This window comes from Mytilus trossulus, chromosome 6 (genome assembly GCF_036588685.1).
Source record: "Mytilus trossulus isolate FHL-02 chromosome 6, PNRI_Mtr1.1.1.hap1, whole genome shotgun sequence".
In the NCBI taxonomy this organism is placed as follows: domain Eukaryota; kingdom Metazoa; phylum Mollusca; class Bivalvia; order Mytilida; family Mytilidae; genus Mytilus; species Mytilus trossulus.
In genome coordinates this window covers 18,156,343-18,228,431 of record NC_086378.1, presented here as the reverse complement: position 1 = coordinate 18,228,431, position 72,089 = coordinate 18,156,343, and the positions used below count along the sequence as shown (strand labels likewise).

General features: G+C 31.4%; 2 protein-coding genes across 2 annotated transcripts; one reads left to right on the top strand and one right to left on the bottom strand.

The window, feature by feature from the left end:
* Window positions 1-40,051: 40,051 nt before the first annotated feature.
* LOC134722377 (uncharacterized) lies at window positions 40,052-57,222 on the bottom strand. The gene is made up of 8 exons (XM_063585995.1): window positions 57,093-57,222; window positions 49,524-49,644; window positions 46,812-47,008; window positions 45,466-45,540; window positions 44,180-44,287; window positions 43,513-43,707; window positions 41,216-41,299; window positions 40,052-40,405 (listed from the first exon to the last, which is right to left on the bottom strand). Exons 1-8 carry the CDS (start codon window positions 57,141-57,143, stop codon window positions 40,052-40,054), a joined length of 1,185 nt encoding a protein of 394 aa, XP_063442065.1. The 5' UTR covers window positions 57,144-57,222.
* Window positions 51,869-54,256, top strand: LOC134720890 (uncharacterized). Its single transcript, XM_063583442.1, has 3 exons — window positions 51,869-52,093; window positions 52,687-52,952; window positions 53,194-54,256. Exons 1-3 carry the CDS (start codon window positions 51,911-51,913, stop codon window positions 54,254-54,256), a joined length of 1,512 nt encoding a protein of 503 aa, XP_063439512.1. The 5' UTR covers window positions 51,869-51,910.
* Window positions 57,223-72,089: the final 14,867 nt, after the last annotated feature.

The following is a 72,089-nucleotide window of genomic DNA, read 5'->3' as shown; positions in this document are numbered from 1 at the left end:
TGATTTTGTTATGACAGAATTGAATTTTGTACAAAACCACAAGAGTCCCATTCGGCGCCCCGTACTATGCACGTCTTTTTACATTTATTTCGAATCTATAAAGTATTATCGACAAATAGTATTTCATTGTTAAATGTTGATTGCTAGGTTATACACTTTCGAATTGTTGCCAAAGTTCAATGGATAGTGACCTTGGTAAATAAGTATTATCGAATCATGGGGCACGTGAAAAATAAGTGAATTGATACAGCGATGTTTATTTTTTCCTTTATATTTTCCAAACTTTTCAATAACAGCTGTTAACTGATATGGTGTATTGAATAAGTTATTACTCCCAGCGAACGTTTGTTAACATTCTTTTATTATGGTTGAAACCTTGCATTTGCGCTGTGCGGTGGCCGAACTTCGAAAATTAGTGTTCGGAAAGATGATAATGCAATACCAATACATTTCTGAAGGTTTTGATTTATTTAGATAAAGGATTTTCTTTTACACAAAGTCCGCGTGCATTTTGTTTTACAGTAAAACTTAGCCATTCGATATAAATAAGAAAATGTGGTATAAGTTCCAATGAGACACATCTCCATGCAATCTAAGTCACAATGTATAAAAAGTTATCAATTAAACGACAAACACTGCAGAACAGGCTTCTGACTTAGGACAGATGCATAAAAATGTAGCCGGTTTAACATTTGAAAATGGGCGTCAACTTTCACTCTAACCTGAGATAGTAGTGTAACTTTACAACATAAACAGTCACAATATAAAATGTATTTTGAAATGGCTTAACTCGATCAAAAAGACATTTTAACAAAAACAAGTAAACATACACTGAACGAATACGTTTAATCTATGACACAATATAAATACAACATCAAAACGTAGGTGCATATAGACGTCAGTGATAAAAAAAAAAGAAGTAGGAAGAGTGTCAATAAGTAAGCATCTTTTACAAAATTGATAAAATTGTTGTTCAGAGTACAAAAGTGAAAATGAGTTGGGATAAATAAACACCGTATGATGGAGCCAAAGGAACATCGCCGTAAAAAACGAAAATTAACAACAGGGAATGAAAAATTGTTTCTTTTATCGTACATTTTTGCGTGCAGTTTTCCTTTAGAAATTGAAATGTCTAAATATAGAAAAGGACAACTACTGTTGTTAAAGTTAGATCTATTTAAAGTTTGTTCCTTTGGGTAAATTTCGGAAGTATATATGAAGAACTCTGGATTATTTAACGAAAACACATCATCAAGAAAACGGTAGGTATTGTTGAATGTGTCCACCAACTGTAACAATGACGTGTTTTACTGAGTTTGGTCATACACTGGGATTTAAAGCAATACAGGAATAAAACATATTCAACTAGTTTTAAGATTTAAAATATCACTGGAACACACCCGCGAAATCGCGGGCATTCAGAGCGTATTTGAAAGGATGTAAAGTGTTGTAGGAAGAATTTCGTAAAAGATTTAATGACTTGAGAATTTAAGGAAAAGTATCAAAAGTCATAGGTACTTGGGGACAGGAAAATGTTGGTTTTTTTTTTAACCCTCCTCCTTTATTTCCAAAATTCCAATTTTTTTGTTTTCTATTTATTTCATTATGAACATACATTTAGTGTACATGTTTTATGAACATTCCAGTCAGGAGCCTGTAATTCAGTGGTTCAGTGATATTTCTTTTTCGTTTTCGTATAACTGTGCAATCCCATTGGTCACATTTTTCTGGTTACTGGTAACTAGTATAAATAAACAGGTAACCAGATGAATTAAACAAATGAGATTGCACAGTTATATTCACTTCCTAAGTTAACCGGAAGTTTAGTCCTTACAAATTCAATGGTCTGGAAAAAGGTCAATAATTCTCATCTCAAGTGTGTTATTTTGTTTGAGGGGTATTCTTAAGGTACGTGAAAGTTGTTTCATTGTAAAGATAAGTCAATTACCGAAAGACTGGTGTAATTTCATTCGTGAACAAGTCGAGGGAAATTAAAAAAAATATTGGTTGAAGCGAACAGATTAAAAATTTCCGTTAGCTACCTTGTTTTTTTTTTGTACTGGTATGGAAAGTAAACCCCATATTGACAGAAACAAGTGCCTGTGCTGTGACCGCCGGGGATAGTAAACTTGAAAATGATATCAGACAGAAGATACACTTTATTCCTAGTATATGTATTTGTTTCACAGTAAAAAGAAAAACGCAAACCGGAGGTCTAATCTGACTTAAATTTCGTCCAATGACGGATATAAGACAGAAAATACACTGTATTCGTAGTATTAAAATGTATGTTCAAAGTATACAGAAAACGCAAACCGGAAGTCTAATCTGACATAAAATTTCGCCCAATGACGGAAACATATCCGGACGTCTTTTTTCTCGTTTTTCACCCAAAATAACTAAATCTGAATACTCATATGAATGGTTGACAAATGCGATTATGCACTGTACCCATAGGACACAGAGGCATGATGATTAATTTATTGTGGAAAGAAGAGAAGCGACACCCAAAATGAGGTCTTCTCGTTTAACAGTATAGATATGACTTTAAGAAAGAAAAAAACATGTGTTCACATTTTGTGTTCCATGTTTTTTGTTGATTGTTTTTTTTTTTTTGTGTTTGTGTACAAATTAGAACGGAGACAAAATATAAGATAAAATTTGACCAAAAAAAACCAATACAACACAACACATACTGTTTATCTAAACTTTTATCACATACAAAGTATTGATTAACGAAAAAGTTAAAATGTAATTTCACTACAAGCTAATCTCAGGATTGCTGTTTAAAGCCTAGACATTATAATAAATTGAATATTTCTGTAGGTCTATGATAAGGGAATGAATAAAATATGCATCAATAAGTACCATCAGTGTCAAATGCCTTGCTTTACGATACATTCCGACAAACCCAAGAACTGAAATTGCACAGATGGTAGCACCAAACACCAGAAGAAAACATCCACATGCTCTGATGAATCCTTTATAATCCATGTCTTTTAGTGGATCTGCCATTGTAACATTTGGTGGGTTTCTGATTTCTATGTTTTCAAATCCGTTGATAACTGACAAATGAGAACGAACATGTTATTTCATCAATACAAACACATGATCATAAATTTATTATAAACTACAAATTCATATTTGTATTTCGTTCATTGTTTTTTACCTAAGTCAGGCCGATATTTTTTCTCCTTTGAATTTTACATTTATCATTTCCGGGATTTTTAAATCTGACTTTGCGATATGGGCCCCAAAAATGACTAGTGTAAAATCATTAAAACAGGAAAACGAACGGTCTAATCTATATTAAAAATGAGAAACAAGACACGCTTATGAATCGCAACAACATACGACAACCACTGAACATAATGTTCCTGACAGGTGCAAAGAAATGCAGCGTGTTTAAACGTTTTAATAGGTACCAACCTTCACCCTTATCTGAAACAATAGTGTAATATCACAACATAGAAAGACACATTATAAAATATTGATTGAAATGGCTTAACTCAATCAAAAAACATATTAACACAAACAAGTGAACATGCACTGAACGAATACATTTGATCTATGACATAATGTAAATACAAAAGCAATAAAATTAGGGGTGAAAGGAATCAATATCACAATAATATAACAACCATAACCTTTGACAAAATGCCGCCAAATAAAAACAATGTACACAGGTAAATAAAAATAATTTTGTTGTAAGGTAAACATGTATAGTAATAATTTTGTTGTTCATAGTACGAGAACAAAAGTAAAAATTTATAGTCATACCAAACACTTATCAACGCTGGTATATATTTAAAAAAAGAGAGACGAGATATAACACTAAGTAAGTACATATTAAATAAGAAAAAGACATTACAAATTGTATCAACAGGACAAATTTGACAGATTTGAGAGTATTCGCAGTTACTGAAAACTAAAATCAACTAAAACACATCCTAAGGATTTAGCATTTTAACGTCGTTGACAGTCAAAGCCGACATGACTTGTGCAATGCCAAAAAATAAAAGTCGACAGGCAGTAAGATAGTTAGGCGTTAACGTCTTTATTGAACATGAACGTGGACGTGTATTCATACATCCCAATAAAACGTTTGAAAAGAATACAAGTGTTTTGATTTGCTGATGACAAAATCGATAATTGTGTCAATGTCAACTATATTAAAAATCTAATTACAACATTAGTAAGATAACCTTTACTAATAAGTTTGTTTAAAGGTTCGATGAGTTTATACGGATCACACAGTGATTTCCGCGATTTTAGTACAATATTACCGTAAAATAAGATGTGAATTACCATTTTTAATAAGTTTTTTTTTACAGGTACAGCCAAATTTACTTATCAAATATTTTTATCTATGAAAGAATTTAGTAAAAGTTTTAAGTAATTTTTGCTAACGAAATCCCTGACTTAATAATTTACCAGTGATGCATTGATTACGTTCGTTAACTTATGAATTTGTGTTCTGCATATAATGATTTGAGACTGTTTAAACGTGTCATACGATAAATATTTTTGAAACGTTTACTGATAGTTAATCTGTTAAACAAGAAACCTAAATTATATTCCGCAGACCAGACTCAGAGTTATTAGCTGTAAATAGTGGTATTTTGTAAAGATCTGAAACGAATTCATGTAAATATAATTGAATTCGATTAATTTATATCGGTCTAGCTATAGCTGTGCATTGCCAAGTTCTCTGAAGGAACTGCGGACCTACCATTTTCACGATAAAATGGTATTAACATTTGATGAATGCCCTTAATGTATATTATAATTATTCGACTTTACAAAAGCACGCATAGTGCTTGCTGTATGAGCACAAAATATGTTTGATTCAAGGATACATGGAAAGGGTTCTTGTCTAAATTTTACATTGCAAACTTCTGTAAACGCAAACCTTCAATCATGTTCCTGATATTGTCTTTAGCTTTGTAGAATGTTGGAGTCAATTTTTCATCCATTTTGTCAAATCCAGCAATTATATAGATCCCACCACCTACTGATACAGTTCCTATCATCTAAAAACAAATGAACAGTTGTTATTGTTGATGAGGTTTGAGCGAAAATAAAACTCACAAAATACCATGTTTCTTTTTTCTTATTCAAATAGTTGTTTGGTGTTTAAATGCCTATAAAAATGGTAAAAGATAAATTCATACAAAAAAATACAATAAAGTCAGGATTCTTATTCTTGAGACATAATCTTCCATTTTTAAGATCCACAACTGTTCATGTTTTTCGATTCCATGCTGCACTTATTTAGCAACACTATACATACAAAGATATATGTAATTTAGAAGGTTTAGTATATGATATTTCTCCATCTGATAACATGTTATGAACTGCCTTTGGTTTATGCAATTGCATTTAATTCTTAAAATATTTGAATAGACAAGTTGTAAATTTGTATCACATTTTTATCGCATTAAAAAAACCATTTAAATAATCCTTTTGATTTGAAACCATAGTTAATTTCAATCTGATTCATCTCAAGTTTTAAAGGTTATGTGTTTTAATTTTGAAAGGAAACTTTTTTTGCAATTCAAAGATGTATGTATACATGTTTAAATTAAAGTAAGTTTTAATTTTTCAGAATTATGCATAAAAGGATCTCACTTTTAATGAAAGTAACACTATATCAATTCCGGGTGTCCAAAGCGATCAAACTGTCAAATTAGACATTCATTTCATAAACGAAAAACGTTTTTCAAAAGGCCAAAACTATAGATTATTAAAGTTGATATCTAGAAAGAACACGTTATAAATATTTTCAAATTTCATTTAATACTTACAAATATTATAATATTGCAGACATAAATAAATATTGCACATATTTTTTCCATATTGTCAAGATTGATGTATTTCATTCGACTTTTGAAAACTGGTACGCTTCATTTAAATACCTGTTTGATTTACTGCTGCGAGTGTCTGTGATTCGTCATAAAAATATATATGTTTGATGTTTATTAAATAAAGATAACGCGGACTTTGGCAACAATAATTGACTGAGACAGGCGGTCTTGTGGCTTAATAAATCAATGCTGATGTTGATTCCAAAAGTTATGTGACTGATAAAGGTTGTTATTTCAGTACAATTATCTAAAAACCGTTAATGCAACTCTTGACTTTAACATAGGTGGAAGATAATTTTGTAACAGTTTAGAATATCAAAAACATAACGATAAATGGGGAATGATTCAAAGTAACAACAACCCGACCAAACAGCAGAAAACAGTCGACGGCCACCAACCGTGAAAATCCCGCACCCGGAGTCGGGCCCGAGCTGGTCCCTAAACACTATGTGTACTAGTTCAATGAAAATTGACCACTTTGTCTTATACTTTAGTCTTTTAAATATACTATATGCTTATATTTCACATCTCAAATGAGAGATAATTGAATATAAAACTTTATACATTTTCACTTTTCTAGATTTATTATCAGGAAAAACGTTCAAACCCACAATTTATCACATTCGCACGAAACTTTATTTATTACCCCTTTCAAAACTTCATTCTCTGTTCAATTTATGTTTGGAATCACTGTTACTAACCCTCATTCAAACCAATACAAACTTACAGCTATCATTTTGGATATTGCAAGTCACAGACTTTTCAAACCAGTTCGTATTGGAAAAGATGAAAAAGCTTATATGTGATAAATTTGTTTCAAAAGTCCTTTAAGAAATGGAAAGTTAGCTATGGGAAATTGAAATCATTAAATATTTTCATTGCAGTAACTTTCCTTTGTCTTTCCAACCGACCCAACCTACCCTTGATGGTCAACTCCTATATGTTAGTCATTAGGAAATCTGAACTGTAAATGCTGTTTCTTTCATTTGAATTTCGCCGGGATACAAAGGATCAACAGAGGCATCAAACGTTTGTTTATATTCAGTGAAAGAGCGTCACATAAATTTTAGAATGAGAAGTTTCAAGATAAAATACGATAAGGAGATGCAGTGTGAATTATTTCAAACCAAAAAATACCGCCCTAAATTAGGACAAATCAATAAATTGAAACCAAACATGACAGAGATCAACAATTGACATCCACTGAATTATAGGACTTTGGACAAACACATATATGGTAATCAGTTATCTCTGTTATACCAGGGACTTTTCGGTATTCTTGTGAAACGGTAGTATGAAGGAGGGTTGAGATCTCACAAACATGTTTAACCCCGCCGCATTTTTGGGCCTGTGTCAAGTCAGGAGCCTCTGGCCTTTGTAAGTCTTGTATTATTTTAATTTTAGTTTCTTGTGTACAATTTGGAAATTAGTATGGCGTTCATTATCAGTGAACTAGTATATATCTGTTAAGGGGCCAGCTGAAAAACGCCTCCGGGTGCGGGAATTTATCGCTACATTGAAGACCTGTTGGTGACTTTCTGCTGGTGTTTTTTTATTTGGTCGGGTTGTTGTCTCTTTGACACATTCCCCCTTTCCATTCTCAATTTTATCTCTTGTGAATCAAGAAACAAGTCGGCTAGGAAAGTCACAGAGTTAATTCCCAAAGGAATGTGATTATCTGTTGTAAAATACATTTGTATATCATTCAAACGTAACAATAACATTAACGGTATCACTTTTTATTTCACCGGATTCGCAATTCACAGTGAAAACAAAAACACTTTTTGAATTTTGTGGGTCCAAAATGACTTCCATGATTTACCTCATCAAGTTAATTATAAGAAATCAACACATTGTAAAGGACCATTTAGTTATCAAGGTGTATATATTAATTTAAGGTATTTGGAAACACTTCAAACGGGATAAATACTTGTGATAATGTTGTGATAATATGTTTTAAGAATCAGATTACGAAAAAAGACTTTTACAGGACTATACAGACACCGAATGATAACAAACATAGGACCACTATCATGTGTCTTCTAAAATGTCCAGCACGTCAGATCCTTTAGCTGACTAAGTGGTCAAATAAATGCTTTTGTCGTCAAACAAAACTAAAGAAATTGGTACTTTTTACTAGTTCCAGTGTGTTTTATACAAACACTTCCTATCAAACAAAAAGCAAACTTGTATACTATGTCCGTTAAATAAAAATTCTTCAGTGTGAACTTAATTTCAAGAAAAGCTTTATGGGGAAAGTACCCCGTGAGAAAACAACTCATCTTCTTGTTGTATGATATATCTATGCTATTTGTACAAAAGGCAAAGTCATTTTGAAATATGGAAGGATAAGCATAGTAATTCAATGTATAGGATATTTTAAAACCTGATTTCTCAACTTGCTTGTAAAAGTCATGTTTCTTAAGTTGCAAATATTGATGAATAAAGAACTATATTATAAGAGATGATTGTGTCATGGAAAATAATGGCTTAGGTGTATTAGTTAATAACAGAGAATACTTACACGTATTTATCAAAACAGAAATCATTGGAGTGGCGCTTTTATTGCTTTTCTAACATCAAAGACCGATAATCCACTCGAGGCATTTTATAAATTTATAAAAACATTAACTTGCAGCTCGCTAAAACAAGTCCTGTTTCGACAGTTTACAATATTTTGAGATAAAACAAAAGTTAAATCGTATTTCTTTCAACATAAAATATTAGAAATACTCGTTTTCCATTTGTTTAGTTTTTAAAGGTTTGTTTTTTCTTGTGTTTCTGTAACATGTGTAAGACTTGGGGTTTACATAGTATATTTCTCGTTATATCTGATATACATGAACTAAACTAAGGATTTTATCATCCCAGGCATATATTACCTTAGCCGTATTTGTCACCACTTTTTGGAATTTTAGATCCTCAATGCTCTTCAACTTAATACTTGTTTGGGTTTATAAATATGTTGATTTGAGCGTCACTGATGAGTCTTATGTAGACGAAACGCGCGTCTGGCGTACTAAATTATAATCCTGGTACCTTTGATAACTATCAAGTATCAAATATATATTACTCTAACAAACAAAAGATTATTCTAAAACAACCGTTATTACTTTACAAAATGTAATGGCTTCTCATCGCCTGAAAATAAATTAACCTTTCACAAACCAACCCATCATCCAAACTGTTTTATTAATTTGGGAAAATTTATCACTTCAGTATGTATCAATGGATAAACTTGGTAACTCTTTTATCATAAAATTAATAATAACGTTGACTTACGCTGCATCGCTGGTAGATAATAATTCATTATTAACACTTACATATAATCAAAGAAATCTTTAGATGTACTTAGAATACCCAGGTAAATTTATTTTCTTTTTGTATTGATCACTACCGATAAAGTATCAAATCTTCAATGTTTTTTTTTCACATAACAACCTGTTATCTTAGAATGTCATTATTGGTTTCCAATTAAGAATTGGTAATGCAAAAAGATTAGTGCAAAACTCAGGATTTTCTTAGATTGATTTGTTGTCAATAAGCGGAGTTTATTTTATGTTTAGGTTAAAATTGAAAACAACACGTTTATTAATTACTTGCGTCCGAAGCGCTTTTCTGAATTAACCTTCATCAGGAACGCTCAAAGCAAAAGATGTGAAATCCGAAGATGTATAAGTACCGAAACCGTTGAAGAGCTATATGGCAAAAATAACTAAAATAGATAGACAAATTCATCTAAAGCCATCTTTGCCTGAGGAAGTTGAAACCTTAGTTTCTAAATAATTTCAAAATTTATAAACGGACAATTTAAGTAAAGTTTTTTAATGCATGTCAGTACCAAAGCACCGACTACTGAGCTGATGATATCATTGGGGACTGATAGTCCACCAGCAGAGGTATCGACCCAGTGATGTAAAAATTGAAAACAACACGTTTATTAGTTACTTGCGTCCGAAGCACTTTTCTGGATTAACCTTCTTCAGGAACCAAAAGCAAAACATTTTTTGCAAAAGTTAAGTCTTAGCATTGTAATAAAACTTTTAGACTTTTACAGCTCTTGATAGTCTCGATACATGGAATCAGGATTTTTTTTTCTCCCAATCAAAACAAGCATTATTATCTAACGTTTTTTTTCAAATATAGATAAAAGCTACATATTAACAAAATAACTTGCATTCACTTAGATTTAGAAATGATTTTTAAAATCCTATCAGCTTTCACAGAACTTGTACCCTACAAACAGAATAAAGCGACAATAAATTACTTGGCTATTAGCAGTAGGACGATGACACTTGTAAAAGTATTAAGAAAAGATAAAAAAAAAAAAAAACAATGTTGCTGACAGAGAGGGCCAATAAATTATTTTAAAGTGTAAATATCTTACATATTGCAAAACGTGCCTTGTCTGATTTAAACCAAATCGATTCAATAAAAGACTTTTTTTTACTAAAGATAAGTGTGTATACATACTTTCACGTGTCTGAATATTCTTCAAATTTTTCATCTATTACGAATTTTGTTCCTTCAATTTTCCACACAACCATATTGTTAAATTTTCAATTTCTGATTTATCAAATAACGTAACGGACAACAGCATTATAAATTAATTATTCATAACACCAAATTCAGTGGCAGTGCCGTAGAGATATAACCCAGCTTGACTCTTAAATTGTACAATTTACGACATGTCAATATCGTACATTTGTATGCGACTTTGATGGACACGTTTTACTAATCATTGGTGTTAACAGATTTTATTCACCTATGTTCTTATTGAAACAGTGAGGAGATCAGAAAAGTAACTAGAGGCTCTAAAGAGCCTGTGTCGCTCACCTTGGTCTATGTTCATATCATAAACGAATAAAAATTTACAAAATTAACCAAATTTATGAAAATTGTTTAAAATTGACTATAAAGGGGTTAATTGACCAATTTGGTCATGTTGAATTATTTGTAGGTCTTTTTTTGCTGTACATTATTGCTGTTTACAGTTTATCTCTATCTATATTAATATTCAAGACAATAACCAAAAGCTGCAAAATTTTCTGAAATTACCAATTCCGGGGCAGCAACCAAACAACAGGTTGCCTGATTGGTCTGAAAATTTCAGGGCAGATAGACTTTGACCTAACAAACAAATTGATCTTCATCAGATTTACTTTAAATGCAGGACAATGCTGGAAATAGTTGTGAACAAGAGTGAAAATAAATAAGCTGGTTAAAATAATAATTTCATCCACAAATACAATCCTCATGTCCCCCCCCTAAAAAATCAAATGTTCGTCTCCTAATGTCACAGTACGACATTCAACAATGAAAACAATCCATACCGTATAGTAATCTATAATATAAAAGGTCCAACATGAAAAAAAATGTACTGTATATTTCATAATACTGCATGCTCAAGTTTAATTTTTTTAGATTGTTATTCGGAGAGGACTAGTTTATATTATTACGAATATTTTGTGTCCAATCCATTTTATTTGAGCAAATAAATTATTTTTTAATATATAACAAAAGATGAGGATATCGTTTTAAACGTTGATACGTTTACAATGAGACCTTTACGAGTATGTTGACTTATGTCCGCAATTTTCCTTATATCTATTAAGGAAACTGAATATGTGTCTCCTATTTTCATATCTTATATTGCATATTCAACTGGAAACTACAACGCAATAATTATAATTGACATTATTATGGTTGTTTATGGTCATTTTCAATGGTGATTTAATAAATTTAGCATATAAGTATTGTAGTAATTTCTGTCATAATACTGTTATTAATGGTACTTTTTGATTTCTAAATTATTACTAGGTATGTGAAGCGGTACATATATACTTTGGATGGAAAAATAATGCTACTATTTTAAATTGAAGTAATATGTAAATTGAACCTAAGACTTTTCCCCAAACGAGTCACACTGGGTGGACAACGTGCGTCCTAGCGGTTTTTCAATCTATAGACGGGTGTTATGGAACAGCCCAATTTGTAAGCATTTAAAACACCAAATATGTAGTTGTTACACAGCAGTGTTTGAAATTCGTGCAAACATCGGATGTTTTGTTTTTTTCATTGCGGAGATTACACTGAAATAGTCCTGTGTGTGTCCGCGATAGGACTAGTGGTTACGCCATATACTAACCTGGTGAGTAATCATTTCACACAAAATAAATTTGATATAGATATTTCAAGTAATTTTTATGCTTGTTTGTGTTTGTTTGTTTGTGTTTTAGCACATCACGGAAGAAACATCTATTGTCACAGTTATTACGGTAATAAAAGATACCGAAAATGTTATTCCTGTATGAAGTTTCGTCCATATTTGAGTTCAATATCTTACAGAATTATTGTTTTTTTATGTTCTCTGTGAAACCGACTTTCGAGATAGTAGATGTCTCCCCGTTTCCGATTTCATTTTATACACGGTCACATGATAACGTCAGAACCCTCTTATCTAGACTGCTATTAGTGGTCGTTCGTGTCATTGGCGGTATGAACATACCGTATGAAATTTTTAACGCGTTGGTTTTTATTATCAACTCGTTGATTTTTACTTTCAACGCGTTGGTTTGAACAATCAACGCGTTGGTTTTTACTTTCAATGCGTTGGTTTGTACAATCAACGCGTTGATTTTTACTTTCAACGCATGGTTTTTACTTTCAAATCGTTGGTTTTACTTTCAACGCGTTGGTTTTCAATTTCAACGCGTTGGACTTCACTTTCAACGCGTTGAGTCGTAATTCATACGGTTTGAAAATCCAACGCGTTGGTTTACAAATCCATACCGACCGTTATTGACAAGCTGAATATTTTACGGAGTGAACCAACCTACCTCTTATCAATCCTACAACCACCGTCTGCATGTATCAATTGGTGTGATCTAACAATAGGTCATCATTAGGGTAATGGGGTTAACTAAGAAAAGTATGGTCGATTTTTTCCTACTGAAATCTTTTTAAGGTTCAACTTCTTAAATGATTTTATCAATGCTTTGCATTTTTAAGGGTCTGGGTGTTGAGAATCCGGATATTCTTTAATTTTTTAGGTAATTTTTCTCTTTTCTTTATATTTTTTTTTGCTCATCTTTCTGTATTCTTTTATTTTTTAAGCGATTATATTCTCTATTCTCTATCTATTTGGTCAATGTTTCTCTATTCTTTATATGTAGGCCCATTTTTCTGTAGTTTGGCCCATGAGTCTCTATTTGGTAAACGCACCTATGCCCTCTTTTATATCGAGCGGAAGCAGAGACATATGTCTGGTGGAAGTTATAGGCATTAAACTTTTCCAACTGTAAATGTTTGTCTGATTAAAAATTTTAAATTAAAACGATAACTTAATTAAATATATCGTATAGCTTCATATCATGATTCATGCATGAATTAAGTATATGAGATATATATAATAAATTAATATCACTCTCTATAATAAATTAACCTTCTGCATCATTTTTTTTAAAGATCAGCATTGTATGCAATCTTAATAATAAATTGTGCAAAGTTTTCGCTTTTCACTGTCCATAATGAATATTTCCATTTATAGGGTTAAATTTCAACTGAATATCCACATAAAAGCGGTACATCATCCAAAAATATGTTGAAATACCAGCACACAGAATATTCGCCTTTTGTTTGGAATTTTTTTCAATTGTTAGATTCTTAATTTCTTGAGTATAACAAATTAAATTGCTTCGGAAGGGAAGTGAAAACAAAATTTAGTTTCCAGGGATTTATTTTAAGAGGAAGAAAAACACATCATGGAATTGTTTGTTCCCAGTAAAAATGAAGGTCAAAGTTTGTTTTTTGAAAAAAAAGTCGAAAAGAAAAGAAATTGTTTGTACTTTAAAACCCATGAACTAAGTACAACAAATAACACATCATGCATTCATTAATCAGCAAAACCTATACCAAATAGTTAGTTATAAAAGGTTCCAAAAAAAGAGCTCCATTTATGATTTCAGTGCATAGACTTTTACAAGTATTACACCAAATCGTGTCTTCCCCCTTCTTTCCCTTTCAAAATTCTGGACCTGCAACTGAACAATCAGTTTGCATCTGTTCATAAAGCAAATGAGGCAAATGCAATGATTTCAGGTTCATCATTACAAATGGACAAACATGGCTGTGTTTAGACCTTTTCAAAAGAGAAATAATCACAAAATGTACCATGTAATTTGTAGTACTTTTTTTTACTTTCAAAATCCTCTTGAAAAAATATAAGTGAAGAGTTGCCAGGTCAATTGCTTTATGATACCCCTGACTTCGCTACCATAATTTACTATGCTTGAAACACATGTATCAACTTTTAAAAGACAGTAGTGTCTCTGTATTAAAATAGTGTTCTTGAACTTTACTAAATAAATTGAAAACAGCCTTTTCACCTTGAGTTGACAGCATTTTCTTAGTATTAGTAAAAATACAATTATGATTTAACTACATACCCAAATTATCTCCATTAATGAACATTTTTTTCTTCTGGTTTGATAACACCTCTCTTTCAAAATACAACAATCTTAGATTTTAACATATGTACATGCAAATTATACCCTTCAAAACATATTTGAACAACATCTATCATTTTTTGAAGATCATTTATAATTTCGCTGAAAACAACAGTATCGTCAGCATACATTAATACATAAAGATTGAGCATTCTCATGTCATATGATTGACAACCCTGTTTTATCAATTCTGTTTTCAATGCCATTGACATACATAGCATATAAAAAGGTGATAAGGATTCAACTTGCATTGAAACAATGTCACAGAGTTAAAAAAAAAAAAAAAAACTGTTTAACACATGATTTCAAGTTAGAATCCGTTGATTTTATCAGATTTAACCATTTTCCGGTTATAGCACGTTAAGCTAATTTCAGCCATTATTGAAAATGCTTAAAACTGTCAAAAGCCTTTTTATAATCAATAAAACAACAATATAACCTTTTGCCGTTTCTCCAAGGTTTTGATATGATGGAATGAAGAGAATATATTACATCATGAGTTGCCTGGTCAGTTCTAAATTCGAGCTGTGCGTCTTAGATGATATAGTGTTCCTCCATTTCAGCAGTCTGGTATTGATAGTAGCTGTAAAACGTTTTCCTATATGAGACCATAAGGATACACATCGGTAACCGAATCTTTTTTTTAAAATAACTGCTCTATTATACTTTTTATCCCAAGTTCTGGGAAGAACCCAGTGCATAAAATTACATTAAAAAGTTTACACAAAAAAGGTAATAATACTAGCTTGCTTTCAATAATATATTCGTTCACAAAATTGTCCACTCCCGGAGTTTTATTCTTGTTTTATTTTCTAACACTGTCTTCAAGTTTCGTTTTCCGTGAAAGGTCTGTCGAATTCCTCAAATAAACACGAGTTGTCGCCTTCTACCAAATTCTTAGTACTGGTATCATTGTCATCTTTAGACATCAGAGTTGACTCATTGGCACCCATACCACATCTTCTTACTGTGGATTCATTATTATTCGTTGGATACCAATTTTCGTGGGTTTCGTGGGTACAGGTGAACCACGAATTCAAATGTTCAACGAATAACATATTTTCAATAGGCTTTGTATACAAAAATTTGCAAAACCACGAAATCAAATATCCACGAATATGCAAGTTTTCAACAATCCACGAAAATTGATACCCACGAAAATAAATGAATCCACAGTATATCTATTATCGATCTTATAATAATTAATATATTATTGTATGTTATTCATGGTTTTTCTTGTTTAAAGTTCGACTTTGTACTCGGATGAGGACCAGTGCAATTATCACAGCATATTGTTCATTCTACTTCTTTACGTGTATATTTTTAAAAATTATTTGTCAAAATAACATTCTTAAATTTTACAAATAAGACGCATTCAGTTTCATTTATCTATTATTCTTTTATAAATTATATCGTTTCAGTTACAGCCTACTAGCTAATCAAAATTTGTGTTTTATCAAATATGACTTCAAGCGTTGCATCACCTTTCTATGACAGGTTATACATGTTACAAACACGTACGAATGTTAAAGTCAGTAGTTGTCTGTTTTTCCCTTCACCGTATAAAACTACGCCCTAAACCATCTATCTATATATAAAAATAGTCACCAATTTAAAGAATTAACCATATATATATATTTTCGTTTGAACATTTCAATTTCTTATCAATATGACAAAATTAAGGCAAAATATGCCAGCCACAATGTTTCTTTTAGCTCAAGTTTTACCAACTTTTAAAGAACGCACTTAGCGCTAATAATGATTGTAACCAAAAGAAACTTTCTGTCAGATTGACAACCAACATTGATGATTTGGTCTGTAACACAACTGATTTCGCAAATGGTAGATAATTTAAAAGAACATTCATCGTGGCCGGTTTATTTTCTCCATTGCTATTCACATATAAACCAGTAACTATTTATGCATGTGCGTTGTCTAATTTGGTTTCGGTCTCCTTTTTTTTTTGGATGCATGACAATTTTGTCCTATCATATTTCATTGTAACAGGTGTCAACAAATGGTAACGAATATATCATTATCAAATTTTCATTCTGGATTAATATTATAAGCATTTTTACTTGAGGTACCGGCATTGTACGGGAAGTTAACATTGACATTATCAAGTATTATTGCAAAGGCTTGGTATAAGTGCATAATGCAATTTACACAAGTTATAGAGAACACATCCATAAAGACAACTTTATATATTACTGAAAAGTGGATACAAGATGTTTTCAGAGAAAGTAAAACAGATATTTATCTGAAATGCAACAATTTACCAAGACATAATTTGGTATTCCTATATAAAGCAGCTTAACCGTACGTCCGTCCGTCGTCCATGTGTCAAAAATCGCTCCAATTTGTTTAACTTTCAAATCCCGTAAAATAAAAATTGGTATGATTATTTAACACTTCTAGACGGTGTGTTTCGTATAAGAAGCAGTGTTCAAAAACTTGCAAATGCACAAATATCGTGTATGTTTTTTAACTGAAATAAGCTACGTGTATCGTGTGTATGTTTACTGAAAAATAACAGATTATTTCTAAGATGAGTTATAATTTGCCTCACAATTTACTTCTTTACTCGAGCTTTTCTTATCTATATGTATCAATGTTTTTGTTCTCATATGTGAATGAATTTGGATCTGTCGGCTTAATTGCGTTTCGGCATCGTTTCATAAAACTGTTTGCTTGGCTTTTTTTGGTGCTAGTAGTCTCATTTCTAGGAGTGATTTCTCCAATTTCATAGTCATCGGTTCTTTTAACTGTTTTGCTTGACATACATAAATTAGTTAAACAGGATTGAAACAAAACATTCTTTCGACGATTTTTCTTATGTTTATAGAGTGCTTCCTTTTAAAAAAAAACTAGAACACACCCGTGATATCGCGGGTCCGTGACTGAATTAAAGTATATAACTATGCGCAAGACTTATTTTTGTATAAGTATTGTCATCTGATAAAGTCATGCCGATTATAAGATAGTTATCACAGTTTTCTCTGCTTTCAAATCTTTCTGTTTGAACCCGTCTAACTGGAACTTATCAATTATTGGTAATATTAATTATTTGGAAAACAAAAGGTCCTGGGATGGAGTATTTTTTTTTAATCAACAGCATTGTCCTATATTAGTTATAAATAAAGTTGAATTCTTTGATTCGCTGTTTTACGTCATGCCCGCTAACAAATTGAAAACTGTACCTATACGCCTTATTTTTAGTATTCGTATTGTTATCTTATAAAGTCTTACTGATTAAAATACTACAATAGGTAACAATTTGACAATTTAGTAGTGTCAACCCTGTGATTATGACCCGTGTATATAGCATATCCTGAATACACCGTTTGGTGGTGCGCCTGTCAAATGCGGAACGTACAGATAAGGTAATAGGTAACAGATGAATATACTATTGGTATCGGTATCGGACTCGACCCGGAACTTCTTAATTATTGGCAATATTAATTACGTGGAAAACAAAAGGGCCTGGAGTGGTGTAATTTTTAATCTACACCTTTGCACTATATTAGTTATATATGTAGTTGAATTCTTTGATTCGTCGTTTTTACGTGATGACGGCTGACAAATTGGACCTCGTAATTTTAGTATTATAGATATTACTGTTATAGCACTGAAAAAAGTACTGAAGTTACGAATTAAGGTGTGGAACCTAAAGTTGGCTGTTTTTGGTTCATTCTGAAATAACATGTCTTATTTTTACCTTACCTATCAATAATACGTCATAGATTTTCAATATTTGTAACTTGAAAACAAGAATTTTCACTATTTTTGTTCACTTCTATGTATGTTGACGTTTGTTTTTGTTGCACTTCAGTGTCCTTGTATTTCTCTCATACTTGACATGTTTCCCTCAGTTTTAGTAAGTAACACGGATTTGTTTTCTCTTTGTCGATTTATGACTTTTGAACAGCTGTCTACTACTGTTAACTATATTTAGCCCAATAAACTATTTATCAAAATTTTCTCATTTTACTTCAGAAGATTAAATTGAAAAAAACCATGTTGATTGATATTTAAAACGACTCATTCCAATGCTGTTAATTTTTAAGCGTCAAATCAGGGAGACATGGAGTATACGTAAATGTAAAAAACATCGACAACATAAAAAAAACTTAGAGACTTATTAAGGTCATAACCAAATTTTTAACGACAGAGTTAGGTCTTTACAATAGGCACAGCTCTCATTCGCCCAAAGTATCGAAAACTATAAATAAGTTCATAAACAAGAGTTATCAATGGCCTATTTTCAACATCAATTTGATGATCTAGTAACAAGATATATTGTTCGATAAGATTCCTTACAATCGACCCGAACACTTGAACGAGATTAATGAGATAATTTTAAGGCCGCACGTTCCTCTTTTAATCTTAATAAATGACAGTACAGAAACAATAAAAAAAAAAAAAAAAGTTGTGTTTTAAGTGGTTTATGTCGTTTTTGATATGAGTCATTTTTGTTAAATTGCGTTAAAGTTTGTTATTATGTTCTGTTCTTAAATACACTATTGTACCGGGTAAGGAGAGGATTCAAACGACTTCAACCCCGCCATATTCTGTATGTGGCTGTCCCAAGTCAAGATCCCGTATTTCAGTGGTTGTCATCAGTCGCTTTAATTTCTACCATACTTGTTTTTGTTAATTGTTTCTTCATAGCTTATGAACTTTTTAATGTTTCTTGGAAAGATATTAAACTACAAATAATACAATAACTTGTAACTAACACATATAATCGACTGTAGGGCTACCAGAGATTTCAATATAAACAATATTCACATGTATATTTTCTGGTAATTTTCCCAAGTTATGTCTTTATGAAATGCAACCTAAAGAACTGGGAACCCGTATGTAAACAAAAGTAATGTTCTATGAATATTCTAAATCTCCCCAAAAGAGGCATGGGTTGAGAAACTGCTGTATTTACAAAGTGCAACCTATTACCCTTTGCTGTTAACTACCCTCGGATTTTAGTTGCCTCCTTACATTTATATTGCAAGAAAATGGTCTAGATATCAAACTTTTATTTCATTAGGAATACATGTACATTGTATCTAAAAGGAATATAAACATGAAATATAAAAGATTTTGAGCAAATTTGTATCAGTGTATATTTAGTTTTAAAATTTTAAGATTTTATTGTGGAATCGTACTTTGTGAACAATTATTAAACATATGTTTTTTTGTTTTTTACATTTCGTCCATAGTGTTGTCGTTTTTATAAGAACTTAAGATTGTTTACCTATATTTCAACTTATTGTAATCATTACATATCTAAAGGTAAAATAGTGTACCACCATTCAAAAGTTATAACAAATATACAAATACACAAAATATATACTTCCGGCTATCCGTAACAAATACTTTTATCATTTATTATGTGAAAACATGTGGTTGTTCATTTGAGGATACCACATTTATTAGTCCGAAAAAGGATGATTTTTCTTTCCAGTTCCATGATTTGATTTGTAAGAGCAATATTGTTATACAACTCAGAATTGACTTTCTCTGTCTTGGTGTTGTTTGATATCTTTGATTTAACGTTTCTGTAACACGCTGTAATTATCTGAAACAGCTGCAAGAATAAAATAACTCATTTATAGACAATGTTAGCTGTGTTTGTCAACAATTTAAGGAATTTTGGTCCTCAATGCTCTTCAACTTCGTACTTTATTTTGCCTTTTTAACTGTTTTGGATTCGAGCGTTACTGATGAGTCTTTTGTAGACGAAACGCCCGTCTGGCGTACATACAAAATTTAGTCCTGGTATCTATGATGAGTTAATTATCTACTGTTAATCATGGTACATTATAATACAAAGTAAACGTGTGGTACTAAATACTGACTTCATTCATGCCGCTTTCTATGAAGATCTTTGTCTTGTTTATATGGCTGCGTCGAACGTCCTACATTGTTAAAGGTTTTTCGGAAAACAAATGAGTCATGCTGTGCTACTTACTGATAAAATTGAGAATGGAAATCGGGAATGTATCAAAGAGATAACAACCCAACCATAGAAAAAACAACAACAGAACTGTAAGTTTTTAATCTGATTTATGAGTATGTGTTATAACTGTTCGACGGCATTGTGGTAATGTTAAGAAAAAGCAAATATTGAGTTGGCGTTATATTTTAGGGATAAAAGCTGATCGTCTTAATCGGGTTATTGTTAAAAAAAAAGTAATAATTGAAAATACTCAAACAACATCAATGATTTCTAACTGTGTAGTTATTATTTAGAATAACTTATTATAATGTTTGGGACTCTCACTAGCTAAAACAGTTTATTAAAATTTGACATCATTTTTGTGCAATACGTGTACATCCCAATTTTTTTTTTTGGACAATTTCCTCCGACTATGATCTTTACTGTGATCAGCATGCATTTGGGGGACTGAATTAACAGTTCCAATTTTACAGCACCTGATACGTTTTTCGACAATAATTATCACTTGGGGGTTGCACGACGCAAATTTGTTTAAAGATCTAAAACCATAAAATATCAAGGTTATACACAACTTCAAAATTTATATTACAATATAATTGTATTTACAATGGGGAAAACAGTTATAAAAATAATATCAATAGTCTTATAAAACATTACTTGAATCAAACAGATAAATGCAACACTAGCTACGATATTTAGTTGGTATACATCTGCTGTCTCCCAAAACAAATCAACACAACCCTGCAACGAAAATCGACAAATGGGGTAAAATGCATAAATGACCGATGTCGCATATTTGGACTATTAAAAAACTCCAACATGATAATATCTTTGTCAGGATTTACTTTTCAGTAGTTTAATTGATGGTTTTGTTCCGTTTGATCCTATCTATTCAGTGTATACTGGTATATCTGTGTTAGTTAAATATGTGCGTTTACATTATTGTTTCTGTATTTAATACGCGTATTATTTGCATTACTAAAACAATTGACAAAAGGAATATTTATAAGAACATCAAAATGCGATGGGAACGCTAAGATACGACACAGTATCAAAGTATCAAAGCTAATATGTGATGATTCAAGCTAAAGTAAGAAAGTTACAATATTCCACTGTAAACTCGAAGGACTGTTGGCCCGCAAAAGTATTCACTTTTGCACAGTTATTCCAATAGAAGGTTAACATGGTTTAACTTGTAGAAAAGCAAATGTCCCATAACAAGAAAATGCGTTGATTTATAATGAAATATGTGATGTCCATTTATACGCAGAAGATTATTCGGAACAAATGATTCATCTACGGAATTAGAGAAAATGTGGATCCTAGGATTTGAGTTACATTATTAAAATTCAATTTGCAATTTTTATGCATAACGATGATATATTTGCCATCTATCAAATAAGTTTCAAGATTAAGGATTCACACAAAAATATCACATGATCACTGATGTTTACAATAATCACAAAGTAGGCCACTCTAGTCAGATCAATTGGGTTAGAATAAATTGGTAGTGGTTTGGTTTTTTTTAAGTTACATGTCACACACCGAAATCAAGGGGAATATTTGAGATGCGATGTAGGCGCTCTTTTGAAGTACTTAAAGGAATGTCTTTTTAAAAAAAGCAATGATTATATAGATTACCTTAGCTGTATTTTGTCTTGAAAACGCATACTTTGTTTACTACTGGATATTTATCAAATGTTTCATATAATGGGTATTCGAAAGGATATGTACATTTTCCAGAAAAAAACAGGCAAATTTAATAAAACACGGTTGAAAAAATAAGTTCATACAATTTCATATAAGGGAATTTTCTGTTTTAGCTTCTTTTGTATATGTTTAAATGGTCATGATATTGTCATGCTTGGTATATGAAAAAAGGAAAATAACAAAAATACTCCGAACAAATTCAAAATAAAAGTCCTCAATCAAATAGCAAAATCAAAAACTAAAACAAATCAAACAAAAGAAGAGATTTAGAATTAGGATATATATATAAGGAGATGTGGTATGAGTGCCAATGAGACAACTCTCAATCAAAGTCACAATTGATAAAAGTAAACAATTATAGAATGTTTAGAAGCTACTGTTTAATTACTATAGCTTATTTTTGGACAGGACAACATTTAAACTGTATTCAGTCTCCCATCATTTTCACTGAAATTAAACTTCTTACCTTCTTATTGATGTAATCCGTTGCGTTACAAGGTCCTTGAACTTCCCCTCCATGAATTTCTATTGAATTGCAGCAAGCCAAAGGAAAATTAATGGGATTCTGCTGAACATAACTGTGGAAGGGTTCTCCCCATGTCTCACTGAAGGAATGCAACGTTTTAAAATCAGTGTATCCGTTAACTCCACAACAATTGAACTGAAACAGCAAGATATGTTATGTTACCATTTTACCGGACGGTTCTGGTAATAGATAGAAATACAGAATTTCTCAGAAACGGTTTTCACGTCGAAAATTTGATATGACGTCATCGGTAAGCTTTTCACACAAAACATTCATTATGAAAGCAAACATACTAAACATTTTCGGAAGGCTTATATTATGTTAAAAAAATAAGCCGTTGATTTTCTCGTTTGAATTGTTTTGCATTTGTCATTTCGGGGCTTTTAAATCTGACTATGAGGTATTGGCTTTGTTCATTGGTGATTGCTTCAAGCCGTTCGGTGATTGTTAATTTCTGTGTCATTTGGTCTCTTGTGGAGAGTTGTCTCGTTGGCAATCATACCACATGATTTTATAGTAGTCAACTTCTTACACGTGACTAGATATAGAATTCATTGATCATAATAAAGATTTACTGTATCCAGAAAAAAAATCACCAAATATATGTTGCTCACTTTTACTCCCGACGAACGTTAATCCTACAGAAGACACTTTATTTTGAGGGCATAACATACAGAGCAGAAGGATTTACTAACTCTTCAATGTTAAAAACAATGTTTTCGCGTCGTGGCATATAATATTTGTTTTTTATTCAAGCAAGTAAATCTACTTTTGGACTAAAGACACGTGCAAAAATATGAATTTTTAGTACCCTTTTCATTACTAGCCCGGTCCATGATCCTTGATCAATATCGTCCGCTTCCGACTTGAGTGACTTCTATCGGGGAGTCTTGTAATAATAACAGGGTCAAAATTGAAAAGCCATATGCCATTTGGTATCTTATATCACATAGAAACGTACAAATTCTAACGAATAGAAATAGAACATATATAGAAATATTTTATTATTCCAATTATAGACCTTTATGGGTTTTGAATTTCATACAATGATTACAGTGAGTATGAATACCTTTTGATTGACAAGGTTCGCATACAATAATTACAATGATTATGAATACCTTTTGCATTGACAAGGCTCGCATACAATGAATACAATGATTATGAATACCTGTTGCATACAATGATTACAATGATTATGAATACCTGTTGCACACAATGATTACAATGATTATGAATAACCGTTGTATACAATGATTACAATGCTTATGAATACCTGTTGCATACAATGATTACAATGATTATGAATACCTGTTGCATACAATGATTACAATGATTATGAATACCTGTTGCACACAATGATTACAATGATTATGAATAACCGTTGTATACAATGATTACAATGCTTATGAATACCTGTTGCATACAATGATTACAATGATTATGAATACCTGTTGCACACAATGATTACAATGATTATGAATAACCGTTGTATACAATGATTACAATGATTATGAATACCTGTTGCATACAATGATTACAATGATTATGAATACCTGTTGCATACAATGATTACAATGATTATGAATACCTGTTGCACACAATGATTACAATGATTATGAATACCTGTTGCATGACAAGGTTCCATGCAATACTGACAGAATCGTTGGATCTAAAACCTCTATAAGATTCATCTAAACGTTTATGGAAGTACAAATAAACGCCTTTGTTCAGCTGTAAGTAAATTAAAGTAAGTCTTAAAATAGTTTTCAATAAAACAGAATAATTTATCAAATAATAAAAAAAAATTCAGTTATGATGCCACCAAGATCAACGATTTTGAACAAAAAGTCATCTGTAATGCTCAATATTTATAAGGTACACTCAAAGAGAGGGGAAAAGTTCAAAAGATATATTCGAACTCATTATAAATTGTACAAACAGACACAGTTACGTCTCCCAACTTCAGAAGAAAACACATATGGTCATAATTCGTTACCTGGACAGACCCTATCCCCCTATCAAAAAGGGCAGCCTTATGTTTAACATATGAAATACACTGGAATGTCAATTTGATCCTTGTATTTTCGTTTCAGTTAGTTAGGGCAAAAACAGTTTTTTGAAATCTAAATGAGGTAACAACCAAGTGGTTTTGGAGACTAACTTATTCAAAACGTGTTAGAGATCCACAACTAACAATAAAAGAGTGGCGTCTTAATCGAAATTGTTCAATAACGATTGTTTTTGCATCTTTGTTCAATTCCTTTGTGAAGGATAATTATTATTTACAATCTTACTTGTTAAATCAATTTAAGTTTGAAATTAACGGTGCCATTTCTACCACACAAAACCAATTTGTACAAATTGCTTTAACAAAAGAAGTTTCAATTGACTTCTTTACGAATTTTTAGTAATGTCTGATTAAAACAGCGTCGACAAACTTCATCACTACTATGAATACGTACAACAGTTTGAACAGATGAAAATAGCACAACTCCAATTATCTGTGTTACCATCAGTATACTCAAAGCTATCACATACTGTAACAAACAATTATAGATTTCATTTTTTTAGTGACATGTCTGACAATACAAACAAGTGTTTTTTCAGATAAGAGTGAAAGTAGGTATTAATTCTTATTCATTAAAATATATAGTTAATATAATATAGAGACATACGTATTCAATGTCAACACAAAGATTTCCATCGAATCTAACAGTGTTTGCAAATTTATTTTTTTTGGCCTCCAGCATCACTGAAGCGAGATTTATTGTTAAAAAACGCATCTTGGTGCAGTTCACGGAATGACCTTCCTGTTAAGAAATATAATGCATTCATACAAGAAACCTACATTGTCGACGTTTTAAATGTTACTGCTATCGATCATGTGATTTATTAAATATTTTTCCTCAATAATGTGGTCATTTTTAGTTTGTCTTTATAAATATTTTGATTTGAGCGTCAATGATGAGCTTTATGTAGACGAAACGCGCGTCTGGCGTACTAAATTATAATCCTGGTACCTTTGATAACTATTTACAATACTGGGTCTATGCCACTGTTGGTGGAAGTTTCGTCCCCGATGGTATCATCAGTCCAGTAGTCAACACTTCGGTGTTGAAATTGATACCAATAATGTCGTAATTTTTATAAATTTCCTGTTTACAAAAATTTCAATTTTTCGAAAAACTAAGGATTTTCTTATCCCAGGCATAGATTAACTTACCCGTATTTGTCAAAACTTTTTGAAATTTTGGATCCTCAATGCTGTTTAACTTTGAAACATTAATATTTTGATTTGAGTGTCACTGGTCAGTCTCATGTTGACGAAACGCGCGTCTGGCGTACTAAAATATAACTCTGGAACCTTTGATAACTATTATTCGTATTAAGATTTTCCTAACATTTTCAATATAATTGCTTGCATTACAAATTAAGGAATAAATCTTCTTCATGCAAAACTCTGAATCTTTGACTGGTTTTGGCTTCACTGTTTGTCATTTTTTTATTTATAAACTCTTCCACGTTTTAAGTATTTCATTTTCTCCAGCATCATTCAAGATACATTTATTATTGGAATGCGAATTTGGTGCAGAAGAAAAATATACTCCTCTGTAAACGTTATTTTTATAGCTTTCTTAAGCAGTATCTAATAAAGTAATCAACACTTTAAATAAATACATACCATCATTGTCAACCATCTTGACTTATAATATGTGCCAACAAAACCAAGGACTGGAATTGCACATATTAGAACTCCATACACCAGAGGAATAACTCCCAATGCTCCAACGAAACCCGTCAAATCCAAGTCTTCCATCGGGTCTGAATTTGTAATATTTGGCGGGTTTTGAATGGCTATATATGGATAAATGTTGATATCTGACAAATGAAGATAAATATGTTATTCCATATAATAAAATTCATATAATCGTTATAAGTATGTGTCCTTATGAAACTTAGTATGCTTTATAATTATAAACTTTAACGTAGATATTACGATTATTGTTTTTTTTCTGTATGAAGGACACTGTTTAAATTTAAATAACCCTTGTTTAAATTAAGGCAGTGGCTATTCGTCCGGCTAGCCACGATCTCCAATTCTCAAAACGTCCACTGCATACGCGCGAGTGTTATCCGACACCGCGTGTGTTATCCGACACCTCATCCGGGACTCTTTCCACGTCACATGTACATGACACTTTTCTTGATATTGAATATTTGCTCATCCGCAGACGGATGGCCGGACGAATAGAGATTTTTAACTATTCGTCCGGCTAGCCGGACGAATAGACACTCCGTTAAATTAATCTGTCACATTGTTAACGCGTAATGTAACTGGTAAATTATAGTATTTTTTTCTATTAGATAGAAAATATTTTTACAATGTTGAATGACTCTTCATTTTCATATCCGTGCACAGATCTGATGCATAGAAGTGAGAGGTTTATCTAGCTATTAAACCATATTTAATCCACCATATTCTACATAATAAAATATCAGGAATATGACAGTTTGTTGCCCATTCGTTTGATGTGTTTGCGCTTTTGATTTCGCCATTTTATAAGGGACTTTCCGTTTTGAGTTTTCCTTAGAGTATAGTATTTTTTTGATTTGACTTTCTGCAAATTGCGGTTCGTAAAGAAAATAAGAAATTTAACATGGTAGTGATATTTTTGAGAATTTTTTTTTCCGTAATGACATCAAATTCATGAAAAAAATCTAATTAATCATATATTCTGCGATGAAAATTATGTCTCGTTGTCGTTTACAAAGATTTATCCCCCAAGCTTTTGGCATTTTTATGTGAATTATTTTACATCAATTTTAATTTGTTTTATTTCTTGCTTTATATAAACATTCCAATGACAATTACAAATTGTACACAGTTATAAGTTGTCATTTCTTGTTCGTCGAATTGTATTCACAATTTAAATAAAACCTCATTTTTATAATTCTATCAACAGCATAAAATCTCCTCTATTAAAGAAGAAATATTTTTTTCCCCTAAAATTCAAACGGATAGGGCCAGCCCAAGCAAACCTCTGGATGCGGGATGTTCTCGCTGTATTGAAAACCCATCGGTCACCTTCGGCTATTTTCCGCTCTTTGGTTGTGTTGTTGTGTCTTTGACAACATTCCCCATTTCCATATTCAATTTTATTTTCTTTTATATCATACAAATGTTAAAAAAAAATAGATCAAAAGTAATATAAATGTTCATTAATCAGCCAAAAGTGGAGCAGAAATCGTATATTATTAATTTTGTTTATCAGTTAGTTAGTTGACGCATTATAATACAATTTAGATACTAGTCAACTTTATACAGAAGTTGTCCACCGCTTTTAGTATTCAAACAATGTTATCCGTTGTTGTGTTTTTATATCTGACAGCTTGTACGTTTTTATTTGTAAAGATTTTGCAGTAATAATTTAACATTTTAAAGGATCAATAAACGTTCAAGATTTGTCAATTACAATTGTTATATAGGTAAATCCCATCAAAATTTAAATTGTCATATTCTTCACTCTTACGAAATTTTATCTTACAGTTTTGTTCCATTCGTTGACACTTTGATTGTTTTTTTTTAACAACATAATCAAATATTTATTTCAAATATTGGCTTGTTGCAATATCCTTCAGGAGTCCAAGCTCCTCCTGATGTTCCCTGTTACAATCCACGAATCACTAAGGGTAGTGAATAGTTGTAAAATACATATTACATGTGTATAGCAAATATATATATCAAATAATATCAATTAGTATGACTATTCATATGTTTTCTAATTTTTTTACTGGTTTATTAACTGACAAAGAAGTCATAATTTTATTCATATTCAATTCGACACAAATAGCCAAAGTTATATGTTATTAACCATAGAGTCTGTAAAACATGTTATTTGAATAATGCATACACTATGTTCATTTTATATATTATACAATAAAATCTTTTGTATTAGGTCGATACATAGATATATTGATCTGAAAGAAGTATATTGACCTCATAAATAGGTTTTAATTGTTTTATTATTTATTATCGTATTTGTATCAAAATAGTCATTTGATTTTCTTGGAATTTTATAAATATCATATTGTATTCTAGACGAAAACAACAAATAAGTTAAATTGTTTTTAACATGTTATATATTTGAAGATTTTTTTTCCTCAAATAATCGATCATAGATATCCATTTAATAAAACTTTTAACAATATCATGAAATTCATGACATGACGTCACAAATATATCGGTTTTAAGATATTCTAAAAATTACCGTGCAGTATGCTTTTTGCTGTGCAATATGCTTTTTGCTGTGCAATATGCTTTTTGCTGTGCAATATGCTTTTTGCTATCTGCCGTTTTCTCTCTAACTTCGAAAATATAGTTTAACATGATACTATCTCTGAATCAAATTAGTTTAAATATACGAATTAATTTTGTTAAATAATATTCTCAACTCTGTATACATGTATATATATATTACTCATATTTATAACCATAATATGATACTGAAATTCGGTAATTTGAACACATTTTTATGATATGATTCATTGATTCCTAAATACCTATTAGACTACTTATAATTGGACAAGCGTATTTTCGGATTATTCAAGTTATTTCATCTGGTTGCTGCTAGGTGTATCCTTCTTTGAATTTATTTTATTTTTGTCTTTTTAGGTCAATTACTGTCAATGCAGAATAAGTCAGACAAAAAGCAATAGTATGAACCGTAGTCAACAGAGTAATTTATTCATGATTTAAATGTTTTTCAAACCAATTTTTGTTAAATAAAGGCAACAGTAGTATACCGCTGTTCAAAACTCATAAATCCATGGACAAAAAATAAAATCGGGGTAACAAACTAAAACCGTGGAAAACGCATTAAGTATAAGAGGAGAACAACGACACAACACCGAAACAATCAATTTGTTAAACGTTTTTTTTTTTTAGATATTTCATTTTGTTTACTGACATTGCTTAATGAATTATTATATATCTGTAAATTTCTACAAAGTATTGTTTGCACATGCTTTTATTTGTAAAGTAATATTTAACAGTCATTATTTATGTATAGTACACATAATTAGACAGACTGTTGATATATGTGCAAGTTTTTTAAAAGATGGCTGGGGAATTCAAAAATCCTTCCCTGTTGCTATAATATTTTCTAATTACTCTACTCTACATGTCATTAATTTGATAGTGCTATTTTTACCATCTGATAATATATTATCTTATCACATTTGCTAAAGGAATCCAAATCAAATGATATCGTGATCTAACCCCAGAAATGTAAAATAACAAAATCCACAAAAATCATAGTAAATTTCTAAACGGAAATGTCCGTATCGAATAGCAAAATCGAAAGCTCAAATACATCAATCAAATCGATACACTATTTTGAATTTCTGACTTGATATGCTTATTTATGTAGAAAATGGTGGCTTCAACCTGGTTGTTTAGCTAGCTAACCCGCTCACTTGCATGACAGTCGTATTAGATTCCATTATATTGGCAACGATATCGATATGTGAACAAAACAAACAGACATCATAGGTAAAATGTCAGAAATAGAGATACAGCAGGCAATGTCGTATTATAATCTTAATCACTAAACAAAAAATAATTATTTACACAGTTTCTTGCCATTATCGACATAACCAAAGTAACTGTTCATCTGTCAAGAGCAACTTAGTCCTACCAGGGTTTTTTGAAAGATTCTTGCTTTTGTTTGTGTTGTGTTAAGCCCCAGTCCCACTAGACCACGATCGTACCACGCTCACCGCGATCTAAAAATAAATTCAGATCGCGGTGAGCCCCGCTGTATGAACGGCAAGAAATTTAAATTTTCGTTTCAATCACGTTGCTACTACTAGTACGTCCTCATTACACTGCTACGACGATCCCGCTACGATTATACTATGTTCTTACTACACTTATTCTGCGACCTCTGTACGATTATTACGATCTTTTTACGCTCATCACGTCCTCACTACGTTATACCACGATTTATCCGATTGGAACCACGCTTCTGCTTCGATTAAAGCACACTCTTACCCCGACAATACTCCGATCATACCACGTTCATACCGCGATCCTTCTACTTTCCCAGCAATTACGTCGATATTGTGTTCCATATAAATACTGTATCATTCCTTCTATTTGTCATTGAGTTTTTCGGACATAACGCAGTCATGCTACCAAAACCTACGTAAGGGTAAGAGTAGAGATAGAGGCAGATGGAGATCTGATAGAAACGAATCTTGATCCAGAGGATATATTTCGGACCGACCAATCCAACCTGAGTCACAACGTATGTATGGTCCATCAAGATCAAATGAAAATGCTTTAGTGAACGATAGTATGGGTGTCAAAGATGTGTCAAGCATGGTGGTGGCACTGTTAGAAAAAAATACATGAGGTCCAAATGACCTACAATCAAAATCTAGAGAGCTTTTTTTATATGACAATGACAATGAGCATGAAGATCGTAGTATGAACGTATAACAGAGTGATGAGGACAGCACAGGCGTACTAAAATCGTACTATGGTTTCAAACAGCGTGATATAAACGTGATATAGTTTTCATGCAAGCGTGTTTTAGAGTCGCGGTAAGAACGTGACGGTCGTGGTGAGGTCGTACAAAAGTCGCTGAGAGATCGTAGAGCAGTCTCTTCGACTAGGATCGCGGTTTCGCAACGTTGTCGCTAGGATGGTACAGCGAACTTCTCGACATTACCATCACCTAACTGCGCTCTCACTACGCTTCTACTACGACCTGATTTCGCCACGACCGCACCTCAATTGTTTTGAACATGTTCAAAGTTAGGTAGCACTCCACAGTTAGGTGTGTAGTTTCGCATTTTGGCCCGTGTGAATTTTTCAAATATGAGAGCTAGTGTGCAATAAAATTCATTTTTGGATAGCTGAGTATTAAAATAGCCTTTGTTTTGGGTGTATATGAACATCAAGGTTATGTAATGTATGTTATATAGGCTGTTTTCTGTATGACAGTCCGTATCTGCATGTCTATACCATACATTGGTCCGGCAATTATTGGAATGTTTTTTTCCAACTTTTTATCGCACGAACTTTGTGATTTAATTTTACAAAAAAATGAGGCGAAAGACACCCATTTGTTATTCGATCATTAGGAAGATTTGGGAATACAGTTTCTAAAAAGGTATCACTCAAAGGCATTGAAATTCTAGTTTGATCCAAATTTTTGCGGAAAATGTGACATGTTAACCCCCCTTTTTTCAATATTTTATGGGAAATAAATGCAGAATGTTGCCACGGATACACATAAAAGGAATTAATTTTCACCCTTTTAACTTTTGAAAATCAAATCTATGGAAGATACTGATTACATACAAATGCACATGTACAACACACACAGTTAGGTTAATGTATTAGAAATCCAGGAATAGGATTTTGTGGCTCATTTTTCATTTTATTTTCTAACTGTGGAGTGATACCTTAGCCACGCTCATCACGATCAGGAAGACCTCTGCACGACCGTACTACGACCTTACTGCGATCTGCACGATTGCATTACGATCGTCAAAATTTTGATTTTTTTTCGCAGAACGTAGTGCGATCGTGGACTAGTGGGACTGTTTTATTAAAGGGGATGGTTTATCTTTTTTTCATTTTACTTTTTTTCATAGTTTGTTTGTTGTTCTTCGGCTGATGGGTTTTCATTATTATTTCAACTGGTATTTCCTAACTGATTTCAGAAAGTTGTCGTTTCTTTATGTATGTTTCTTACCCTAATATCAATTTCACTAATGTTGGTAACTTTCTCAACTTTTTTTTTTATTGTGAAGGATCCTATTTGTGTTAAAATTATTTCTTCATAAAATATTTATAAATAAGACCAAATAAATAAAAGCGTAATATGTATGATAAGACTTTAAAAACATTTTCTTCACAAACTTTTGTTGTTGTCGCCATTATGACATTTACAAGAAATGTAAACACAAACCTTCAATCATGGTTCGAATATTGTGTTTTGCTTTGGCGAAGTCTGGTCTATTTGTTGTCGACATTAGATCAAATCCAACAAGAAGATAAATCCCGCCACATGCTGAAACAATTCCGATCACCTGAAAGATTTTTTTATTCCAGTATTCTTTTGTTTGATGGTTTTTCTTACATGTCTTATTACTATATACAAACAGTCTTAAAGAACGACTAGATACTGTGTGTATACACATATCAGTGCTGGGGGACTTATAATCAGTCGTTAAACTTTGTTAACTCTTTGAAAAATTAATGCAGCTTAAATATAACTTGATGTTATTACTAATCATACTTTTAAGCATAAAAACAAGGTTGCTGAAAAAAAATTAATATGAAATAGTCTTAATGACACAATTTAATTGTGAAGTTCTCAAAGAGACTTACTCGATGCTAAGTATGGAAAATTCTTAATATAAAATATTTTAATAAAAGATAAAGATAAAATTTTGCCTGTAATTTAGAATTACAAGAACATATTAAAAGATAAATGTAAAAGTCCCCATATTTTTTTTAGCCATCAGCCTTTGACTAGTTTATAACAAAAGGCATACTCTTTTTGTAATATCGTTCTGTTTTATTGTAGCCCGCAATTATTGAATTTTCTAACGTGTGTTTCTTTTACAATAACCACTAGTACATAATTTTCTTTTTCTATTTCAAGAATGAATAAAAGTAACATTTGAGTCAAAATTCTAGTTTTATTAACTAATTGGTTCGTATGTCATTATATATTTGAATGCTCTTCAACTATTTACTTGTTTATCTTTATAAATACTTTGATATGAGCGTCATTAGTGAGTCTTATGTAGACAAAACACGCGTCTGGCGTACTAAATTATAATCCTGGTACCTTTTTATAACTTTTGCAAGAACAATTGCAACTGCAGTGTTATGTCGAGACAAATTTAATTAAAGAAAAGGAGCCAAAAAAAACATTACGTTGTCATTAAAAGTTTATAAGTATTTTCTTATATTTCATGTTATACTTACTAATAAAACGACATTGCAAATATAACTAAATATTGCCCATCTTTTCCTCATCATCTCCGAAATGCTTTATATAATTCGGAAACATGTACTCATAAGTAAAGCCTTTTTTACTGACTGCTTCGTGTGTGATTTTAGCAATAAATTTGTTTTCGCTTTTTATACAAATAACGCAGATTATTGTAACAATAGTTCACATAAAGAACAATTGTGTGATTTCAATTACATATCTTCTGTACGTTGATCTAAATACCTTTTGGGGTGCTTTTTGCACGAAACTAATTGAAATATCACAAGTATTTTGATAAACTAGAATTTAAATTGATTACGGGTTCTTTTTTTAGCAATTCAGTACATGAGTACTTTCGATATTTTAACATTCCAACTGCTAATCCGCAGATTAGATAATAATATCAATGGACAAGAATTACTTCAGACATCTATTGATATTGTGGCTGGTGTAAAATATAATGTTATCCAATTCAACTAGGTACTGGTATCAGTAAAACCAACAAAAACCCGAATCCGCATTTTTCGGTCAATTTACAGAATCTTAGAAATATCAAAGAAAATAAAAGAAAATTGAAAATAAACTCATTATAGATATCAAGATTTAATTTTGTACTTACGCCAGACACGCGTTTCGTCTACAAAAGACTCATCAGTGACTCTCGAATCAAAAACAGTTAAAAAGGTCAAACAAAGTACGAAGTTGAAGAGCATTGAGGACAAAAAATAAAGTTTTCTCAAATACAGCTAAGGTAATCTATTCCTGAGGTAGAAAAGCCTTAGTTTTTTTCAAAAATGCTAATTTTTGTAAACAGTTAATTTATAAATATAACCAAATCAATGATAATTCATGTCAGCACATAAGCGCTGACTACTGGGCTGGTGATACCCTCGGGGAATTAAAACTCCACCAGCAGTGGCATCGACCCAGTGGTTGTAAATAAACTCATCATAGATACCAGGATTTAATTTTTTACTTACGACACAATTAACTCGTTTAACTCAATTTCATTCACTGTAAAGAGTTTGATTTATCACAGAAGTGTGTAATATTACATCCTTAAGCTTCTTTAACGACGGTATGAAAACAGTTTAAGAGCTTTTCCCTTTCAAACGCAAGCAAACAATGAAGACCATCTTTTTTTTAAAGTTTGTATTTTAAAGGTGACTTGACTTTGTCAATTTTCTATGCACATTTAATAATATTAAAAATTCAGAATCGTGTGTCGTCACAAATAGCAAAATCAGAAATAATTTATTCATATGATTTGCACCACGTGACATTGGCCCCCTAAATTACTTCCCTCATTTTAAGATTGAAAATATAAATTATTTTAAACTTGCGGATAATCCAGTCCTTTTCTCTCATGGATCTTAAACTAATGTGTCATTGAAAACTCCCTTTGGCGAATATTTACAAAAATGTTGTGTAATTAAAGTGAAAATGCTTAAAATTTGACTTTTTACGAAATGGGAAGGTTGAAATCATCATGTTTTTTATAAAAAGAATTTGACCGAAAACTTAAGAAATCAAGTAAGTTAAAAGTTATCTAACTTTAAACTTCAAGCTACAAGGTGGACAAATCATGTACAGTTCACCTATATGCAGACAGATTGTTTATTCGACATTGTAATTGGCATATTGACATTTTATTTAAGGGGCATATATAATCCTATTGTAATGACTGTCGTCATGATAAGGTAAAATGGCCGCTATGCAAATTAGCAAAGTACCCCTAATTTTGCCATAAGACCCTTTGACAATATTTAATATCCATTTTTGTCCTACACATGAAAAAGGACTAGCAGTTTACTAAATACCAATCAATCATCTATAACTTCTGGCGCTGATTAATGAAACAACATTCATACTTCTGGAGAATGTCAAAGGTCAAGTTGACAACTTAGATTGTCAAGTGATTAGTTTCCAGATAGAAATTTACTTCATTCCTTGTGTTGGTGAATAACTTCCTAGCTGATAAGAATTGCGGCTGATGGCAAACCGTAATTTATAGAATTCTTTTAGCAATATTTATAGATTATCGTTGATCATCTCAACGAGATTGAATTTCTCGCTTGAGCCGGGACGGCGAAGGCGAGAAATGCAATCGAGTTGAGATGACCAATGATAATCTGTTTATCGATATTTTACCTATGACGACATTGTCAAATTCATGTCAATTTCGTTAGCAACGCCACGTGCCTTCTTAGTTTCTAGCGATACTTTTCCATCTCAAGCGAGTAGAATATGAAAAATTATCACGAAAAAAGATCAAAGGATAAATGCACAAAATAGCGATAAATTCAAATATCATGGCATTATGTTGCGCTTAGTAGACTATTCCTTGTCCAAACGTAGTTTTCGTGGTGTTTTTGTGACATTATTTTAAGTTTTTAATGTCTTTCTGGTATCTCTCAAATCTTTATTCTATGTTTTTATTATCAATCTGGTGTTATTGACATTGGAGCCATAATATATTTACTCACTGCTGTCTTTTTCAACTATTGGTATTCAGGCAATCTTTGTAAAACCATATATCTTTTCTTTATTATTTAATTTGTATTTTTTTTTGTGTAGTAGGTTTTCATTTACGTATTTGCCCTTTCAAAATAAGATTTACTAATCTGTTAAAAATATTATGCTCCCGTCACTAATATAAACAGTATATACATATAAAAAAAATCCACAAATGAACAAATATTATGTCTCAGAGAAATTTCAGTACATTATGGCAATGATTTTGGTACTGTTCAAGTTACTACCACTTTCACTTGGTCGATTTCGCTGCTTGTGGTTTGCTAGTCATCAATCTAATGGGCAGTAATTTGTTAAAATACAGAAATTGTATAAGTTTGCTATTCAAGATTTAAAGATATGTATGGATTTTGGACTTTTACATATTTTGACCCTACTAATCTTCGAAGATACAATAGTTGTAAAATATAAATAAAGTTGGTGGCGTTAATGTCATAATGCATTATCTGTTAAAGTTTTTAAATACTGCATTAACGTAATCCTAATGGTTAGTAACTATGTATTACATTTTACATGAGTAGGTGTTTCAAGGAACCTGTATCTTTACCTGACACTGTTAACTTCATAGAGGACCAGTCTGATTATTAATTAATTAATTATCATTATTAAAATAGAGATATAATGGGGAATTGTAATACAGTCGCTCGTTTGTCTACAAAGGCTCATCCATGATGCTCGAATTTAAAGGTCAAGTTCAGTTCAAAGTTGAAGAGAATGGAGAACCAAACATTCCGACAAATAATGGTTTTCTTTGGAAAGAAAATCCTTACAAGAAATCATTTTTTTGTTAAGAAATAATCTATTATTATGACCAGCAAGAGCCCTCTTTTTTTGCTGACGTTTTGTCTAGTTTGTGATATCGAAAACCCTGATGTAAAAATTTTTCAGTAATACATAAATTTCTCTCTCTGAGATCTAAAACGTTGTTACATACACGAGCAAATCGTACAAGTTGAGATATATAAACACCGTAAGATGGTGACAAGGGAACGTCACCATCTAAAAATGGATAATTAACGATAGGAAATGAAAAATCAGCTCTTTTATCATAAATTTGTGTATTAAGCTTTCCGTTAATGATATAGATATCAAGATCGAGGTAAGGGCAGTGGTCACTGTTAGTATTAGCTTTATTTAAAGTAAATGCAACAGGATAAATTTCTTTAGTATGCATACTGAAGTCGTCATTATTGAGAGCCAATATATCATCCAAATATCTAAAAATATTATTAAATTTTTGTATCAGATGTTGTTTCGGTGGGTCTTTGCTGATTTTAGTCATCAATTGTAACTCATAGCAATACAAAAACAGGTCCGCAATAAGTGGTTCACAGTTAGTCCCCTTTACTCTACATTTCTATGTTATTTCTATATTTCTGTCCTGTGAATAGACACACCTAATTTTTTTTTATTTCAACAGATAAGCGAAAACGGAGTTTTGTAAACACATTAAGAAAATCTCAATGTCATAAATATAATCTTAATATGTACAGCATTTCTTATATATTTTATAACATATCAAGATTTTAGGACAAAAAAACATTTTTTTAGGTATATTAATCAAATTTGTAAAAAAAAAATGATGACTTTTTCATTTAAATTAAAACAAATAAGTTAAAAGCATAAAAGATAGAAGAAAAATGCATTTTTTACCGATTTGTCACAGTTTGGAGTCGCGAAAATAACATTTAAAATTAGCAACGTCATTACCTTCCCTGTAACTATATTGTATGCGCTTAACGCGAAGTAATTTTCAAGAAAGCAACATCATGTAATAAAGAAGAAAAAATAACACTATTGATTTTGTCCGAAGCGCTTTTATTGTTTTACCTTCACTATGAACGCTTAAATCTAAAAACAAACCTCAAAACCTTTGATGCAGTGGACTTTAATACATTAAGAGCTATAAATAGAGGCAACAGTAGTATACCGCTGTTCAAAACTCATAAATCCATGGACAAAAAAAACAAAATCGGGGTAACAAACTAAAACCGAGGAAACGCATTAAATATAAGAGGAGAACAACGACACAACTACGAAACGCAACACACACAGAAACGGACCAAGCATCAGACAAAATACCACGAGAATAACAAATATAACATCAAAACCAAATACATGAATTTATTGGACAATTAACGTGCCACGTCTTATCTTAATATCTAAAAAATAAGAAAAAACAAACGACACAACATTAAAATGCAACACACACAGAAACGAACAATAATATAACAATGACCATCTTCCTGACTTGGTACAGGACATTTTTAAAGGGGAATAAAAATGGTGGGTTGAACCTGGTTTTGTGGCATGCCAAACCTCGCACTTTAATGGCAAAGTTAAATATAACATTGAAATGACAACATAATATTACAGGACTACAATACAAATAAATAGGAGAACATATTAGACAAAGAAAAACATGATTAATAGATAACAAAAAGCATCAGGTTTAAAATTCAATACGCCAAAAACGCGCCTCGTCCACACAAGACTCACCAGTGACGCCCAGATATAAAAGATCGAAAGTGAAAAAAGTACAAAGTTGTAAAGCACTGAAAATCAAAAGTTGAAAAGGTTGTGCCAAATACGGCATTGTTTTTATGCCCGGGATCAGAAAATTCTTATTATATAGAACAATACATGCTATTGCAAACAGTAAATTTTATCAAATGAATATAAAACAGATATACATAATGAAACTGAAGTGTTAACTAATTACAGAAAACTAAACCCGAAAAAATAAAGTCAAGTCCAACACAGAAAAGACACACCCGAATCAGTACAGGCGTCAACGCAATTAAAAAAAAATGACGTCACATACGATGGCGAAAAGGCACAAACGTTATGTCACATTTGAATTTATGAAATTTAGAAACAGCATGACGTCACATATGAAAAACTTTAATTAAAAGTAATATAGAATTAGTATTGATTTAAGATTATATTAGAACTAAATACTGATATTACATTTAAACAAAATGCATATTGCAATACTTATTAATAGCAATTAACTGTAATATATATATATGTCCAGTTTGTTATGAATCCAACTTCAAACGTAAATAATCGTACAAAATTAAATATAATTAATAAAGGCGGTGATTAATTTTTCTATCCGTAACAAATAATACTACATAACTAATAATAATAAATATAAGACTTACCAGGACCTGAAAAATAGTAAATTAACGGACGGTAGGCCTTAGTTAATTAGAACCTTACATCACTAACTATTAATTGACTACAAAATATCATTTTCCTTAATTTCTTATTATCAATAATGCATTTATAATTTCAAAATTAGTTATTAATAACACTAGTTTCTAATTTACTGGTATTTTTTTCGATGCTTTGTTTAATTTTCTTTTGTCAAATTCTTATTAAGGTCATCATTCTTAATTAAAATAGAACATGTTTCATTTGAAATAATGTAAGTGTTTTTCCGCTTAGAAGGATTCTCCACACATTTTCCCGAAGGCCATTACATGTTATTCATAAAGTAAATTATCTATGGATTGATTTTCCAAAGATTCATAACCTTCATAAGTTAGGATATTCAGGATTTCCTCTTGAATTTTGAAATGATTTTACTCCAATTTTCTATTATTGAGTAAAATTTGGTAGTATTCAATTAGATTGATTTTTTCTTGAAGAGGGATGTATTAAACTCAGTATCAATGGACTCATGAGTTTCTGACGATGGATGAAAAAGAAGAACCAAGGGTTGAAAAAAGCTTCTACATTATCCGTTTTGGATAGGTGAAGAAAAATGAATAACTATCCGATATCCAAAAAATGCAGCACAGTCAAATCAACGCTTTAAACATATGCATATGTCGTATATTTACAAAACGAATGTAGGAAAACATTAAACAGATTTAGCAGTATTGTTCAGATCAAGGCATTGCCATTTTACATCATTGGTACTAAAAGTCCATGACTAAGGACCTATTTGGTCTCGTCATAGGTTTTCGTCTATCTTCGGAATACCATTTATCTTTTTCCTCTAAAATATCATCTCCATTTCCTGTATCCCATGCTTGTTTTTGTGGGGAAACATAATTATTTTTCAGTTCTTTGGGATACCACATTTCCTCCTCCGAGTATACAGGTTTTTTCGGTCCAGGTTTTATATCTTCTTTCGATGGAGCAACATTGTTATATTTTTTTGTATTCATTTGGTCTGTCTTTTTGTTGCTGGATTTATTCGATTTGATAATTCTGGTGTAACACGTTACAATTATCTGAGACAACTGCAAGTTTAAATGAGATATACAAACCTGGTACACAATGTATATTTATATAATTAAATACAAGGAATTATTAAATCGAAATATGTTATTCTTGTGCTCAAAATAACCAGTTTTTTATTAAGTGTTTTTTTAACATACGGATTAGTTATTTTTAAATTCTTTATTATTTGATGAGAGCGTACCCTTCTTTTCCAAAATTGTAAATAATGCGGTCGAATAAATATACATGTATGTCGATAACAAAATTTAAGACATGATGTTCTATACCATGTTAATTTTGTTATCAGTAAATTAAATACAAACTAAATATTATTATTATATACATATGCACATTCATGGCATTACAACCTCTTGATACCTGTATCTTTGCTTTGAACAAGGTCATGTTTTCCGCTGACTATTTGTGACATGTTTACACTAATTAAATTTGATTTTTAGATATGAACTGACTGATTACTTAGTCTTATATGAATGGTTTGTTAATCAGTTAGTATTGACATTGAACAGGCTGTCAGTTAGTTAGTGCAAGTTCCCTCCAATCTGTCTCTTGAGTCCTTTTGTTGTTGGAATGTTAAAGTACCCGTCCACGTCCACTGTGTGTTTAATAAATTTAATTAATAAATATATAAAACAGAACACAAAATGGTGTCTTGTGCACTATGTAAGATCACGAAAGATAACTGGCATATTCAATCTACTCTACTACAAAATACGGTCTCTTTAATAATCAATTTAATTGTTGGATGAGCTTTCTCATTCACAGTTTACTATCTAAAGAAATTGACAAATTCAGAATCATGATGAAAATATAATAAGTGTTTATATACGATATGTTACCTGAATCAGACAGGCGATTGACACAAGAGCTATGACAGGAGCTTGGTATGTATCTGCTGTCTCCCAGAACACGTCTATACAACCCTGCAAAGGAAATCAGCAAGTGGAACAAAACACAAGTGAAATTTTTAAAATTTCAAATATAAATGTGGATAAAGTCAGAAATGTAATTACACAAAAACAACAATCCAACGACATAAAGAACCAGTGATACTAGAGTGCCATATACAATTATCAAAATAAACGTTTTTCGAGGGTCACAACATGCATCATCCAATACATGTACCTATTTTACGGATTTTTTTGTGAAAAGAAATGAAATTTCTGCAGTAGTTATTGATTGTAACATTTTATGATGCCCCTGTAAGCAGCGCTAGAATAAGATCTTGACTTTTTTTTATGAGGAAAGAATTGATTTTTCTTACTTTCATTATTATCATTATAAAGAATAATATAAACATCATTGGGTAGCCGTGCTATCTTACATATTCTATATGCATTATTAAAATAAAAAAAATAATTGAAGACAAATGTTAATGACCGTTTGCGCTTTTCTTTTCGCTGATAGTATTTTCAAATAAATGGCACTTTATAAGAGAATGATACCAGAGGACATTCAAACTCATAGATTAATAATAAACTGACAACGCCATGGCTAAAAACAAAAAGACAAACAGACAAATAATAGTACACAAGGCAAAGCATAGAAAATTAAAGACTTAGCAACACGAACCCCACCCAAAACTTGGAGTTATATCTAATGATCTGGAATGGTAAGCAGATCATGCTCCACAAATGTAGCTCTGCTTGTTAAAACTAAAATTGTATTTATCAATATTTTCTTTATGCAATATATAACTTGGTTGATGACCAATTAATATGCTAAACGTCTTCAAGGTAGATTCAGCGTACAGATTTAACAAGGTGCAGTTAAATGAAAATATTTTGATGTCTATAGGCTTTACTTGAAAGATTGAAATATGAAATAATTTAGTTATGATAAACAATAGTTGACGGATGTTTATATATAAATGAATATTTAAAGAAAGGTAACAAACAAAACCAGAAAGAGAACAACACAAGCGAACTGTTTTCATAACTATCCAATTATATTCACCATCAAAGCCATTATAGTCAGGAATATGACAGTTGTAATCAATTTGTTTGTTGTGCTTCAGCTTTTACAATCTTATCACAGACTTTCCGTTTTGAATATTCCTCGGAGTTCAGTAGGATTTTTGATAGCATGATTTCTCATTAATGGTATCTGTTTATCAGTTAAAAAATAAGCTCACGTCGATTTGGAACTTGACATATGTCATAAACATTTGTCTATTTAGAAAATAACTACATGTTCAACTGTTTACGCTTTTTTCTTTGTTTGTGTTTTAATAATTACAATTGTCACTGTGACAGATAAACTGAATCATCAATAATTCTTTTTAGCGGGTTCGGTAGAAGTTTCAATTTATTTTTACTTTGTCGATGTATATAGATATAGGAAGATGTGGTGTGAGTGCCAATGAGTGTAAACATGACTTAAATCATAGAAATCAAGCTGTCAAGAGTTATACATGTTATACGCTATATCAGAATTAAGTAATTGTTGATGCAAGCTACACTTTACTGTGGTTTGAACATAGGTTTATATTCGTGATTATTTTTGCACGAGCGATAGTGAGGTCTAAAATAACACGAATATAATACATTTCCATGTTAAAACTACAATTAAAAATAGCTTGCATCAATTATTTCGATTTTGATTATGACATTTAAGTTAATGTCTATGTCCGATGTTCATAAGTGTGGAGCGTTTGTGAAGGATCTTCCATTAACCTCCCTTTTTTATAGAAGCAAACGGCTAGCACTGAGACTTGTCAGAGGGAGGAGTTTTGAACAGCCAGCATAAACGGTTGTCGTTTCTAGGTTAAATATGTCAATTTTGAAATGCAACACATTAAAGTCATAATAAATGAATTAGTAACATCATGTGTGGTAGTGTTTGAGTTAAGGAAATATATTAAATTCAAGCCAATTTACTAACATTATGCTGCAGTAGTCAATTTACGCATGCAAAAACAAATTGTATTGGATTTAGAGCATGTGTGTATTCACAAAGCGAAAGAAGCACGTCATATGAGAATCAGGGCTACATTAAAGTAAATATTTATAAAATGATGGGGAAAACAAAAGTTGAACACTTATTTTTAGGAATTTTACGTGTTTTGAGTTATGAAAAGAATGGTGTGCCGATTTAAGGCATAGGCATGACTATTTAATCAGAACAAAATAACTACCTTTTTATGAATATAATCCTTTTCTCTACAGGGTCCCTGAAAACCCTTTGGGTGAATTTCTATTGCATTGCAGCACGCAACAGAAAAGTTGATTGCTTGCGGCTTGATCATGGTATGAATCGGTTCTCCCCATTTCTCATCAAAAGAATTCGACGATTGGAAATCTGTGTATCCATGAATACCACAACAGTTGAACTGAAACATTAAATATATACCATCTTATAGTCATTTTGTGTAGGGGTATGACTTTGTGACTCTTTTCATTAAATTCATGCGTATGGCTTAAAATGTATACGAACAACTTTAATTTTGCGGCAAAATCAAACAAATATATACCATGTGTAGGTCTATGACAAAAAGACAGTTATCATTAAATGAAATTAAAGTATTCATGAAGGACGTTGCGTTATTCATTCTCTTACTTGATAAAGACACGAATTGATATTTAAGTTGGTCTAACGAAAGAATGCAAAAGATCATTGAATTATTAAAGGATTACGGTTGAAATATTTATAATTTTGAACGTCATAATGAAGAAATGATAAAGTGTTTTAAAATGCCACCGTATGATATCTTTAATGAGTTTTATCTTTTATGACTTTTGAATATTCTTAATTGATTCTATTTATAATTATTTTTGAACATTAATATTCGGACTAAATTTTACCTGCTGCATAAAAAGGTTCCATCCAATGCTGACAGGATCGTTTGAACTGAATCCTTTATACGATTCATCTAAACTTTTAAAAAAGTGCTTAAATATAACTTTATTTACCTGAAAATAAATTTAAAAAATCTCATTACATTCAAATGCGGTATAGTAAAGACAATCTTAATATGAATGCCGGTTTCTAGTTTTGCAGCACTGACATTCGATGATAATAAGATAAAAAAAAGTTTTAGTTTTCATTTAGGTTTAACAAGATTAATGTTATAAATATTAAGGTAATGTACACACTGTGAAATTATTTACTTGTGTTGATTTTATATTGTAAACCGACAAAGCTGAAGGCCGTACCTTGACTTGTTAGTGTTTACTTGTATTGATTATTATTTGGATGAAGAGTTGTGTCATATGCACTCATACCACATCTCCCTTTATCAAGTTAAAACATTCCCAATGTTATATATTTTACACGGATTGAATTCAGGTACATTGTATATGTAAATATTGAGCAACATCAGTCATTCTACATGTTTTAATACAAAGTAATTTTGAGAGTAATCCCACAAGCCAGTGGAAAAAGAAAAGGATCATATAGTAGGTAAAAGATAATCAATGGTTAAAACAAAATTCAACAAAATACCATACAGTCAATAAAATTGAACAACACAAATCATACCAAATTACAAAATGTATGATGGCGATAACCCATCTTTAAAGGTGAAATTGAAGTGTAAATGTACGATCTGTGAAGTTGCAAAACAAGTTATAATATGCTATTATTATTATGTTTTAATACATAAGCGTATATCAGGGCATTGTTGAGTTTTTTGTTTGAACTGTTTAACCATGTATTTTTTTGGTTAAATTTCACTGTGCATTTTGCTGGGTTTTGTTCAATGTTAATGGTCAACGAGTACATGTAACTAGTAGTTACTTACATCTTTGTCATTTGACGTCTGTTGGATAGTTGTCTCATTAACAAGCCTTTCAAATCTTTTATCAATATTGTATCTTCAATGAGATCGATACTCTGGGCGATTGAAATGATAACAGCTATATTGGCAATTATGTCGTTGAATAGTTGAAATGAAAGTGGAACGCAGTTTTTAAGATTGAGTTTGTAAATGTTATGTCCTACAAAATGATTATATGTATTTACCTTGAATCTTACAACTGAAGATATTATAATTGAATGTTTGAAGTAAAACACATTTTTTCCCTTTTTGGCTCATTCTCCACTCCAATAAGTTTTTAATATATGAATCAAATTAACATTGGATACCTACTATGGTTCGATCGGCTTTATACAAAACAACTGCTGCAATCTGTATTAGAGTTAGTAAACCCAAGGCTACAACATACTGAAAGATATATAAACAATATCTCATTATTTGGAAGCGACGTTAAAACATGTCCTAAACACAAAGCAAAACATTTTGGGTATAATGTGAACTAGATATTCCTGAAATCAGAAAGAGAAAAACACATTTAGGTAAAGCAGGGAATAATATGGAAATCTTCAATAACAGTATCAGTGAATAGCTATACATTTTCTGAATAATCATCTGAAACAAACAAAAGCGTAGAGCAAATTTAAAATAAACGATCAAATGTTGGAAAAATTTGTATCAAAGGTAGACTCATGAACTATGTTAATTCTTTGATAGATTTCATGCATTCCCATATTCTTGATTACATTTTTTTTATATTTGAAGTTACCTTATTTATTGTATTGAATTAGCTATAAAATACTAAGGATTTTTGGGAGGTTCGTGCTGTTTCTCTGCCGTTTGTATTTTTTTATTTGGTCGTTTTTCGATTTTTACTTACATAATATTAACAGGTTTGTTTTCGACAAATGAATTCGAATGTTCATTTTGGTATATTTTGCGTCTTTCTTGATACGATATCTCAGAGCTTGCATTATTATCATAACTGTATTGATAAAGGATTGCTGCTAACAAGTAAGATATAAAACCAAGGGTGCTATATGATAATCCCTACGAGCGCCGTCACGAGTGGTTTGTGTGTCGACTGTCATTTCAGTGAGAGGTTTAGCTAGCTATACAACTAAATACAAAACCTTAAAATGCCTAACCGGTATTATTAAAATGTTAAAATAACCCACACAAACTCAATGGTTAGCAGGTAGAAAAGATAGATAAGAAACAAGGCTGCATATCAAGAATTAAATAGGTCAAGATTATGACTAAAAGTAGAACAAAAAGCACAACGAAAATTAAACAATAATATCTCAGAATATTAATTATTGAATAATATTATCCGACGAAGGTCAGGAATTCATTATAGTAGAGTTTGTCGTATCAAACGTTACAATTTGTAACGTCATATTCTTAACGACAAACTTGTATTTCCAAATCAAAGTTTAGCCTTTTAACATAATTTTTTCCATTTGTTTTCTTTGTTTTGAACAAATTAGCACGGCACTTAAATATGAAAATTAAGCTGACAAAATAACAATAATACAGAACACAAACTGTCAAAATAATTGATTAAAGGATCAATTATGTAATTTCACTACAAGTAGCTGTAAACAGCTTAAATATTAAAATAGTGATAATTAGTGTAGGTATATGATATGGAAATGAATATAACATGATTCAATAAGTACCGTTATTGTCAGACGCCGTGACTTACGAAACGTTCCCACTAAACCAAGAACTGAAATTGTCGAAATTACGGCACCAAACACCAGAAGAAATAATCCGCATGCTCTGATAAATCCTTTATAGTTCATGTCTTTTAAAGGATCCGCCATTGTAACATTTGGTGGGTGTAAAATTTCTACGCCTGGAAACACGTTGATAACTGAAAATAAGAACGATCATTTTATTTTATCCTAACAAACAATTTTCATCATCATATGGTATTAACTCATATTTGTAATCGTTTTTTGTTTTCAGTAATCGCACGTACTACAGTCCTTGTATGGTGCAAACATCCCACTAACGCCATACACAATTACACCATACACCATACACCATTACACCATACACCTCGTACCATTACACCATACACATTACACCATGCACCATTCCCTATTCTATCTACACGATCCGAAATTACTAATAATGCAATTAAATTTCAAATATTAAAGATTATTATTATTGTTTATGTTAACAATTTAAAAAAATTAAATAAAAAAAACTTCGTTTTCAACAAAATGTCGTACACCATCATTCACACCATTCCTGATCGCATTTTGCACAATCACACCATTCCTCAAACACCATTACACCATTCCCTTTACACATAAACCATAACACCATAAACCTTACACCATTGCACCATATGCCATACACTATTACAACATATACGCATTTTTAGGAAGTTTACACCATCTAATGGCTGTAAGTCAGAAATATGACAGTTCTTATCCATTCGTTTGATGTGTTTGACCTTTGCCGTTTCATAAGGGACTTTCCGATTATTTTGTTTTATACATAATAGCAACCGTTATATTATCGTCTGAATTTTTACATTTGTCATTCCTGACTGTGTGGTATATGTTGTGCTCGTTGTTGATGGCCGTGTTGTGTAGTAGTACGATTCTTTGTTTTGTTCTATGGTTGAGTGTTGTCTCATTGACAATTATACCACATCTTTTTATTTTGTAATAAGAGTACATTTTTTCAAGTATTCGTGCTTTTGATTTTTCATTGTAAAATGTGTATCTATAAGGGTACTATTCTGATTCATATATCAGAATTTCTACTTTTTTCTACGGAATAAACTACTAAACAAACAACATAAATTCATTTAAAGTATTGCTATTCGTGTAAAAGTATTATCCTATATTAATTTTCAGATAAATTTCATCTTGACATTTTTATATCATGTAGGATTTACAAAAATTTGAAAAAAGTCAGCAGGTGTGGATTGATTTTCAACCATTAACGGAAATTCAAAGCACGAAAGATAAACACAGCTAAATGCCATGTCGATGAACCAATTACCGCAACCAACACACCACGCCAGGGTTAGGTAGAATGTGGCATTCACGTCGTCCAAAAATTAAGACAGTAAAATACAAGAGGCAAGCTATACGCCTGGTTTAAATATTTTGCCACATAGGTACGAAGTACAATTTAAACAAACATCTTACTGTGACTATAGGAAAAACGAATACAGAGTAGAGGTCTAAAAGTATTTGCTCTTTCTAGTTTAAAGAAAATTTCAATAAATAAGTAGACCATGTTTTCCAAAATTAAAATATCGATAAAGAACACTAAATAGGATTAGTACAGTTTGCAATTTTGTAAAAAAAATTAGTCCAGGGATCTCATTTCCTTGTGCTACACCAACATAGAAGTATTGACAGAATGCAGAACCGTTACACTCATTCACTAGAACACAATGTATATATAAAAGTGTATAACTATTGAAATACAATCAAAAATAATCTAGTTGAATTCAACTTTTTAAACGTATTACCTTTACAAAAAATTTTATTTAAAGAACAAATTAGTTTACAGTGATCGATCTTCAATGAACGAGTTATATTGCCAGTGAGTATTTTGCCTTAGTTTATGGTATTATTTTGGTTATAAAACTTATGCAAGGTATAATCAAACAATAGTTATGACCATAACAAAGTCAGTCATTAGAACAGGGTAAATACAAATTGTCTAAAACCATTATTACTAACAAATTAACATAGTTTTACATTTTTTAATAGGTTTTCACGTTACAATTAGCTGTTAGAAATAATGTTTACAATTTGTATAATATGTTTCTGTAAGGATTAGCAATGTGGAACATCTCAAACATGTATACACTTCATTGTATTCTAAAGTGTATTACAACTTTCGATATATATTTTTTTGTTTAATCAGTAAGTCTGTAAACATGTTTGTATATAGTACACTCCAGAACATTACAACAGCGAGGTTTTGATTCAGTTCAGATAAGATAAACCTACTGATACTGAAACACCACTAGTTGATGAAGAAAGTATAATCCAAAGCAATTAACTAAAAAATCTGACTTTAAACAATATGTAAAGTAAATTGAAATTGATAAGCTTAGAATCAAAGTCGATGCATTTATTTGAATAATAACTTCAAACTTGCGGGGAGCCTCGGTAGCCGAGAGGTCAAAGTGTTAAACTACTACTTTTGCCAGTTTTCTTTTCAATACTGACTAGTTTTATCCACGATTTCTAAATCAGTATTTTATGAATGCCCTTTATGTATATCATCATTATAAGACTTTAAAACAGTACGCATATTACTCGCAATATGAACACAAAATATGTTAATCAACGATACACGGAGAGATTGCTTGTCAACATTTTACATAACAAACTTCTGCATATAAAAACCTTTAATCATTTCCCTGATATTGTCTTTAGCTTTGTCGAATGTTGGAGTCAATTTTTCATCCATTTTGTCAAATCCAGCAATAATATAAATCCCACCGCCTACTGATACAGCTCCTATCATCTAAAGGCAAAACAGAATAATAATTATTGTTATAATTGATATGTTTGTATTATTATTAATATTATTATTACAAGGCATTTTTATAGCGCATTATATAAAACTTCAATTACTCTAAGCGCTTTACATATTAAAACAAAGGTAAACAAGTTCGTACATACACGAAATTACAAAGTTAAAAGTAGACCAAAATATGTTTAAAAGCATACGACAACAAATCAACTGTAAAAAGTTAAAAACTCCACAAACTTGTTTAAAAATGAATTAAAAGAATTATTGATGAATAAGTACAATTCTTATTTTGATTTAAAAATAAGTTATCAAAATACTTCAGCTTGTAAAAAAAGGTAAAAATGTTTTATCAAAATATACAGAAACACATACAATCAGACTAAAATGTACAAAATATTATAAAAATAAACATCAGTCAAATACAACCAATCACAGTTCCATTTCTTAACCATGAGCGATCCACAATGTAACGTTGAATATATTCAGTCCTTTCTTAAAATTGTTCTAGCGATTGTTCATTTCGAAGATTTGTTGGAAGGCTATTCCACAGAGTCCCGGCCGCCTCATCGAACCTCCGTTCACCAAACCGTTGGTCCGTGCATTTTTTGGATTCTCGATTAAAGAAGCATTTTCAGATCGCAACGATCGTGCTGGTTTGTAAAAATGTAGTAGTTCACTAAGATACGACTTTGCAAGTCCATGCATGGCTTTGAATGCATAAAGCAACAGTTTGTACCGGCTTCGGAATTTGAATGGTAGCCACTGAAGAGTCATAATTGTTGGAGTTAATATATGTTCAAACTTCTTGTTGTGGGATACTAGCTGTGTTCTGAATAAGTTGAAGTTTGGATGACTCGAGGCATTCACATCATACATTACAGCATTACCGTTATCAAAACGTAAGAAGAGAGAGTTCAAGAGGTTTGCAAGCGTCCTCCGTTATATATGATCGAATCCGTCCTATGTTACGAATCTGATCAAAACAGAATTTGGTAATTGTATTTGTCTGTTGCTGCATGCTGGGTATTTCATCGGAAAAAAAACTCAAAAATTTCGAACACAGGTTGATTCACTAAGTATAATTCCATCAAATGTCAGTTGAAACTTACTAAGACTTTTGACTTTGTCTTTTTGAGTAAAAGCAATCAATTCTGCTTGTCCTGGTTTAACTTCAGCATATTTGAGCTTATCCAAGTTTTGATATCTCCCAAACAAGCTTCTAGGCGCTTGTAATTTCATCCAAATTATCTTATGTTTTGATGACTTGGTAAATTTGCGTATCATCTGCATAACAGTGGTATGCCATGCTATGCTTCTTACAGATTTCACTTACCGGGTACGAAACCATGGAGTGAAGTCTAGGTCCAAGCACGGAGCACTGTTGGACGCCATATTTTAGACCCATATTTTCGGATTGGACAGATCCAATGGAGACAAACTGCGACCTATTAGTCAGGTATAAACGAAGCCACGACAAGGCTGTTCCAGATGTAGCAAAAAATACTGTAGACGATCGAACAGAATATTCAATATTACCAGTCTTTAAATACAAGAGGATATAAAGCCAATATGATTAGTTATATAATAGTAACACAGCATAGTATATCCATTCCATAAAGATACTCATATTTTACCACCAAAGTTGTTTAAAATTTTGTTTTAAGTGATCTTTTATCTTTTAGAGACAAAAGATAACAAAAAATAAAATCACAAAAATACTGAACTGCGAGGATAATTCAAATGACATTTAACATGTACAAACTCATAAGAAACACTGCAGAGCATATCCATTCCATTTTTACTATTATATTCATTTTTCACTAAAGTCGTTTAAAATAATTGTTTTGAGTTATCTTTAGTCTTTTATAGACAAAAGATAACATAGGGACATTCAAATTCATACAGGTAAAAAATTACCTAACAACGACATGTATATTAAAACATAAAAACACTAACAGACGAACAGACGAATAACAGCACACAAAACAGAAAAAGAAAACTAAGACCGAGCAACACAAACCCTCCACTTTATCATACATACATACATACATACATACATACTTCACTTTATTCCGAATAAATCAGACATATTTAGACACATTACATATTGAAAACATTAGGAATATTCGTCTCTTTTGGAACCGGATATTGAATATTAGCGTATATATAGACGGTTCTTAAAAGTTATTCATGTATGCATTGACCCAGAGTTCAATTTTCGAAAATGAGGCTAAGCTAGGCACCGGTATTATCAATAATGGCTTCTCCAGCAGCATCAACAAGTAAACAAAGAGATGAATACTGTTGTGTGCCATTTTGTAATGGCAATGCCAGAACTAATAAAGAGTTGAGTTTTCATCATATACCATCAGAAAAGAAAATGCTAACAAGAAAACAGTGGATTGTTGCAATCCGTAGAGATGAAGGTGAATTTTTCAAGGTAAATACTAGAAACACGTGCATTTGTTTACACTTTTCATAGAAGCCGATAATGTTGTTTTATATGTAATACCTGTCCCAATTTTCAATAATTAGTTTCAGACAGACTATAAGATTATGTTCAACAATATTTTTCTTTAACAATACTTTTATTTTAGCCGTAAAACATCTGTTTAAGTGTTACATGTCAAACTGTTACCACATGTTGATAGCGATTTTCCTTCATCCGCATATCTGTAGATATGTGTAATTAATTTATCCCATGTTGTTTTTATCACTGTGTGTATGAGACTGTTATAAATATAATATGCATTTTGAACTTCAAACACGTCTGTCGTCATGGTCATAGAGAATGAAAATAATGTGATGTATTCGTAAACAACACCGACAATTTCATTCTCAACATTCTTTTAAAATTATAATTTACCTATAAACACATTTGTAAATTGCAAATACTTTTATTTAATAATAAAAAGAATAAACTTCTTATTTTTTTCATAAATATGTTACTGGTCTACATTATAAATATGATAACTTAAGAACAATGTTATATAAATACAAGAACGAAACCTATTAATTTGTATTTGTTTTCAGATTGGAGGAAATACAGTGGTATGTTCCAAACATTTCAAGAAGGAAGATTACCGCTGGACTCCTAACAGAAAATGTCTCAAACCAGAAGCTGTTCCATCTGTCTTTGATTGGAAATTAAATGAAAGCAGCAGAAAGGCCCCCACATCAAGACAGTCCCTTTTCAAAAAGATGAAAGTTGACGATCGTGAAGATGAAGATGAAATGGTTGTAGAGGATAGTGTCTGTGAAGTTCACAATTCACAAAGTGTTCATCATGAAAATGACATGTAAGTTTAGTTATCAGAATGTATTAATTCAAAATAAAAAAATATTAAATGTACAAACCCAAATTTAAACTAAACTTGCATGTTTTTTTATGTATATAATTATTTTCAAAATAATTGAAAAGAAAACATAAAAATATTTTATAAAATCAAAAGGAAACACAGTGTTCTTTAAAACTACTTCCCCCTTTTTAATGTTAAGGTGATGATACCATTACTTAATACATTTATTTTATATTGACAGGAGTTGTGATTCTAACATTCATGCTGACTGTCTTGAGAAAATTGAGAAACTGGAACATGTGGTACAGCAAAAGGACTCTGAACTTAAAGACAAGACCTATGAGCTCGCAAGTTTAAACCAGAAATTACAAATGGAACGGTTCGGAGTAACAAGATTTTCTTACGACCATGAAATGATAGAGTTTTATACTGGATTTCCAACTTTTGATTTATTTTTAATTTTCTATTCTGCTATCAAGCCTACTGCAACAAGAATGAAAACTGTGTATTATAAGTCTTCTGAGGAACCCAGCAATAGAGGACGTCCAAAGTCAATGGATCCTATTGATGAACTGTTTATGTTTTTATGTAGGTTAAGGTGTGGTTTTCTGACTGAGGACTTGTCAGTAAGATTTAACATTCATGCATCAACAGTAAGCAGAAAAATAATAACTTGGACAAATTATTTATATTTCATATTGGGTGGCATTAATATCTGGCCTAGTAGGGGTAAAATAATGGAGCATATGCCACAGGACTTCAAACTTCTGTACCCTAACACGCGTGTGATAATAGACTGTACCGAAATTTTTACAGAAAGACCTTCTTCTTTAGCCTTGGCGTCAAAAACTTTTTCATCATACAAAAGTCACAACACCTGGAAAGGACTGGTCGGAATATCGCCACATGGTGCTATCACTTTCATTTCTGCATTATATTCTGGATGTATGTCTGACATAGAAATTACCAAGCATAGTGGACTTATTGACTTATTAGAACCAGGAGACCAAATAATGGCGGATAAAGGGTTTATTTTAAATAAATTACTTAAAGATACAGGTGTGTCAATAGCTACGCCACACTTCCTTTGCAGTGATGGACAGTTTACACCGTCACAAATTGAGGACAATCAAAAAATTGCATCCTTAAGAATACATGTTGAGCGGCATATAAAGCGGGCTAAAGAATATAGACTTTTACAGTATACAGTCCCACTTTCATTAGCTGGATCTGTGAATCAGTTATGGACTGTTGCTAATCTATTGACTCTGTTCAGAAGACCATTAATTAAGCAAAAAAACTAAATCATCACTAATTAAAAGTTGGCATAGTGTTTCATTTATACATGCATACATTGACATAATTTAGTTAAAAAAATAAGTGTTGAAAAACAAATCAAGTTTGTCTTTTGTAGCTTCCCAAAATTCACTATCAAAATAAACTGTTTCCAAATGTGAATCATTTTCAAGCCAAACAAAAAAGTCACACCAGTCTAATCCTGTCACGGCCATTTGCATTTGTATTTGATAATGATAGTTATCATTTTTTTTCAATTTTAGCTCCCCGTCGATTAAATGAAGACATTTGACGCTTGATAATTGGTCAGTGTTTGGACACTTTATTTCCAACAAACCATGTGGTTGATTTCTATCAGGTGCATATACTTTTCTGTCTGGGGTAGCTGCAAGCCAGTGACACCAGGGATTTACAATCACACCACATGGATATAAGTTGACATTGTCATTCATCACCTTGCTATAGGCTTGTGCTGCAGTAACCTCACATTCTATACCAGGTTTCATAGCTGCTGTCTGAACATGTCTAGTTGACTGCAAGCGTTCAGCAAGTTTAGCCCCATCAGCTCTTCTCTTGGCTATTTCTCCTGCATGTGATGCTGTGATACGATCACGTCTAATTTTATGCCATTTAGGATCATTCGATTGAAGACGTGTTCCTTCCTCAATCTCTTTACTTTCCAGCAGTGTAACCTTCAAGGAGTCATACTTTTTTAACTGGTCTTTCATGAGAACAGTTTCAAAATTGTTAATCATGACATTTTTCAATGGTAATTCTGGAAATGAATTATTATCCATTAAGTTGAGGAGGTAGTCACTTGCCATTTTTTGTTGATAACTGAGAATGCTTCCTTTAGGGAATTTACCAAATTCAGTTTGAACTAGTTCTGTCCTGTGTTCTGTCACCACAGTGTCAAACAAAATGTCCATATCTTTAACCTGGCCCAACAAGTCATTGACATTGATAGCTTCGTTCCCAGGAATAGGATTATATAGGGTAGACTTTATTCCCTTTGTAGCTCGTTGGGGATCCTCACGGTCATAACCCTGCACAATGATGTTATCAGCCTTTTCACCATGTAATTTCTGGCCTCGTGGAACATGCCACGTCTGTGGTAAAGATGTTTTAGCAATATCTGTTGGAATTAACTTCATTTTCAGGGATTTGTAGTGTGCAAGTTGGTAAAGAAGGGCTGACACATGTCCACAGTAACCACTTTGTCCAATTGTACATGTACAGAATGAATATTCAATCTGCCCTCCATTTAGCATGATCTGTGAAAGAATTTGAGATGTATTAGTTTAATATTTTGTTAATAATTTTATTATATTCATATGCATGTATTGATTAATATGTAAAGTTCTTTATTATTGTATGAAATTGTTTATTTGCAAAATATTTTTTTAGGAGGATATAAAGTTAATTAATATTTATATTCTATGTTTAGTACAACAAGTGAAATAAAATGTATGCCTACCTTGACATCATGTGGAGACTCGTTTTTTCTTTGAGATCTAAAACATTTTCCTTTGACCAAACACCAAGTATCATCAGGATGCACTGTAAAAAAATACATCTTTTTTATACTAAACACCTATAAAATTTAACATATAAAACTATGTAAACAAGTTTAATTATCTGTTACTTATAATATTATACTTTCTGTCAAAGAGGGTTCATGCATGATTGCTACCCTTCACTTATTCAGCTGATTTATACGTGATTATCAGAATCAAGATACGGAGTTAATTATCTAAATAAATCAGCAGTCTGCAGACTAAAACAATAAGAATATGAATAATGCTTTCTACTGCACAAATAATGGTCAAAAGTTATAATTTGCTGGTAAAATAATGGTTTGTGTAAAGACAATATTTCTCACGTGCACCTCGTAAACAAACATAACAAGTGACCTTACCTGACACAGAATGTACGTATTCCTCGCTGTAGTATTTGAATCCTTTTGTCATTTGTTCTTTTCCTGAACTCTGGCTGTGTTTTCTTATAAATTCTTCCACAAAAGCAAATGATATATCTGGTAAATGTGAAAGATCTTTTGATGAGGTACCGTTTGTTGTTGATGCTGCCATATTGTTTACAAATAATTGCCTAGCTTAGCCTCGATTTCGAATTTATATGAATATTCATTACAATCTTATTAAGAACGGTCTATAATGCATTTGCGATTGCCTGGAACACGTCACAATATTGTTTTTCTTTAGTTTATATGTATTTAAAAGATGAATTCCGGCAAGGATAGGAACAAGTGCATAATTCCTCATTCGCAAGATAAAAAACCGAAGTCAGTCGTTGAAGCGCTTTTTGTAAAAAATTAAATAAGTATTAGCTAACGATAAATTCGACTTTTCTGTTTTGTGAACATTGCTTGAATAAAATAAATATAATACATAAATTCAAATTGAAAAATGAATAAACGAAAACAAAAACATGCAAAAATTACACAGTTTTCACATTTGTTGTAGCGCGGATTTACTTTTTAACAAACACACCTATTCTGGTGTCTTTGACAAAGAAGAGACTATTTCATTTGCCCACATTTTCCAATTTTTTTGGTACCGTGAATTTCTAGTTTTATTGTCTCAACATGAACCCTTCATAAACAAACACATAATGTAATCTGACTCTAGTTGGTATACCAAATATATTTGCTTTATACGTTTTTACAACGAAACATTCAACTGAAACACGCATGAAGGTAAAAAGGGTATAGTCGACTCTCTGATCAACGAAAAAAGTTATTTAAAAGACAAATATTACAAATTGCAATGGTTTTCTCAAAAAAGTACACTTTAAAACTGTTTTCAAATATAACTTAATACTTACAAATATTATAATATGGCAGATATAAATAAATATTGCACATATTTTATCCATTTTGTCCAAATTGGTGTATTTTATTCGAACATTGTAAACAGAATATTTCAATCAAATACTTATGATTTACTCGTGCAAGTGTCTGCGATTCGTCAAAAAATAAACATGTTATCTAGATTAAAGATAACGCGGACTTTGGCAACAACAATTGACACGGACAGGCGGTTTTGCGGATTACCAAATCTATCATCTTGTCGATTCCAACAGTTTTGCGACTGATTAGGGTTATAAGTTCCATTATATTATTGATCTAAAAATCGTTAATGTAACTCCTATCATTTGCAGAGTAGGAAGATAAATAACTTTGTGAGAATTTAGAGTATCAAAAAGATCATAAAAGATTAGAAGGGAAAGTATTTGATGGATTATTTTCGAATTTTATTCAAGCAATCATGGCAGGGGACACTTTTATTGTCGATGCACTGGTCCCGATAAATTTGAGTACATTGATTCCTTCGGTGTTTGTTTGTTTCCTTGAATTGTTTCTTTTCGAAGGACTTACGAGGTATAAACAGCGTAAACTACTGTACCCTTAGTTCTTCCGAATTTTTTGTTTTTGTCCATACAGTCTGAAACATAACAGATCTGGTCATTTTAAAACGAAAAATAAGATACGGCGCATGTTATGTATTTTTAAATCATATTTCAGAACCACTCTGTCCAATAACTTTGTTTACATAATATACTATATACTTAAATTTCATATTTCAAATGACAGATAATTTTCCTTTTCAATTATCAAGTTTTATTTTCAACAACAATATTCATACTCGTTACTTGATATTATATGATTTATAAATACCAAAACGATAAAAAGGTACTGAGAAAGTGGGAAATAATTTCCAAATTCATCATCAGAAAGTTTACCAAAAAAATCTCATAAACTATGTCAGTACTGTTTAAATGTTTAAATGAAGGCAACTATAGTTTTTCAAGGTTTATAATTTCGATCAATATCAAACAGTGTAGTCTGTGGCATAAGGTCAAAAACATACCCAATGCAAAAGAGTGGAAAATATGACAGTCAAACTCATGCATTAAAAATAAATTGACAACGTCATGACTAAAAATGCATAAAGCTAACTAGACAAATAATCGTACAAAATACACAACACAGAAGGCTAAAGATTATTCAACACTAACCCTACCAAAAACTGGTGGAGATCTCAGGTGCTCCGGAAGGGTAAGCAGATCCTGTTCCACATGTGGCAACCATCGTGTTGATCATGTTGTTACAAACCAGGTAAATATTCTAATTCGGATTACAAATCATACAAACAATTTTGTTTAATGATTCTATTGATTTATTTTAGCGAGTTTGAAAGTAAGTGGTCGTATTCTTAAAGATTTTGGTCACTTTACTGGAAACTTCTATCATATATAATGATACTGTATATTTCAATTTGGGATATTTGAAAACAATTCACACTTTAAATATTATTGAAAAAAAGCTCTTCGACGGTTTCGGTACTTATACATCCTCGGATTTCAAATGTTTGGCTTTGAGCGTTCCTGATGAAGGTAAATCCAGAAAAGTGCGTCGGACGCATGAAATTATTAAACGTGTTGTTTTCAATTTTTCAATCTAAATACGTCAAGAGATATTACCATGTTTAAGTATCAGTAAAAATCTTTGCTGGACTTTTCAAACATAACATGACCTCAAAAAGTTGTTAAGATTGTTAGTATTGGCATAGAATTAAACTTGAGAATGCAAAACAAGTCTATCAAAATTGGAAATTTTCTTAAATTTGTGTGGTCTGAACGCGTAGTTTGCTTGTTTTAACTGTTGTTATCTATTCTCGTATTTCAGATTTCTAAATATTTTTCTAGTGTATTTAGATACTTGGCCGTCATTTCAATGAATTTTGCATAGAAAATAGAAATATTAAAGCAATTGCAAACGGAATGGAACATTAGAGCAAACGTCTTTGCATTGTATTAAAAGCTTCTACGCTTTTACAGCTCTTGATTCTTTCTATACATGAAAAATAAAAATCTTATTTTTTTCCTTTTTTTTTTATAAAAAAAACCTTATCTTTCTTTTCAAATATAAATAAAGTTACATCATAACTTATTTACTTTCATTGACCTAGATTTAAAAATGATTATAAAAATCTTTCACGGAACTTTTACCCTACAAAAAGAATATAAAACGAATCAATTATTCGGTGTTTAGTAGTCGGACAATCACTTGTAATAGTACAGAGTGAAGATAAAAGGAATCATCTGTTGTTGACAGTTAGGGCAGATAGATTATTTAAAAGTGTCAATATCTTACACAGTGCAAATTGTGCATTCAATTAAACATTTCTAATAACTCGAATCATTTATCATTTGTGTTTTGTTATGTCGAAGTAGCTGAATAAAACTTACAATATCTATATTGCATGACATCTTGAATTTTTGTAGTCATGAAATTTAATTGTATTAAATATTATCTTCCCTCCTATAGATTTATGGAGATATGATTGGTTACAGGACTACACGTGGTGACGATGTATAATTGATATAGGGTGTATTAAAATATATAGGGTTAGTTACCTACATGGTTAGTTACCATACATGGTTAGTTACCATACATGGTTTGTTTATGTGTTACATATTTGTTTTTCGTTCATTTTTTTACATAAATAAGGCCGTTAGTTTTCTCGCTTGAATTGTTTTACATTGTCTTATCGGGGCCTTTTATAGCTGACTATATGCGGTATGGGCTTTGCTCATTGTTGAAGGCCGTACGGTGACCTATAATTGTTAATGTTTGTGTCATTTTGGTCTTTTGTGGACAGTTGTCTCATTGGCTATCATACCACATCTTCTTTTTTATATTAGTTACCATACATAGGTTGTTACATATGGGGTAATTAAGGAGTTACTCCTCTTTCAAAGCAAAAACAAAATCCCACAACCCTTCATAAAAACAACATGGGGTTGAGGGTAAATTTGAAAGGATTCAACAGAAGGGGAAGTTAAAATAAGGCATAAAACACAATTAAAGCTAACACGTTGTTATTGTGGGAATAACGGAATTACTTCCCTTTCAAAACAAAAGAAGAAATCTGAAAGGATTCAACAGACGAAAAAATTGATAAATGTAATAAACGATTGAAATAAATTCATAAAACAAAGTCAATGATTTAAATTAAATGTTGTTATTGTTGGCAATTGTTTTCTGTATAGACAAATCAAAGTAGGATCTTAGTGCTTATTATTGAAGACGTATTCACTTTGATAGTCCGCTACTCAAAATACCACACATGAAGAAAGTCGGTAAGATAAATTCGTTACACGGTGTGCTAGTGACCTTATACGATATAGAGGTCAGTAAATTTCATATGGGGATTAAAGCTTCACTAACACACCATGTAACTAATATAATCGAACTGAAACAGGTACTAGTGTGAACGTATAAATAGCTTATGAACTAAAATCAAACAAAAATAAATTGTTGGAATTTGTACATGTACAGAAGCCCCTAAGTATACTATGGTGTTCAAAACATTTACCACACTTAGATCACCCCTAGTTTTTGGTGGGGTTCGTGTTGTTTATTCTTTAGTTTTCTATGTTGTGTCATGTGTGCTATTGTTTTTCTGTTTGTCTTTTTAATTTTTAGCCATGGCGTTGTCAGTTTGTTTTAGATTTACGAGTTTGACTGTCCATTTGGTATCTTTCGTCCCTCTTTTAGAATGGTTCATATTTTTTTTAAGTATTTGTGTACTCTACACATTTTGAGAATTTCAGAATGATATGATTCAATTATGTATCATATAATTCGTGCATATTCACAAATAAACATGTTTCAAACATAAAACAATTATCTGTGGTAATGTAAAATTCAAATATTCAAGAATTGTACTGCGATTATTTTCTCATTACTTAATGTACGCTTATCGACAGAATGTAGATCTTAATATGTGTGTCAATAGCATCCCTTTAATAGAGGACATGTTCATGTATACACCTTATGAATCAATTAATTCAATTGACATACTATGAGTTTAACTAATTATTAATTAGTTTAAAGACCGAGTCTATTTATTTTCCAAAAATGGTTTTGAACTGCATTTGCTTTCAGAATGGTATTCTGTGCCTTTTGTTTGTTATTTTCAAACGAGCGGTCTGGTAGGTCGAGCCCTTTTCAAACTATTTTTTGTTGATGGGTAACACTATTCTATATGTGCCCCTTCCCCGACGACAGTCTGTAATTTAGTTGTTGCATATGGTTTCTATTTTTTTTTTATCGCATTTAATATTCGATCGTTGTTTTTTATATGAATCAGTTCGTTGATTTTTTCTGTTAAGTTGTATTAATCATGTCATGTCATAGTCTTTTATAAATTTCTATAAATTTCTATATGAGTTAACTCACTGAACTTTGTCTGAATTTTAGAATCCATAATTATCCAATACTCGAAACCATACTCAATGAATTGTCTTTTATAAGTTAAATACAGTTTAACTCTATTGAAACTAGTGAGCTTAATAAATTCTGAATTTCTTAGTATGGTAGATATTTTGATGTTGTTCGTTTTAAAGCATGATCGTTCAGTTAACAACTGTCAATTAATTCTCAAGCGTGTGTGATTATGTATTTTTGGTATTATTTATCATCTGGTCAATATCAACATATCTTCTGGACGTTACCTGTCTATAAAACATTGATTTCTAATAGAAAAACAAAGAGTATATGGTATCTATCGATGACACAAAAATTCACATCACTGAAAATTTATAACGGCCCTTTTCTGTCTTTTTATTACCAGTATATAATGAATTAGGTTTTTTACCAGTTATTTTATTGAGTTGATGAATTTGAAATATGTTCTTGAATAAATGAAATAAATTTAGAAATAAGTAGAAGTTTATGATTGCCAATTATACAAATACCTGCTATTAAGTTAATATAGTTTATCGTATGAGACAAGCACATACCAAACATTTGGCTATTAACAGCTCTGACATGAAAATGTGAATCAAATTAAACGAGAAAACGAAGGGCATTATTTATGTAAAACAAGGCAATTGCAAAGAAAAAAATATAGCCAACTACAGGCTCTGGGAAAGACACATAAATATAATGGCATGATTGATTAAACATGTTTTTGAACGATCAACCCCCCGAACCTTGACTAGTGGTGTAACAGGAAAATAAATGGCGTTTAGTCTAAGAGGCATGATTTTTATTAGTTGTTAGTGGCTTTGAACTAGCTGTCAGATAACTGCGAGTACTCTCAGATATGTGCATTGTGTCTTTTTGTGTCGGGATGTATAAGTACCCGGCCACGTCCACTTGTATTTTTGTCTATCTGATGAGTTAAGCCTTTTTCAACTGATTTTTATAGTTCGTTCTTATGTTGTACTGTTATACCACTATCCCAGGTTAGGGGAGGGTTGGGATCCCGCTAACATGTTTAACCCCGCCACATCATTTATGTATGTGCCTGTACCAAGTTAGGAGCCTGTAATCCAGTGGTTGTCGTTTGTTTATGTGTTACATATTTGTGTTTCGTTCATTTTTTTACATAAATAAGGTCGTTAGTTTTCTCGTTTTAACTGTTTTACATTGTCTTATCGGGGCCTTTAATAGCTGACTATGCGGTATGGGCTTTGTTCAGTGTTGAAGGCCGTACGGTGACCTATAGTTGTTTATGTTTGTGTCATTTTGGTCTTTTGTGGATAGTTGTCTCATTGGTAATCAAACCACATCTTCTTTGTTATATATACCATGTATACTGTATAAAATTAGTTGCAATTGACTTAATCAAGAAGGAAATTGTTAATGGTGCCACATGTGGAGCAGGATCTGCTTACGTTTATGGAGCATCTGAGATCAACCTAAGTTTTTAGTGGGGTTGGTGTAGCTTAGTCTATCTTTTTCTATGTTGTGTTTTTGTGTACTATTATTTGTCCTTTTGGCTGTTTCATTTTCATTAGCCATTGTGTTATCAGTTAATTTTCGATTTGGTAAATTTCGCCCCTCTATTACACCTTTATAGACCAGCTGTAAATAAAACCCAAGAACTCATTCAGGTTATTTAAAAGGCAAACCATAGTGACAAAATATATTTATAGCTCACCTCAATAATGTGTTTTATAAATACCACATTGTGAAATTGTTATCACTTGCTATACGTTATCAACATATGTTATAGAAAACCGTGACGAGTGTCAGATGTTGAACAGTATTTGTCTATCTATCAAGAGCACATAAGATTGTCTCCGTTTTTTAGTTGAGTTCGAATTGATCTGTATTTGATTTTTTTATTTAATTTATTCGGTGTTTTATACTGTCACATGTCTTTTGTTCTTTTTTCGTATTTAGCCATAATGTTGTCAAATGGATGTCGACTCATTAGTGTGAATGTCCCTGTGGTATATGTAACCAATATTAAACATAATATTTGATAATCCTATTTGAGTAATCTTAGATATAACATATACATTAATGAGACAACAGTTCAAAACAAAATGAAACCAGAAAAGACAAAATGCAAGTCCTCAACAATAAGCAAAAGATTATATGTCTTTCTTTAATCTGCCAAATTCAAAAATTTTCGAATTGACTTAATTCATTCTAAGAACTCGAAATAGCACTGTTATTAGGTTTCTATCATTCGAACGACTATTTTTATATTCAAACCATAAAATTTGAGACCATGCACACCAAAACAGCAGAAATGTTAGAAGCTATATATGATATGGTCAACTTTTCATGAGGGAGTAGGAACCATTATGTTCAGATAAATAATAAATATATAATGATAAATTCTAGACATTAATTATAAATCATGTCAACAGCGATGTATCGATGATGAGATGCTAATAACGTCGTGCACCAACAGTGTTAGCAACCATTGCAAGAACTGTCAATTTAGAAATTATTGCTAGGTTTTTATTATTTCGAAAAATGCGACAGAGTTTTAACTGCAATAACTTAAACTTGCATTTTGAAAGAGTTTTTATGAATTAAACAGAATTTTTCTCAAAATCGTAAAAATCAAAATCGCATTTAACTCTTAAATGACAAAAATGGCAAAAATAAATGCAATACATTCTGAATTAAAAATAACGTAATCAACATAGTGTGTGCGAGATGATTCTCTCAAATAACTTTCATCATGAAAGCTTCAAGTATGTACATTTTCTACTGGATTGAATTATAGTTCAAATAACGTTTAAAGATAAAAGTATGAATTTTAACAGATAATAAATTATTGCTGACCTAACACCTATGAGATATTGCTTAATCACACATAAATCATCAAACAACTACTTTTCAAACGGGTAATCGTGTCAATAAAATTATCACAAATTCGTGCTTATAAGTCGTTAGATTGTCTTATAAATGATATACATGTTTGTTTTGTTCAAATGTTTAAATATATCATGTCATGATTACATATAATGACACCTTTCCAAATATTAAGTTCAATTTTTATGTACTCAAAATTGAGATTGGAAATTGGGAATGTGTCAAAGAGACAACAACCCGACTTTTACTACTATCAGTATCTATAATTGAGTATGTAGAATAGACATGAAATTAAGATTTCTTGTATGCTAGATAAACAATCAGTATTGCCTTTTGATTTTGGTTTTTCCTTTTGAATTTACTCGAAGTTCGGTATTTTTGTGTTTTTACTTTTTTCTTTCTATTACTAAGATTAAAACAACTTCAACGGCTAAACAAATCATTGAACAGGTAACAAAATGATAGTTGAAAAACTGTTTGACCAGTTTTTGCTTTGCTATATTTACTGTATCTTATATATAATTTATTATTCACATAACCTACAAAAAAAGGTTCGTAAAAGAATTAGACACGCTACCAAAACACATATACAATTTAAAAGTACAGGAACTAGAACAGCGGTATTATGTACCTGAACCTCAATACAAAACGTGTTCACAAAATTTTTTTTTTTGTATATTGTATTAGACTGGACGTACAGCAACCAATTATAAACACAAGAAGTTTTGAGTAAAACGATTTTATACGTATTCGTTAATGACAACTGCTAAAGAAAATGAAACAAGAATAGACCTTTTAGGCTAAAGGATTACAAATTTTAAAAATGACATTTGAACTCGGGTCATATAAATGTATCTATAACAATATCTTTTGTTCAACATAAAAATATTATATACTGAAACTAAGTTAGTAAAACTAAAATGAGAAAACAATCGACCCGTAAATATATACAATGTAATATTACAATTAGTAATATTTTTAGAAATATAGTTCTAATCTAGACTTGCTGGAAGGTTTCGAAATTCAGTTTTCTAAAAGCAAATAAAACAAAACAAACGTGGCCTCCTCCAGACAAAGACTGCTTTTTATACAACATTATTGTGTTTGTGGTCATCATCCTTTATTTAAAAAAGGTCAATTATAACAGCTGATCCAGCTATTTCTGTTTATATTTTCATTGAACAGCTTGTTTGATTTTCTATTTTCATAAGCAAAAGTAGCAATGTTTTAGCACTGTTTTTCAAATGGATCGTTAGTCTCAAACTTTACAGATCATCATTACAGTATAATAAAGAACATGTTTGGTATAAAACATATTATTACAACTTTCCAAACTAAAACAAAATCGTAGTCTTTTCGATCATCAACCAATGTTCATGTATCACAAATGTAAGCTTCAGAATAAGATTGATAGCAGTTGAAACATTCGTTTTCTTAATTTGTTTTCGAATGTTCAATTTAACTGGCTTGGGCATTCAACTTTTTTTTAAAGTGAATCATATATGTATTTGTAAAGTTCTACGGAACGATAACCTTTATAGTATACTCAATATACAATACTCAAAACATCAACTCTATAACTTTAGGAGGTTTGCTACTTAGTTTCAAATAACAAGCTTTTCATAACACTAGTATGTTAATATTGATAGGGGATAATAAAAAAAAAAAAAAAAAAAAAAAGACCAATGTGCTGCTTTTCAAGATATAAGCCATTTGAATTTTGGCGGGAAAATGTTCCCTCTTAATTTTCATAGCTTTATCATTGACAAGATAAAGTTCTATTAAAAAATAACGAAGATTTTATAAGACAGCTGGCTTATAATTATACATGTAAAAGATATAAATAGAAAAATGAGGGTCAATGGGCAAAATGTTTTAAGACATTCGAGTGAATAAAACCAGAGGATTCTGAAAATCTGACAACAATTCAAAAACTTGACATGCGAACATCCTTAACGTATGTTTTCGTAACTGTTGTAATATTTAAAATCCAGACCAACATGATCATAAAATTCAATTTTCATACTGACTTTAGTAGGATGATTGGAATCAAATTAATTCAATAGAATAGCTCTTACATTTTCCATTCGGGAAATATAACGAAAAATGATTATCCCATATACCAAAGTTTAACGAGTAAAACTGCGAGCTACTGCTCGCTGATAATACCCCCGCCGCAAGTGGATAATATTAATAGTGTAAAAATATGCAAGTGTTCGGTAAACAGGAAGTTGTCGAGTGATGAATCTGAAAACGCATCATACGGTATAGCTGACTTATATAAATCCTGAAACCAAATTTCAGAAATCATTGTATTGCAGTTTCTGAGAAAAATGTGACGAACATTTTCAACTTGGCTATCATGTGTAAAATCATACAAGTGTTCGGTAAACAGGAAGTTGTCAAGTGATCAATCTGAAAACGCATCACACAGTATAGCTGACTTAGATATACCCTGAAACCAAATTTCAGAAATCCTTGTATTGTAGTTCCTGAGAAAAATGCGACGAATAATATTCATGGGACGGACGGACTGACGGAAGGACAGACAGAGGTAAAATAGTATACCCCCTTTTTTTTAAAGGCGGGGGTATAAAAATACAGGGCACATTTCAAAACATTCTAGCCCATATATATCGTCATATGACAAATACAGATTTAACAGTTCCTTGCACATCAAATCACTGTAAAATAGTTTAATGTTGCTAAAAATCCATAACTAAGGACTTATTTGGTTTCCCCATAGGTTGGCGCCTGTCGCCATCATGCCATTTCTCTTCCGTGTGAACGCTATCATATATATTTGTTGTATTCCATGCTTCTTTTTGTGCAGAAATATTATTATTTTTTCGAACTTCTGGATTCCATGGTTTTTCTTTCGTGATAGTCTCTTTTCCTAATTTTATGTCGTTTTTCGAGGGAGCTACTCTAATACTGTTCATTGCATCACTTTGGTCTGTCTTCTTGTTGGTTGATTTATTTGATTTGGCAATGCTGTTATAGCAAACTGCAACTATCTGAAACAGCTACAAGAAGAATAAAATACACAGACGTACAAGTATTGTGTATATACATTTTAGTTTCCCAACCAAACATGAAATGAATGTTTTTGTTATCCCATACTCAAAACAGTTAAGTCCGATTTTGGCTTTATATATTAAACGAATTTCCAACATGAGGATTATTATGTCAGAAAAACGTAGGTATTTATAAAATTAATATTCAGAAATAGAAAAGAAAAAAAATGAAATAATGCACATCTTGTAAAACTTCTTCATAGTATCGAGATTAAATTATTTAATTTCTATTTGATCGCAGCATTCCAAAAGTTATATTTTCTTTTCTTTATAACAACATTCAAGTTTGCAGCCTCAATGAGTTAAAGGTCAAATACTCTATTGTTGATTCCTTTTTTTTATTTCATTGTTTGATATTTTTTGTTAGATATATTTTAAAATGTCGTGTATCAAGTCACTAAAATGGTTATTGTTATCTTATAATCCGTTTCTGTGTGTATTGCCTTTTAGTGCTTCTTTTTTGTCGTTTGTCTCCTCTTATGTTTGACGTGATTCTCTCAGTTTTTAGTTGGTAATCCGGTTTCTCAATCGATCTATGATCTTCCAACAGCGGTATACTATTGTTGCCTTTAATTTTAATATTGATCGGTTGTTGTCTGCTTTATGGTTGGGTTGTTGTCGTTTTGATACATTCCCCATTTCCCTTCTCAATCTATGTATAATAGATGTATACTTACCGTGCCACGTCGATTATTTTTACTGGATGTTTTTCTGCTTTTTTTTCTTTTTTCATCGATTTGATGATTCAAACTGATATTTTTTCTTATGTTGAGCTGTGACACAATTGCACAATTTGGGGAGAAGGTTAAGCGCTAAAATACAGGTTTAACGCTGCCACTTTTTTTCTGTGATAGTTCCGACTCAGGAACCTGTTCACTGGTTGTTGTTGTTTTATGTCAGTAATTCACTGTTTTGCTTTGATTGGTTTTTTATACATATAAAGAAGGCCGTCGGTCGTCTCGGTTGAATTAATTATTGCTTCATATATTTTATGTCGGGGCTTTCCTTAATCGATAATACGGTTTGAGTTTTACTCGTTGTTGAAAGCCACTGAGTTGCTTATATACTATATTTTCTTACATTCACTTTAGTGGATATTTGTCGCATTGGCAATCATACCACATCTCCTAATGCTTATATTCTTAAATCATGAATAAAATTGAGAATGGAAATAGAGATTGTGCCAAAGAGACAACATTCGACCATAGAGTAGACAACAGCAAAAGGCCACCAATGGGTATTTAATGCAGCGAACAACTCCCGCAACCGGGTGCATCCTTCAGCTGGCCCCTAAACAATATGTATACTAGTTCAGTGATAATGGACCTCATACTAAACTCCAAATTATACACAAGGAATTAAACTAAAATAAAAAAACATACAAGACTAACAAAGGCCAGGGGCTTCTTACTTGGGACAGGCCCAAATTTGCGGCGGGATTAAATATGTTTTACGAGATATGAACCCTCCCCTATGCCTCTAGCCAATGTAGAAAAAACAAACGCACAACAGTACGTACAGTAAAACTCAATTTAAAGAAGTCCGATTCCGATGTCAGAATTAGTTACAAAACTACCAAAGAGAAAATTAAATATCATCTAATTGTTCATATTCACCATATTACCTGAATAATACAGACGATAGCAACAAGAGCAACGAAAATAATTTGGTAATCATCCATTTTTTCCCATAATACTTCTATACAACCCTGAAACGAAAAATTATAAATAGTTTACATCAGCTGTATTTGGCAATTTGGGGTTCTCAATGCTATTCAACTTAGTACTATATTTGGTGTTTTGCCTTTTTTCAGTATTATGAAGTCGCATGTTTAGCGTAGAAAAATTCTAGCCTCATATCTTTGGTGATCTCATTTAATTTATCAATATTTTAACTTTTTAATGGGTTACACAATATTAGGATCTACTAAACATGATTGTTGTTCTTATCGACCAAAACGTTTTGTATTATTGTATTAACATACAAATAAATATAACAGGTAATGTTCCGTTTATGTATGTTAACTATTTACAGGATAGTATCATAAAAGATAATTTTTGGTGGAATTGTTAATAATTTCCATATGGTTCTGATCAATTATTGTTCTGTAATAACTGAAACTTTTAACTATTGCAGTTTACATTCATTTTTTGTTTCGTCTTTAAATTCAGAAAAATATAAATGAAACAGGACTAACAAAGGACATGAGCATGAATGTGGCGGTAAACATTTTGGTAAATCTTTATAAATGGATTAAAAGAGGTTGGCTCATGTCATCCTGATGTCTTATCCTAATTGACGACAATATAAGTTAATAGTTATCAAAGGTACCAGGATTAAAATTTAGTACGCCAGACGCGGGTTTCGTCTACATAAGACTCATCAGTGACGCTCATATCGAAATAGTTATAAACCAAACAAATACAAAGTTGAAGAGCATTGAGGATCCAAAATTCCAAAAAGTTGTGCCAAATACGGCTAAGGTAATCTATGCCTGGGATAAGAAATCCTTAGTTTTAAATGTAAAGCTCAAAAGACTTTGTGGTAACTAAGACCTCGACAATAAGTTAGTCTAAATTGAGACTAACATAAATATTGTCCAGAAATTTGTGACAAATACAGTAATGTTTTAAGGATCGATATCAAAGTGAATGCCGTGCCAAACGTTGTTTCAAGTACAACAAAAACATTGCCTTTTTAATTTTAAGCCATGGTGTTTCAATATAAATAGAAAGATGTAATTAGAGTGCCAATGAATAACTCTTCATCCAACTCACAATGTATAAAAAAAACAAGTATAGGTCAAAGTCCGATAAGGTTTCAACTTGTGCGTTTAAATGTCCCTATGGAATAGTTCGCCTCTCTTCTCATGTGTTTTAGTTTCTGTAAAGTGATAGGTATAAAACATTATAATTTACACTGAAAATAAAAAATACTCACTCTCTTGTGAATATAATCCTTTGCTCTACAAGGTCCTTGAAAACTTGATGGGGACACAATTTCTATTGAATCACAGCAAGCCATAGAAAAATTAATTGGATTCCGTTTGATAAAAGAATGATACGGTTCTCCCCAGGTCTCACTAAAAGAATGCGACGACACAAAATCTGTGTATCCATAAATACCACAACAGTTGAACTGAAAAAAATGTATTGTATTATAACCCTCGTGTTCGATTTTTTTCTTTACTATGTAAGTTATAATGTATTTGATAAAACTATCTGCAACGAATGTCAAGATGAAGGACAGCAACCAAGACTAATATTTAATTAGCTACAGTGCATTTTTTTTTTAATTTGATAAATATACAGCAAAAAATGATGTGTTTATTCTATATCATTGAACATTTGAAAAATATGAGTTATTTGTAAATTAAATCACACAAATATATTATTCATATACTGTGAAAGTACTTTAATTCGTGGATATCAATTTTCGTGGTTTGAACAATATTTACATGTTCGTGGGTTTTTAAATTCGTGGATTTTTAGAAATCTATAAAAAAAAAAAAAAATAAAAAAAAAAAAATAAAAAAAAATTTAGAAACGAAGGTAACAAATAGTCTGGATTGAAGGAAATTGCAAAGTAAACATTAACCCGTGTAAATCGTAGTGATAACACTAATTAACCCATGATAAAGTGATCACCAGATTTAAGACCATCAAAGGTGTTAATTAGTCCATAAAAATGTCACCTAAAGAAAACAGTAATATAAACAAATGCTATAAACGTATCTTGAATTGTCAAAGAATTCTTATCAAAATAAAGCCCAGCATGAAATTATTATTTTCCATATGTGCGAGGACTATGAGGATATAAAATGAACACTTTATCATACTAGCATATCAATACCGGAAAGATGACTTTCATCGATCAAAACTATTTTTATGAGAATTAAAAGATCAAAAGTTGTACAGTTTTGGTTTAAGATTAAATGGGTACAATCCTGCATGCAGTTGTAGTTCTATGACCGCTATTAAGGCTCAGTTTTGACGTTATTCAATAAATCATTTTCTAGATCATATCAGTAGTCAAACATACCGATTGGGATCTTTCAATGTCTTGATTTGGACAATGGTTGTTTTATTTCGTTGGACACTTAAATTCGTGGATTAAGTCATCCACGAAAACCACGAAAATTGGTACCCCACGAATAAAAGTACTTTCACAGTAGCACAGAATTTACAAATGATTTATCAAAAAACAGCTTATATTTGTCTTTTGAAACAAGAAAGTTATGTATTTCTGTCATAAGAAAAAATGCGTCCAAAAATCCTCAAATTACTAAAAACAAAAAGTAGCACATGGAGGTATATTTTTATAACATATTTGATTTTATCAGGTAAAAAATTCATCAAAATTTCAATATGAAATCAAAACTAACATGTGTACTAAAATATCGAAATGCTCATACAGAAATGGTGTAGTACAATTTGTTCAGTTTATGAGATTATATTTTATTTACGGGCTTTTTCCCTCACTAAGCATCGAGATCAACCTTTTCAACACTTTGTGTAATGAGTTGTTTTTTTTTGTCATATACTATATAAAGTTAAAATTGAGAATGGAAATGGGGAATGTATCAAAGAGACAACAACCCGAATGTATGCCATG

What these genes read in the sequence shown, in the direction of transcription:
- LOC134720890 (XM_063583442.1), top strand. Translation starts at nt 51,911, where the DNA reads ATGGCTTCTCCAGCAGCATCAACAAGTAAACAAAGAGATGAATACTGT. An exon ending in ATGAAGGTGAATTTTTCAAG is followed by an intron (nt 52,094 to 52,686) that starts GTAAATACTAGA and finishes ATTTGTTTTCAG; the next exon opens with ATTGGAGGAAATACAGTGGT. An exon ending in GTTCATCATGAAAATGACAT is followed by an intron (nt 52,953 to 53,193) that starts GTAAGTTTAGTT and finishes TTATATTGACAG; the next exon opens with GAGTTGTGATTCTAACATTC.
- LOC134722377 (XM_063585995.1), bottom strand. Translation starts at nt 57,143, where the DNA reads ATGGATAAAATATGTGCAATATTTATTTATATCTGCCATATTATAATA. An exon ending in GGAACCTTTTTATGCAGCAG is followed by an intron (nt 43,708 to 44,179) that starts GTAAAATTTAGT and finishes TTAATGTTTCAG; the next exon opens with TTCAACTGTTGTGGTATTCA. An exon ending in AGGATTATATTCATAAAAAG is followed by an intron (nt 41,300 to 43,512) that starts GTAGTTATTTTG and finishes TTTCCTTTGCAG; the next exon opens with GGTTGTATAGACGTGTTCTG.